Below are 72089 nucleotides of genomic sequence, written 5' to 3' on the forward strand. Positions count from 1 at the left end.
CTTTGGTCTTCGGACCCTTCTTTTTTTTGTTTTTGTTTTTTATTAAATGCTAAAAAAAAAAAAACCAAAAGCATAATAAATAATTGAGAGGAAGCTAGAGAAAGAGAGAGAGAGAGAGAGGAGCAAAGAGACACAAACATATTCTTTCTTTATAAAAATAAAAAATAAATTTTGATGATACTCATCTCTTTCTTCTGTTTCTCTCTAGAAATGGTGATAAAGTCATCTTACCATATCTCTCTTTAACCCCAAAACCAAAAATGATAAAATTTTTATAGATAGTCCCTCTCTGTCCCTACTCGCCGACTACCATAAGAAGAAGATTTATCATTTTTATCATTTATCCCCCACACACAAAAGCATAGAGAGAGAGAGAGAGAGAGAGAGAGAGAGAGAGAGAGAGGGATATTTAGATCCACAGAAACAAAGGGTGTGTGTTTGTGTTTGTGTCTGTGTTTGTGGGTGTGTCTTTGGCTTGGTATGATGGATAAAAGCTGTCAATCCTCTGCAGACTCTACAACAACAACAACAAGTAGTAGCAGTACTACAACTAATACTAATACAAACCAATACCTCAAACACCTCAACAAGCTTTCTCACAAGATCTCCAAACCCATCATCAAAAAACCCCCTTTTGATCAAACCCCAAATCAAAACCTTAATCCAATTCCCAATCCTAATCCAAATCCCCAACAATCACAGCCACCACAGATTCAACAACAGCAGCAACAACAAGCGCAGCAACAACAACAGCAGCAGCAGCAGCAGCAACAGCAACAGCAACAACAGCAGCATCAACCACCAGTCTACAATATCAACAAGAACGACTTCAGGGACGTGGTTCAGAAACTCACGGGCTCACCGGCACACGAGCGCTTCTCAACTCCGCCGCCTATTCATGCGCCAAAGCCACCGAGCTCTCGCCTCCAGCGTATTCGACCCCCGCCCCTGGCGCAACTTAGCAATCGCCCACCTCCTTTGCTAAACAACGCTGCCTCCGCCGCTGTGGTCCCCATTCCCAACAATAACAACGGCGTTACGAATTCCGGTGTCCACGTCAGCCACCTCCACCACCACAACAACAACTACGGACGCCCAGTAACGCCGTTATCGCCTCTGCCGCCATTCCCGACGGTGCACGCGACGGCGGAATCGCCCATCTCGGCTTACATGCGGTACCTCCAGAACCCAATCCCCGGCGTCGATTCGAACCCTAAGCAATTCTCGGGATTCTCACCCTTGGCACCTCGATTCTCGCCACGCTGGAACACCGTAACTCCGCCGCAACCGCAGCTTCAGCATCAGTTTCCACCGCCGCCGCCGCAGCCGCAGCAACATCAGGGGATGCTTCCTCCTCCGCCTCCGGCGACGATGGCTTCACAGTCACAGTCACAGTTTCTGATGCCAACTTCACCGCTTCCATTCGGGTGCTTGAATTCACCGAGGTCACCGTACCCTTTGCTCTCCCCAAGTCTGCTCTTTTCGCCTTCGTCTGGCCAATTAGGGTTTCCACAGCTTCCTCTTTCGCCTACAGTGCCATTACCAAGCCCTAGATGGAGAGCTCTCTGACTCAGGTAGGTATTTCCTTTACAAAACAAAAAAACGGTGTCGTTTCAGGCTCAAAAAAAAAAAAAAAAAGTTCTTTTTATACAAGGTAGTGGGGGTGTTTGGTGACAGATTATTCAATTACTGGTGTTTGGATAAGGAAAAAAAAAAAATTTTGTCCACGCTGGTTAATTTTAAAGGGTCTCTTTTGTGTAAATTGGTTAAGAAAGACATGTGAAAAAGGAAAGTTCTAGTTTTGTTCTTTACCTTTTTTATTTTTTGTTGGATAATTTTGGCGAGGGAGCCTTAAAAAAGTTAGGGAAATTATAGAATTATTATGGTTGGATTTTGTTGTTGTAATCAGGTTGTTATTACTTGTGAAAATTGTTTATGAACTCAAATTTCTGTTTTTTTTTTTTTTTTTTTTTTTTTTTAAGATTTTGATAAGTTAGTTTCTATGCATGTCTGGATTAATTCTGTTTGGTAATTTGGTTAACCGTCAGCAATGTTATATGAGCTATATTTTGACTCCTTCAAAGTGTGAGCAAGATTTGGCTTTAGGAATTGGGTGCCAAGCTAAAAATAGCAACCTGTTTTAGCTCTTTGGGTTTACTATATATGACCATACTTCCTCATGTTGACTATTTGTGTGTTGCCAGGGCCTTGTAGCCAATTGGCACTTCCTGAAATCAACAAAGACGATGTCCAGTTCGAAACTTCGAATCAAGTACCCCCTCCCCCAACTATCGAAAAAGTAAAATAAAAACCTATGTTGTGTTGATGGTAGTGGCTACCTACTATGGTACATCTTTGGCACTCGTAGATGGGGATGATTTATTGATTGGTTGAACTTTATATGGCAAGGGAAGTTTTTTAAAATTCATAGTGTTGTCAACTAGCCTTACCAAGCCTGAGTTTGGTGGGAATGGGATGGATGGATGGGTAGTTCAAAGTCCACTGAAGAGAGATTAGCTCTTATTGTGGTGGAGAAAGATTTAGGGTTGATAGTTTGGGGGATACCCTTTTTGGTAATTATATGATGTTGGTGTCACCAACAGTTTGTTAGCTCTAGCAGTACATGATAGACTTTGGTGATGTGTAACTTTGTCAATGCTAGATACAAGATTTACATCTGGTAGATCTTCTTGCACTAAAAGACAATTCACTTACAAAAATAATTTTATAGTTGGTTAAGACGTGGTTAGTTAAGCGAAAAAACTCAAATTATTTTTTGTTATGTTAATGAGTGATTAGGGGGCTTCCTATATAAGTTTGAAGTTTTATGTGTCCCTTTTGGACAACTATTTATAGTTGTAGTTCAGGAGAATGAACCCTTCTGAAGCTTGTATTTCTAGGAATAGTGTTGAGGATCAAACACTGGTTTTTCTCCATGTAGTTTGGTTTTGGAATTTGAGGAGAGGGAGAAGAGGCGGGGTGGGGGGTTAGTTTACTTGAATGTTGCTATGGAGTGTGATCTGTAGTTAACTTTATCCCTGAACCATCTGGCATTTTCATGTTCTTGTTGATCCGATGTTAGATTACACTCAGAGTCCTCTGCCTTTAAGGTGATTTCTAATTACTGGATCATTAAATTCTTGATACTCTTAATCAGTTGTGGTTTAAGAAATAATTGTATTATGTCTCTTTCTTCCGCTCCCTATAGCCACCTTATTGAGTCTAAAAGAGTGCTGAAATTGCATGGTGTGCTTCCAACTGTTGGAGGAAAGTCCAGGTCTTCCTTGACCGTGAGTGGTCTTTGCTCAGGAACTGGATGAAGGGTTAATCCTAGTCTCTTTTCCTAATTATTTATGATCATGATCATAATTCATAATTCATAATTCATAACCATTTTATATACTAATATCTTTATTTATTTATTATCTCAAACTGATTTTGAATTTACCTGGTCAAGTCTACAGTCAAGAATCACAAGCCTGGACAACTGCTTATGAATTTCCAAATGGATGAGTTCTAATTTACAATCTATGGTAGATTTGTTCTTCCCCGCTATCTTCTTACCATTGTGTTGTTGAGAGTGGCCTAATACATTAGGGAATCAGTGCTCCATTATTTCAATTTCTCACATGGCAGTGGCTTATTCCTACAGCTTCTCCTTTGAGTAAACAACTTGAACTACCCTCACGCCACAACACCACCCCCCCCCCCCCCCCCCCCCCACCTTTTTTTTTTTTTGCTCAAAGCGGTGAACAATGAGTGCCTAGTATTTTTGCATGGTTATCTTCTTATTTACCGGTTAATCTTTTTTGGAGAAATATAGTGAGAGGAGGCAGGAGTAATTGGTATTGAAGGGATTCTTGGTATTGGGTATTGTCAATGCATGTCACTAGGGGTAGTTTGCATTAATCTCCCTCCGTTTGTTTCGATGTAAAATATTTTACATTGAAAATGTTTTTCGTAAAATATTTTCATTTTACAGCGTTTGATAGCATTCATGAAAATGTTCAAGAAATCATTTTGTAAAAAATTTCTAATCTCACAACCCACCGGATCACTGCAAAGTCCAACTAGATCAGAGCAAATTCAACCAAATCAAAGCAAAATTTTGTCTAGTTGGAGCTATTGAAGCATAACTAGTAAATCCAAAGTCATAACCCAGGAAAAAAAACTGCAACAATCATCAGATCCATCCCACCAAGCTACACAAGGAACCCATCAAACAACCCAAGTCATCCATCCCACCAAGCTACACAAGGAACCCATCAAACAACCCAAGTCATCCAAGAAGCCACTGTCAACCCACCACTGTGATTGAAAAAACCTATACTTGAAATCCATCAAACAACTCACATCGTCCGTCAAGCCACCATCACCTTGCCTCTGCGACCGTCAACGGATGCAAATTATACCCAAAATCCATCAACACAAAAATCATCCACTCACCAAATCCACTACAATCCAACCCACCAAAAGTAGCTCCGCCGTATTCCGACCTCCATAAACTCTACTCAAAAATCTTAGATGAATGGTTCTAATCTCTTCAATCTTGATCTTGAAGGGTGATTTTCGAACCTAAAGAACTGGGTCAGATTCAGTAGGGAGTGACGTCACCAGTGGTCTGTCGTAGGTCTCACTAGTTTTGCTTGGGAGTGTTTGAGAGAGGGAGAGAAGAATTGAGAAGAAGAGGAAGTAAGGATCAGGAGAAAGGGAGTGACAATTTTGTAAAAGTATTTTACAGTTGATTTCTTGGTAAAATATTTTACAAGTTACGCACAAACTTTGGTCAAACTGAAAATATTTTACAAGCAAACAAACACTTGAAAATAGGAAAATATTTTATGGAAAATATTTTACTTTGAAACAAACGAAGTATTAAACATCCTGATGGATATACCACCCGGCCTTTGTGATGTCATGAGTTGTCTTACTTGACCATGATTTTTTGCTTATCAGTATTTGATCTTGAAAGGACTTAAGAATCTTGTCCCCCTATATTACTGAAGAGCATCCCTTGTAAGATGGTTACGGTAAAGAGTGTGGTCCTAGAATTACTCAAAAAAATTATTATTGAGCGGGGTTTTTGAGTAGCTCTAGCTAGCAACTTCCTGCCTTGTATAAGTTGTATAACATAATGGATAATGCACGTTTACTGTTTTCTTCCTAAAGTTGGCTTGGCTTCCGAAGCTCAAAATTGGTTAGATTATATGTCTGAATAAATTTGAGAGAATAAGTTGAAATCAACTCTTCTTGTGGTGAGTTTGGATACTATAATTTGAGCATGTGGATTTGGATTTGAGTGATTAAAATCAAAATAATATTTTTGGATAGTTGTAAAAGATCAATGATTTGAAATCAAGACATTTCAAATCTATTGCTTTGAAATTCAAATCCAAATCTAAATCTAAATTCAAGTTAATCGTCCAGAGGGGACAATTTGATTAGACTTACTAAGTCTCACAAATTGGTGGGCAATCATATAATAGTTGAGACAAGTTACATGATTATCGTAGAGAAGGTCGCAATGCCTTTGTCATATTTGCGTTAACGCAAATCAAGTATTGAGACAAATACAGTTATCCTTAAAAAATGTAGTCTCTCAATGTAAATTTTCTTAACCAAAAATTCAAAAAAAGAAAAAGGAAATTTTATGATTGTGGAAAATACCTATACATGGCCATTGTTTGAGTGATCTGCTTGTTGATTATACTTAAATATAACTCTAAAGATTATGAAACATATATAAATTTAATAAATTTTAAATAATTTAAATGATAGACATCACTTTTACATGCCCAAACATATTCAAGGCACTATACGAAAATTTTAACTATAATAAAAACTAAGATGACAAATGCAATGAGGATCTCTAACTCGAATCCTCAAAAACTATAACAGTCCTTTCTTCTAATTATTTATTATTATCTATGTCTAATTCTCCATATATGTGCACACAAAAAATAAGTTTTTAGAAAATTTTTAAAAAAATTGTGGGGTCTCGATTTACAGTCCAAGCCTAAAAGGTATGGGATATTAGCCTAATGAGTCCAATACAATAAATTTGTAGAGAGTGGGTTGAAGAACTAGGCCCTAATAAATTGAACAACGGATAGATTTAATTTGAACGACTATAAAACACAAACAAAAGACTTGATTTTAATATATTTTCAATCCGAGGAGGTCCTCCTTCTATAACTTAATCACAATTAAATATAAAGATAATTTAGATTGTTACAGTATTTTCTTTCCTCTTTTTTTCCGATCCCTTCTTCATGAAGAGTTCTTCACATTATATATCCTTCTTTGGACCATCTTCATCCTATACCTGTTGATCATCCGAGCCCTTACTTGAGTGACTGTCCCATCAGACACCCTCTTTGGTTCTCTGTGAGTTGTGGTAGCCAATGTAGCACTGATCAGAGGTCTTCTCCACATAAATGCGATCAGAAAAGTAGCCGCAGTGCATTTAATACGATGGTGGCAGTTTTCCCTTAGATATTTTTAGGTTTCCTTTCTTCTCGTATGTTCATGAGACATATCCCTATCATTGGAGCTTCTTAGAAGATCACTCTAATTGCTGGAGTACATACTTTGAACTATATTCATCAAGTCCGAAAATGAGCTCCTCCTCGGATAACCTTTCATTTATTCCCTACTTATGAGAATTTAACTGGGAACATCTAATAATTATTTGCTCCTCCTCAGACCTATCTATGTCCTCGGATAAAGCTCAATGCCCAATATACGGTCTTGAACCCTTACCCCTACAATAGCCCCTCAAAACCCCGGTTTTTTCCTCCCATCCGAGGAGAAAGGTGGGGTTTTGATTTTTTAAGAGATAACACCATTTGACTCTGTTATTCGTACGTGTGGGAATATCGTTTTATGTGCCTCATGATTATCTTCGACATTTCGCAGCCCACAAAGCATCATTAATTGCTTCAAGTGACATGTTGTTCCCCAGATCCAATGGTGAAGCTCAGATCCAACGGTTGAGCCCTTTCTTGGAAATTTGAGCGGGATAACTCCCACTCATTTCCATTTCCTATATAAAGCCTCGAGGGAACTTGTTTTCCTTTTACTTTACCAATCTTCAAGCTCTCTAGTGATTTCAAGTGCTCCAACTCACAGAACTCCCCAAGTTACAAAGCTTCCCAAACCTTTTCCTTAAGATTTCTTCGAAAATATTTTAAAAGCAACAGAAATAAACATACTCACTCTCATAAGTCCTTGTTTGTTTATATTCTCCTTTTTATTCTCGGCCTTCCTCCTCGGCCTTCTTTCTTTTTTAGAAACTTCTTCCTGCATCATTTCCGTTCATTTAAATAGGTAAATTCAAGTATTTAGTAGATTCTCCGACTAGTATGGAGAGCTTTAGGGCTAAGTACCATATCCCCCCAAGAGTAGGCTTACAATACTGTCCCCCAAACCATGTACTCACAGATAAAGAGGTAGGCGAAGTTGTCATTCCAATGATTGCCTTTATAGAGGGAGGAATGACGCTTCCTATGGGTAGGATAACTAGGGACTATTTGCTCAACCATAGGTTATGCCCACATCAGTGCGCCGCCAATATGTTTAGAGTCTTAGGGTGTGTAGATGCTTTAAATGACCAAATGAACCTCGGTCTTACATGGCACGACGTTGCTTATTTGTACGAGTGTCATTCCTTTGCAGGGGGATATTACCTCAAATCTCAATCCGACGAGGTGAGATTGATATCCTGCCTCCCTAAGTCTAACAAAGACTTGAAGGACAATTATCTGGTCGTCTCTGAGGAATGGCACGACGCTCTTCACTACCCAGTTAGGGTAGGAACACCAGGTGGGGTACCCTAGGATCAAGTCTCTCGACCGGGACCTTAGTTTTTTGAGCTCTCCCTTTACTTATTTTTGGCAATTTGTCTTCTTGGATAGTGTTCATTATTGGATTAACCATAATTACCTTCTCGGATGTTTTTGTAGATAAAGATCACGTCTATCTGAAGCTCAGTTTGGTCAACGTTCCCGGGCTTAACTTTTTTGCTGAGATCGGAAATATTCGTGAGCGAAGATAATCAGTTGCGGGCTGCTCACCTCATCCTAGGTTACAAGCCCTTGTCGCGTATATACCAGGACACAGGCCAAGCATAAGAACAGTTAACCCCAGGCTCGCTCGGATAGACGTCTCCAAACCAGGATTCCTAGCGAGGCGGGATCTCCCACCTGTGGTATTGCCCGTTCAACAAAACCCCCCACAGTTTGCGATACCGCTTCAACAAGTTTCGTTCAAAGCAATAGCAGCAGCGGAAGAGATAGCCTCCTCCTCACGTTTGTCACTTGAGGAGGAGATAGATAGATTTCATTTTGTAGAGGAAAAGAGAACCCCCGAGAGGCCCATGGAGCTTTCGAATTCTGAAACTAAGTCCGACAGGCTTTCCACAGCTCATCAGCCAGAACAAACAATTGCTCTAGTTGATACAAGTTCCGAAGAAGGAGAGAATATGGACCAGAAGAAAAGGCCAAGCTTAAGGGGTTTAATCGCCAATAGGAACAAGGGGCAACTCCAACCGAAGTTCCCAAGGCCCAGACTTCTACTAACCTTCCTCTTCCTCCTCCTTCTCCTCCTGTTGATCTCGGTCTGCGCATCAATCCTGATAAAAAAAAGAAGAGACCATTACAGGAGCTCGAAGAGGGGGAGGTGCTCCCGTAGAGGGGCACCAAACAGCAAAAGACCAAAGACCTTAGAGATAAGAGGGCTAAATCCGTGGATAACAGGGATGACACTGAGGTGCACTGACAGCAGCGTACATGGGCTCCCGTACTAGAAATGGACGAAGCCCCCATCCCTTATGATTCTACAATAAGGGAATCTAGCAGAGGGCTCTCTACGCATCTGGCCCAAGCTCTTGAGCAACTTCTCCTCCTTCCGAGGGACATGGAAGCCTTCAAGCGGACGAGGCAACCTGACTTGTTTATGTCTCTAAAAAGAGATCTCGCAATGGTGAGTATGGTTCTATCAGTACCTTAATTCATTCCCTTTTTCATTCGCATATATTTTTTTTATGTGTAAACCCTTTGGTGCTTTTATGCAGGTCACTCAACAAGTCTACGTGGCCGAGGAATGGGTTCGAAATGCCCATAACAAATTTGAAGCTGAGTCCTACTCTCGACGCGAAGTAGAGAAAGCGCTCGGGATCGTGAAGGAGGAAAAAACACAGCTGGCCGAGAAGCTGAAGACTTCAGAGCATGAGCGTCTGAGCACTTTGGTAGGGCTTAAAACTGTTGAGACCCAGGTTGAGGACCAACGCAAGCTTCTCTATACAACTGAGCTAAATCTGGCCACAGAGAAGGCGACGGTTCTAAGTCTGAAGGCTGAACTGCAAAAGGCCAAAGCTGAAATCCAGGCGGTCAAAGAAGCTGCTAAAGCCGCAGAGGTAGCAGCCTACGAGCGGGTGGTGCTTGAGACGAGAAGAGGCTGGCCGAGGAGGTAGCCGAAGTGTGTAGGGACTACTGCACTGTAACCTGGAATGAGGCCCTTAACAGTGCAGGGGTCTCTGCGGACTCCGAGCTGAGGAAGGTAGAGAACGTGTACTTTCCTGAACATATAAGAGAGATTCCAACCGATCCTTCCTCAGCCGCCCTGCCCTTGCCCCCTCCTGAGCAGGTTCCCAGCATTCAAGATCTTACTCTTGATGCTGGGACTTCTACCGGTGTAGGTAGGGATAAAGAGGGCCTTCCTCCTACCAATGATACTCAGTCCAAGGACACCCTCACGATCAGGGATGTAGTCTCCTAGGCTAAGGTAGCTGAGAAGCCTAAGGTTGGAGATGCTAGGTCCAAGACTGCTGACACTAAGGAGGATCCTCAGCCAATGAAAAAGTAGTTGTAGGACTTTTTTTTTTTTTTTTTAAATATCTTCTTTTGTTTTCTTTTCCTGAGACTTATGTCATTGCTTGTAACACATCTTCTTTAGAATTAATGAATGAACTTTTCCTTTTATTTCCTCAGTCTTTACTTTTTGTGCTTTTCATACTTATTATTATTGCAAACAAGTTTGAACTGTTGTTGCTCCATTTCCAACGTGTTTTAACAGTAAATCATTATTGACATTTCAAGAAATCTAACTAAGTATCAGCAAGAGAGAGTTATTATCCACTTGTATTATGAACTAACCCTCATACAATGAATATTGAATCTGAAGGAAATAAGTAACATACCTTGTATTTTGAGTTCTGTTTAACATTTATAAGGACGCCCTTGAGTGTTAATTTCACCAAATTATATGGTCCGAGAGATCATGCATAACTTAGGATCTGTTTACCACTTAAAAAGATACCTTTGTGTGTTAATTTCACCCAAACATGTGGTCCGAGAGACCTGACATATCTTAGGATCTGTTTAAACACTTATATAGATGCCCTTGAGTATTAATTTCCCCTTAGTCTGTGGTCTGAGAAATCATATAGGACTTAGATTCTGTTTAATACTCAAATAGATGCCAAAAGTAATTAATTTCCCCTAAGCCTATGATCTAAGGAGTCATGCAGGACTTAGGTTCTGTTTAATACTCGAATAGATGCCAAAAGTAATTAATTTCCCCTAAGCCTGTGGTCCGAGGAGTTATGCAGGACTTAGGTTCTGTTTAATACTCGGATAGATGCCAAAAGTAATTAATTTCCCCTAAGCCTGTGGTCCGAGGAGCCATGCAGAACTTAGGTTCTGTTTAGTACTCGGATAGATGCCAAAAGTAATTAATTTCCCCTAAGCCTGTGATCCGAGGAGTTATGCAGGACTTAGGTTCTGTTTAATACTCGGATAGATGCCAAAAGTAATTAATTTCCCCTAAGCCTGTGGTCCGAGGAGCCATGCAGGACTTAAGTTCTGTTTAGTACTCGGATAGATGCCAAAAGTAATTAATTTCCCCTAAGCCTGTGGTCCGAGGAGTCATGCAGGACTTAGGTTCTGTTTAATACTTGAATAGATGCTATTAAGTAATAGTAGGCACGATGCCTTTACACAAAAAAAGAACTTATTCATAAAGAAGATTTTCATTAATAATAATACATTTTCAGATTGTTTACATTCCAAGGGCGTGGTATTACATGCTCATCTAAGTCTTTTAGGAAATATGCCCCTATACTAGCCATAGAGGTGATGCAATATGGTCCTTCTCAATTAGGTCCTAACTTTCCCCATGCTGGGTTTTTTGCAATGCCCAGAACTTTCCTCAATACCAAGTCATCAGGCACTAGTGGCCTTAGCTTTACCTTGGTATCATAACCTTACTTAAGTTTGTGTTGGTAGTATGCCAATTGAACCATGGCACTTTCTCTTCTTGCTTCAATAAGATACTAACTCCTTTCTAGCAACTCATTGTTACTACTTAGACTGAATGAGCTGGTCTTTAGTGTTGGGAAGCCTTTCTCTAAGGGAATAATAGCCTCGGCTCCATAAGTCATTGAAAATGGGGTCTCTCCTGTTGATCTGCGAGGCATGGTTCGATACATCCACAAGACATATAGTAGTTCTTCCACCCATTTTCCCTTCGCATCATCCAACCTTTTCTTGAGTCCATTCACTATGACCTTATTAACAGCCTCGGCTTGTCCATTTCCCTGAGGATAGGCTGGGGTAGAATATCTGTTCGTAATTCCCAATTCATAGCAGTATCTCCTGAAGGACTTACTTTCAAACTGAAGACCATTGTCCAAGATGAGAGAATGAGGGACCCCAAACCGGGTAACAATGTTATTCCAAATAAACTTCTTAGTATCCACATCTCTGATATTTGCTAAAGGTTTAGCTTCAACCCATTTAGTGAAATAGTCAGTGTCGACCAGCAAATACCTCTTGTTCCCTGCTACTTTGGGGAAAGGGTCAACTATATCTAAGCCCCATTGAGCAAAAGGCCAGGGGCTAGACAGGGGGTTAAGAACTCCTCCCAGTTGGTGTATGTTTGGTGCAAATCTCTGACACTGATCACATTTCTTCACATACTTTTGTGCTTCTTTCTGCATATTTGGCCACCAGTAGCCCTGAGTGATGGCTCTGTGAGACAAAGATCTGTCTCCTGTGTGGCTTCCACAAATTCCTTCATGCAGCTCCTCAAGGAGTAGCTATGTCGCTTCAGGATGAACATAGAGTAGATATGGCCCAGAAAAATAGCGCGTGTACAATTTTTGGTCCTCAGACAGCCAGAAACGAGGCGTTTTTCTCCTTATCTTTTCAGCCTCTGATTTGTCTTCCGGCAAGATGTCTTCTCTTAGATATAGTACTATAGAATCCATCCAACTGGGCTCTACCCTGATTTGGTGAACATGAACTGCTTGTCCCTTTACCTTCGTGGGTTTGTACAAGTCTTCTATAAGGATAACTCGAGGTAGACTCTATACTGAGGAGGTCGCAAGCATGGCTAGGGAATTGGCATGTGTGTTTCCACTCCTGGGGACGTGCAATAGGGTGAAGGATTCAAATCTTGATTGCAGATGTCTAACCTGACTTAAATACCTTTGCATCCTCTCATCTCTTGCTTCTAGTTCGCCCTTCACCTGGCCGACGACCAGCCTCAAGTCCGAGAACATCTTTACTGCCTTTCCTCCCATTCTTTGAACCATGGACATTCCCTCCAACAAGGCTTCGTACTCAGCTTCATTATTCGTGGCCGAGAAGCCCAATCTTAGTGACTTTTCTATGGTGAGCTTCTTGGGTGAGATCAGAACTAGCCCCACTCTAAAGCCTCTTTAATTTGCTGCACCATCAACATATACCTTCTAGAATAAAGGTTCTTGTAGGGAGATTGTGCCAACCGATTTTCCATCCATGTTCTATGTCGTTGATGTTTCTTCTAATGGGGGTTTAGTAAACTCGACCATGAGGTCTGCCAGTACCTAACCCTTAACAGAGGTACAAGGCATGTATTTGATGTCAAAAGCCCCTAGAACTGTGCCCCACTTTGCAATCCTCCCTATGTAATCAGCACTTCGAAGTATGTCCTTGAGTGGAAGTTGAGTTAGGATGACGACTGTATGTGCTTGGAAGTAATAGGGAAGCTTTCGTGTATCATGCACCAATGCCAGGATGGCCTTCTCCAGCGGTAGATAGCGAATCTCGGTCTCATGTAGTGATTTGCTCACATAATAGACTAGCTGTTGTACTCCATTGTCAACCCGTATCAATACCAAACTCACAGCATGAGGGGCCACCGCAATATAAGAAAACAAGACCTCATCCGTTCCAGGACTGGACATGATAGGTGACCGAGATAGGTATTCTTTAAGTTGCTGAAATGCCAAAGCACACTTCTCAATCCACTCAAATCCCTTTCATTTATTCATTAATAGGAAGAAAGGTCTGCATCTATCTGCGGATCGAGAAATAAACCGGTTTAGAGCAGCAATCATTTTGGTTAGCTTCTGAACTTCTTTAGGGTTCCGAGGTGGTTGCAAATTGTTTATCGCCTTAACCTGGTCGAGATTAACTTCAATTCCCCGGTGGGTCACCATATAGCCCAGAAATTTTCCTGATCCCACACCAAAAGAACATTTGGAGGTGTTAAGGCGCAGTTTGTGTTCTCTTAGTATTTCAAAAATATTTCGAGGTCTCTCACATGCTCGAACACCACCTTACTCTTCACTACCATGTCATCTATATAGACTTCAATATTCTTGCCCAATCGAGGTTTAAACATCTTAGTCATTATCCTTTGATAGGTGGATCCTGCATTTTTCAAGCCGAAGGGCATTACCTTGTAATGGTAGTTTCCAGTGGAAGTAACAAAAACTGTCTTTTCCTGGTCATCCAGTGCTAGCAGTATTTGATGGTATCCTTGAAAGGCATCTAAAAAGCTCATCCGAGGATGGCCCACAGTAGCATCTACCAACTAGTCTATCCGAGGCATAGGAAAGTGATCTTTTGGACAAGCCCTGTTTAAATCCGTGAAATCCACACACACTTACCATTTTCTGTTCTTTTTCCTTACTACCACAATATTGGCCAACCATTCAGGATAGAAAACCTCTTTGATAGTTCCCGCCTGCTTAAGCTTCGTCACCTAACCTGGTCGAGATTAACTTCAATTCCCTGGTGGGTCACCATATAGCCCAGAAATTTTCCTGACCCCACACCAAAAGAACATTTGGAGGCGTTAAGGCGCAGTTTGTGTTCTCTTAGTATTTCAAAAATATTTCGAGGTCTCTCACATGCTCGAACACCACCTTACTCTTCACTACCATGTCATCTATATAGACTTCAATATTCTTGCCCAATCGAGGTTTAAACATCTTAGTCATTATCCTTTGATAGGTGGATCCTGCATTTTTCAAGCCGAAGGGCATTACCTTATAATGGTAGTTTCCAGTGGAAGTAACAAAAACTGTCTTTTCCTGGTCATCTAGTGCTAGCAGTATTTGATGGTATCCTTGAAAGGCATCTAAAAAGCTCATCCGAGGATGGCACACAGTAGCATCTACCAATTGGTCTATCCGAGGCATAGGAAAGTGATCTTTTGGACAAGCCCTGTTTAAATCCGTGAAATCCACACACACTTACCATTTTCTGTTCTTTTTCCTTACTACCACAATATTGGCCAACCATTCAGGATAGAAAACCTCTTTGATAGTTCCTGCCTGCTTAAGCTTCGTCACCTTATCTTTGACAGCATCAGAATGTTCTCTAGATGAGCGCCGAAGATGTTGTTTTTTGGAGGTAATAGATGGATTGACATTCAAATGGTGACAAATGAAACTTGGGTCCACCCCCGGGGCTTCATAAGCATTCCATACGAATACATCTACATTTTTTCTCAGGAATTTGATTAGCTTTTCTCTCTCTTGGGGAGGCAACTGGGAGCCGACCTGAAATAATTTCTTCGGATCATCACCAACAGCAACCTTTTCTAGATCCTCGCACTTTGCTTCCTCGGTTAATCCATTATCAGGCAATACCGGAGTTCTTGATTACTATAAGTTCCTTTCAGCAGAGGCTGAGGACTCCGCATTGGGCCTATGTAAGATGGTAGCCTTCATGCACTACCTAGCCATGGACTGATTCCCTACAATCTCTTTAACCTGGCCGTTGGGCAGATACTTCACCTTTTGGTGCAGGGTAGAAGAAATGGCTTCTAAGGCATGAAGTCAAGGTCTAGCCACAATAGCCATATAAGGTGAATAAGCATCTACCACAATGAAGTCCACTTCCACAACATCTGAACCAGTCTGTATGGGTAATCTAATCTGACCTCTTGGAGTAACTGTTTTCCCCTCGAAACTTACTAGTGGGGAATCATACGCCGTTAGGTCATTGGGTTTCAAATTTAGCCCCTTATACAGGTCAAGGTACATTATCTTAACAACACTTCCTTGATATACCAACACTCTTTTCACATCATACCCCCCTATCCTGAGTGTGACCACCAAAGCATCGTCATGGGGTTGGATAGTTCCGATCTTATCGTCAGCTGAGAAGCCTAGAACCAGTGGAGCCTCTATTCTGGCTCTTTTTGGCTCTAAATTGCTGTCTTCGATTGATATCCGAGCCACAGACATCATTCTGGAGGGACAAGAATCGATCCTACCGGGGGCAGTGAATATGATATTGATCGTTCCCAGAGGAGGTCTTGAAGAAGCATCCATCCGGGAATCCGAACCTGTTTGCCCCACTTGGCCGCTAGAATGGTGCAGCTATTGCTTCAACTCCCTTTCTTGAACCAACTGGTCCAAATGGTCCCATAAATTCCTATAGTCTTTTGTAGTGTGCCTCTGGTCCTGATAATATTGGCAATAAAGGCTCTAGTTGCGTCTCATGGGGTTTCCAACCATCTTGTTTGGCCATTTGAAGAATGACTTGTTCTTAATCTTCTCTAGAACCTGATGCACTGGTTCTCGAAATACTGCATTAACGGTCTGGGTGTTGGTAGACCCTGATTGTCCAGCAAAATCTCTCCGGGGTCGGTTGTTATTGAATCGGTCCGATCTGAAATCCCTCCTCTCCCAAAGGATAACCTTAGCCTTTCCTTTACCCAGTTGCTAGTCTTCCTCAACCCTTTTATACTTGTTAATCTAGTGCATAAGCTAGCGCAAGCTGGTGACTGGTTTTCCTGTTAGGGACTTCCTTAAACCATGCTCAGTTGGGAGACCACTCTTGAAGGTACTGACGTCAATATCCTCAAAGTTACCATCTATCTCATTGTACATCTATCTCATTGTACATCTCTCAATACCTGTTCGAGTATGTTTTTAGGGTCTCCCCTTCTCGCATGGACAAAAACAGTAGGGATTCTTAGGGTCGAGGGACCCTGGTACATGTGATAAAATAAGAGCCAAATGCCCGAGTGAGCTCTTTAAAGGAATTTATTGAACCCATCCTCAGGCTGTCGAACCATCTCATCGCCACGGGTCCCAAACTGGATGAGAACACTTTGCACATCAAGGTTTCGTCCTTAGAATAGATAGTCATTCTTTGATTGAAATGGCTCACATGCTTCATCGGGTCTGTTCGTCCATTGTAGATGGTGAATGTTGACCGATGGAAATGTTGAGGAGGAGCTGCCCTTTCGATCCTATGCGTGAAGGGTGACTTGGAAATCTGGTTCAAAGTTTTACTCATCGCATCATTTCCCAATCCTCTATAAGTGGGGCTCTTGCATCTGCGTTCACTATGGTGCTCCTATTCATATGAGAATAATTCGCTAGGAGGAGTCTTTGATCTACGTCGATAACCGCTATCCTTCTCATCGTCCGAAGAGGAATCAGACGAGATAGGAATTCGTTTTCATTGTGCATGGCGTAACTTCTTCTTAAGCTGGTCGATTTCCCTTTGCACGGCTTTATTGTGTTGTTCTTGAGAAACGTGACTCCCAACTTAAGAGTGGCTTTTGCTTGTGTACATAACGTGTATGCTGCCCTCTTGATCTCTCTTACGCTCAAGCTTAGTGAAAGGATTTTCACGTTGAGATGCTATGGATTCTGCCCGATGTGAGCTTGAATCTGCCATAGTTGATCGTTGTTTTCACTATCACACAAGTTCTTTCCCACAGATGGCGCCAATTGTGGGGTCTCGATTTACAGTCCAAACCCAAAATGTATAGGATGTTGGCCCAATGAACCAAATACAATAAATTTGTAGAGAGTTGGTTGAAGAACTAGGCTCTAATGAATTGAACAATGGATAGATTTAATTTGAACGACTATGAAACACAAACGAGAGACTTGATCTTAATATATTTTCAATCCAAGGAGGTCCTCCTTCTATAACTTAATCACAATTAGATACAAAAATAATTTAGATTGCTACAATCTTTTCTTTCCTCTTTTTTCCAATCCCTTCTTCATGAAGAGTCCTTCACATTATATATCCTCCTTTGAACCATCTTCATCCTACACCTGTTGATCATCCGAGCCCTTACTTGAGTATTTGTCTCATCAGACACCCTCTTTGGTTCTCTGTGATTTGTGGTAGCCAAAGTAGCATTGTTCAGAGGTCTTCTCCATATAAATGCGGCCAAAAAAGTAGCCGCAGTGCATTTAATGCAGTGGTGACAGTTTTCCCTTAGATATTTTTAGATTTCCTTCCTTCTGGTATGTTCATGAGGCATGTTCCTATCATTGGAGCTTCTTGGAAGATCACTCTAATTGCTGAAGTACATACTTTGAACTATATTCATCAAGTCCGAGGAGGAGCTCCTCCTCGGACAACCTTTTATTTGTTCCCTACTTATGAGACTTTAATTGGGAAAATCTAATAATTATTTGCTCCTCCTCGAACCTATCTATGTCCTCGGATAAAACCCAAGGCCCAATATACGATCTTGGGCCCTTACCCCTACAAAAATTATTAAAGATTTTTACTTATCTATTTTTAGGAAGATATATATATATATATATATATTGAATATACTTTGGTAAATTGAGCATATGGTATAAGAGTAATAAAAGGGAGAAAAAAAAATTATATTTAGCATGTCTATCTTGTTTTTATAACGAGTAATTTTCCTCGAGTAACAATGAATTTTTGTGTGGGTTTTTTTTTTTTTTCTTTGCGAGTTCTTTAATTTGTTCTCTCCCTCATAGAAGAAATAAGTAAGATAGAATACTATATTTATTCACTTAGCATTTCTAACATATTCTCTATATTTTTGTACTATTTGAAAAGTAAACAATAATTTTTACCTTTTGCCTACCTATTTTTTTAAATATACTTTCCATCAGACTCTCTACCCTTTCTCCATCTCATTTAAAATAATCATTTTTATTTATTTTTTATGCATTTGTTTCAACCTTTTTACTTGAGAGAGAGAGAGAGAGAGAGAGAGAGAGAGAGAGAGAGAGAGAGAGAGAGAGAGAGAGAGGGTTGAATATTTTATTTAAATAAATTCTTTTGCTAATGAACAGTAGCACTCTTGACAAAGAGAGTGACTGTTCATTAGCAAAACACTTTTTGAACTTTGGAGAGACAGTTGCAATTGTGTTTTTAGGTTTTACTCCAAAATAGAAACGATTTTGGTTTTAGTTCATCTATTGGAGATACTTAGCATCAACATCAGGAAATGCTATTCTATCCTATTTTACAATCTCTAAAAGCTACTTTATCAATTATACCATACCATTTTACAACACACCCAACATCCCAAAATTCTATTTTTTTCCCATTTTATTTAAATATTCTATTTTATTCTTTTTTTTTACTATTTCTCTTTTTCTATTCCTTTTCCTCTCTTTCTCCCTCAACCTCTAACATTGGTTTCAACACACAGAGCCACATACACAGACCCATGATACACTATTCCACCTATCCAAACCCATCACCACACACACACAAATACAAACACAAACCACCAAACCATCAACTGAGCCATACACACACAAACACAAACCATCAAACCATCAACTGAGCCACACACACACCCACCATCAAACTAATCAGAGCCAGTAACACAGCCACCACACCCATCAAACCCACGGCACCACCCCGATCCATCATCAGCCACGGCACCGCCCTAATCTACCACATCAAACCATGATCTCCACCAGACTATGAGACCCACGGAGGCTTGATTCAAGGGAAGAGAAAGAAAAAAAGAAAGGGAAGAGAGACAAAGAGGGAAGAAACCCACGCCGCCACGACCATTTGCCACGTCGCGGCACCACCTACCTACACCCACGCCGCGGCACCACCTACCCACACCCACGCCGCGGCACCACACCGTATGATCTAGAGATGGGCACCAATCCACACAGAGAGGGATGAGAGAGAAGGAGGGATTGAATGAGAGAAAGAATCAAAGAAAATGGTACCAGTGAGAAAAAGAGAGAAGAGCTCTGTGAGAGAGATGAGTTGAAAGAGAAAAGTCAGAGAAGTGAAAAGAGGGAATAAAATATAATTATTTTGGTTTACAATACTGCTACAGTGCAATAGAATTGCACTGTAGCAGTATTGCAAAAAATTTTGCAATAATTGGGTTTAGCATTCCCTGATGCAGAGCACTTTGGGGCTTGAAATGCCAAATTCTCCTTACATTTGGCATTAGCATTCTCCAGTGCTGATGCTTATTGAACTCCTCATAATAATCCATGTATTATGTTACCATTTCTAGTTTGACAATCCATTAACTTCTTATTAGGGCTGCCATCCTTAACTTTTTTAGGTGCTTGGAGTGGATGAAGCCTTTCTTCTTTTTTCTTGGTTTGCTTAGGCTTCTAATCTTAAGCTTGCTTTTCTTGGCCTTAGCCTTGGCTTCTTCACAGGGTCCATGACCTAGGCCTAAATAATCTCTATTTTTTTACAAATCCGATCAGATAGCTGTTCTCCACAAACCTATTAGCCATTTACATAAATGTTGTACAATATTAAAGAAAATAATCAAAGGGGACCCGAGACCATTAGTTAAATTTTATGTAACTTATTTTATATATATATATATATTGAGATGGGGATTTTCCAAAGCCAAAGCCCTCCCTACTTGCTCCTCTCCTTTCCCTATCTTGGGAGAAAATATACAGTACTCTGGTGGACCACGTCATTTGTCCATCATTCTACTAAAAGATTCTCACTTGTTTAAAATTGCTGAGTCAGTAATTAGTTTTTGTTTAAAAAAATTTTCTAACTCAGCAATTTTAAACAAGTGGGAGTCTTTTAGTGGAATGGTGGATCACGTCACTTATCCACCATGAGGACCTTATAATTTCTCCTATCTTGGATGGTTTCCAAGTAATATTAGCCATCAAAACTAGACTCAGAATTGAAAATTGATAAGATATTTTGATCTGATACCAAATCGATGTCACACATTTATAAAAGCTGTCCATGAATGCGATGGACTTCAAGTTTAAAGTCCATGTTCTAGGGTTTAGAACCATAGAACTGTGTTTAGGTTTTTCAATTTGATTTTGGCTTTAAAAGATGAGTAATGCTTAGTACATGCACTTTAATACAAACTTTTATACATAATTAAAAAAAAATGCTAACTGTAGGGACTGGGTTTGAGCACTTCTACTATTAGATGAGTGGACTCCATCCCAACTAGCCCAATACAATAAATTTACAGAGAATGAGTTTAAGAACTGGGCCTTAGTGAGGGTTACAACCACTAGACATGGTTATGAGTGGATTGAATAACAAGGACGTAGGCTAAAGTATGAAATTCTGTCCTCGAACATTTCTTTCGAGGAACTTATTGTTCTTGTTCTTCCTTCAGTGCTTGGTTACAAAGGTTTCTTAGATCATGTAAATTGCTCCCGTCTTCTCCTTCTCATTCCCGATCCCCCTTTCCTGGAGGATTTCTCCCATTATATATCCTCTTCCAGTCAATCTTGACCCTCCATCTGTTGATCATGCAAGTCACTACTCGAGTGCTTGTTCCATCAATCACCTTCCCAAACCTTCTGTGAGTTGTAGCAACCAAGACCGCATTGTTCAGGAGTCATTTCCTCATTAATGCGGCCAGAACGTTAGTTGTGGGCATTTAATGCGGAGGTGACAGTTTCTTCTTGAACTGTTCCTACACCATGCTCTCATGGCTGTCCTACGGTACTTGTCCTTTTTCTTGGGACGCTCTGGGAGGCTGTTGTCGATGGCGTGCCGTTCTTCCCTTCCAGGATCTGGGTTGGCCGAGAACAGGATTGTCCTCGTCGATGTTTCTGGGCCATTTGGGCTTCCTTCATTCGTTTTCGGCCATTTCTTCCTCCTCGGTGTAGGCCTTGGGCTTAGTATAAAGTGGGCCAGGGTTGTCAAATTCTGACCCCAAACTAACAAATGCTCTTTGGACAATGGTTAATAATTTATTTAGAGAAAATTTTTATGAGAAAATTTTTTTAAAAAAAAAAGTAACTAATATTTTGACAATTTTTTCCATTTTTCATAAAAATAGTGTCAAAACTTTCTTAAAATGAATTGTTAATCACTTTAAGGTACCAATGAATTGTTAACCACTTTAAGGCACCCGTTAACATGATCCTTAAAAAAATCATAAATTATAAAAAATAAAAAATTGAACTAGAGACTATTTGGTATGGGCAGCATGTCATCAACTTTGGTTGGGAATTATGGTTAGTTGACAGACTATTTGGTATGGACAGTATGTGGGGTTCTAGGGAATTTAGGGACAGAACCAAACCCGAAAATTTAAAAAGAGATGGGGCAGGGGGTGTCACATGAATGCAAAAGATCACATTAACACCCACCAAACTCTCCCAAAATATCAAAATCTTGAACTGCATCAAGCCATCAACCCCTTTTAGAATTGATAATTACCAGACCTCATGTCAACTGTGTGGGACCAGTTAGGCGACACACAGATGCCAATAACCGTGCGGAGTAAGAAAGTAATACAATTGCGTTTGCAAACATCGTGCATCTTTAGATTTTAGAAAAAGGTGATCAAGACAAGTTATTAGCATAATCCCAGAAGGTAGTGATGATTATGCCTCTTTATATGAAGACTAATCCTATAATCAGTCAACAATTCATACAGTTATCATAATTGACAAGCTTCAGCACCTAGACCAATGAAAATTTCATTGGATGCCAATCGCTGTCCATCACAATTATTATTTTCTACGCAAAAGTGAATCAAAGCCTATCTACGAAACGTGCAATTGGCAAGTCGCCTCTATGCATAGAAAATTAGGCAGTCTCAAAAAGCCACAAAATAAATATGAAAGTTAAGATCGAGTTTATATATCGCTTATTTGCTAAAAATATTATAATAAAATAATTTTTAAAAATATGAATAATGCTAGGAGACCCAAAAATGTCTAAAAATCCGTGTTTTGCTGACTTTTATGAATCCATAAACAGTACCTATGTGACCACTAAAAAAACACAGACGCATGTATTGAGCAAAATGCCCAATCCAAACACATGCTAAGCACCAAGATCCTTGTAGCCAACTGATTGATACATTTTAGTGTTTCTAACGAATTACATTTATGACATGTTTGAATTGAGGGGAGTAGAGAGTTGGCCGGAAATTAGTGAAAATTCCAAGACAAGTACAATGGAAACAAATTTACTACGCTCATTGGGGTAGACTGAAAGCAATCATCAAACATCCAATAAATATATCAATGCACCTTTTGATCTTACAGAATAGAACACCAATCAAACTAGACTAAGATAAATTCCCTTAACTGGGAAACCGAAAACATTAAGAAGCTAATGATAGAAAAAGAAAAGGCAAAATAAAATGCCCAAGATGGGAAAAATAAAAGGCATAAATATCTTCAAGAAAAACAAGGCGCATCCAGAAAACACATGTAATTTGATAGGATAAGCTAAGAGGACCCGGAGCTTCCACCATTCAGTAACAATAAACAAGAATGCCTATGAATTCAGAGTAGCGGTGAAATTAGTACCAAGCACCTTCTCCTATTAAAAACACATAGAGGAGAAGCTCAACTCTAATCCATGGTTCACTGCTGTTCATCATTCTTGGGTGCTGCTGCTGCTGCGGCTTCTTTGATCTCATCAGCACCATCATCCTACATCAAAACCAAAATTAATGCAGAACCAACATAAGATTGGATAAAAACAACATTGAAGGCAAGAGAGCAAAGATATAACTCTAAAATAAGAATAGAGTGCTAAACCTGCATGTCGGAGGTCCAAAGAGTGAGGTTATCACGGAGAAGTTGCATGATCAAAGTGCTATCCTTGTACGACTCCTCGCCCAGGGTATCCAACTCAGCAATTGCTTCGTCAAAAGCCTGATTGGCACAGGAAAAAACAAAGCACTAATAAGTAACAGGCGACTCTACTAGTCCTTCCCAAATCAACACAACTCCCAAAACCAAACAAACCATTGCCTAACTTGCGAATCTAGCCTATGAACAATCTAAGATCAAATGTAAGACAATACATACAAAGTGATATGGAATTCAGTTTCCCAACCTGTTTAGCAAGATTGCAAGCACGATCCGGGGAATTCAGAATCTCATAATAAAACACAGAGAAGTTCAGAGCAAGTCCAAGCCGGATCGGATGTGTAGGAGCCAGCTCAGTGTTTGCAATATCCTGCATAAACAAACATACATTCAATGTATATCTTCGAACAATTCGCAAAACCAAACAAATAACAATGAAATATATTGCAAAAAATTATTCTAAAATTATACCAAATTAATTTAAATAAATGCAACAACAACAACAAAGCCTTAGTCCCAAACTCCACGAACAGAAATTAACGTGAAAATAAAAAAAAGAAATCAGATTTAATTAAAACAGCAAGGTCCTCAAAATCAATATATATTTCGCACAAATTTCTCAATTGAAATAACATGCATTTAAATTTTGGATCTAAACAAACCCTAACTCCCTAAGGGCTAAGCATAATAGATCTGCATTTAAATCGAAAGTATAAATATGATTGTATATAAGATACGAGAGATAGAAATGAGAAACCCTAAGATCTGACCTGAGCGGATTTGTAAGCAGTGAGGGTGCTCTCGGCGGCCTCTTTGCGATCGGAGCCGGTCTTGAACTCCGCCAAGTAGCGGTGATAATCGCCCTTCATCTTGAGGTAGAAGACCTTGGAGTCGCCGGTGGCGGCGGAGGGGATGAGTCTGGTGTCAAGGAGCTTGAGGATTCCGTCGCAGATGTTGGAGAGCTCCGACTCGATCTTGGATCTGTAGTCCCGGATCATGGACACGTGGTCCTCGTTGCCGCGGCTCTCCTCCTTCTGCTCGATCGAGGAGATGATGCGCCACGAGGCCCGCCTCGCGCCGATCACGTTCTTGTACGCCACGGAGAGAAGGTTTCGCTCCTCGACGGTGAGCTCCTCGCTCTCCACCGCCGCCGAGACCTTCTCCATGAACTCCACCATCTCCTCGTACCGCTCGGCTTGCTCGGCAAGCTTCGCCATGTACACGTTCTCTTCGCGAGCCGAGGGTGTCACCGCCATTGCTGTTGATGATAAAATTAGCCCTCAAGAACCCAAATAAGACTCAGAGAAATCAGCGATTTTAGATCTGGAGAGAGAGATAGAGAGAGAGAATGTGTTTGTGTTTGTGTGTGTGGGTGTGTGGGGTATTAATTTGAGTTTATGAGAGGCTAAGCTAATTTGGGGAGAAGGGGGGGGGGCTTTTTTGGAGAGTCAGTAGGGGGGCGATAATTGCGTTGGGAGGGAGATGGATTTCAGTGATGGAATTTGGAGCGTTAGATGGAATACAGAGTGGGGTTTGAACCGTTGATTTTAGAGATGGGAAGCCGGGAGCGGGTGTGGGTGTTTTTTTTGTTTCTTTTTTGTCTATCTGGCAAGTAAAAATGCAGCTGGCAAACACGGTTTTTATTTTTATTTTTATTTTTATTTTTTTTGGTTACGAAAGCTGAACTGGTGGGTGGTTTGAAATTTTGAATATTGGATGGGCCCAATGTGAGTCAGAGGTAGTGCACTGTGCACCAATGGCTCTGGGCCAATTGCCTTGGGATGTCTATGGACCATTGAGTAATGAGTATCTACCCTTGCCTAATGGGTGGGCTGCTGAGAGACATGCTTTGTTTTGAAAAGACAAGGCCCAGCTGCCTGAGAAGTATTGGATGACAAATTCTCCACACTCAAGGCAATCAAATATTCAAATGGTTCAGAGGCTTTAAGGAATAATTTTAAGTTTTATACAATGATAAACCACAAATATGTGTGTTAGATACGATAGAATTTTAACATATGACATCCATTCTATAATAATTGTTCATCATCATCAAGTCAATACACCAATTAGTTTTGTAGCGTAAAGAATATTCGAATTTCATATCCCTTATTCAACGACAAAAAACTTTATTAATTGAAATAACTGAAACTCAAGATTCTCCTCAACTTTCAAATTTCACTACTTTTAACGTCAATATAGTTTGCCTATAATAACTTGTTGAAACGAAATCTTAAACATTTTATGTAGAATGGTTCTTAAACAATCTCATATGAGCATAATAATAATAATACAAAAAAATGGCCCTAAAATTGGACATGAGTAAAAATTATATTAGGGTAAAGTGAACTTTTCTTGAGAAGTTATTGAAAAAGGATTCCATGAAAAATGAATACCTTTAATTATGGAGTGCGTCACTACATTGGCATTTTCTATAGTGATAACTGTGGATCCAAAATATTACATTGTTACAAGAAGGTGACACCATATCACTACATCTGTTCTTAATGTACACAAAGGGTTTATTAGCAATTTAGCATTACTATAAAATTGGCAAAAGAGGAGAAGAAAAATTGCAAAGAGTTGTGACAAGTAGGAATGGACTAAAGATTTCAAATATATTCTATTATTCTTTGTAATTTTTTTATAATTCGATAGTTATAATGGGTGAGGGATTTTGAATTCTGAACATTTTTGTTGAAAATATTAAGAGGTGTCAGTTAAGTTACAAAACTTTTAACTATCTATTCTTTACAGAAAATAATATTTTATTCTATCACACAAAAAGATAAAGATGACCAAATTTTGCTTTGCTAGTTTTTTTTTTTTTTTTTTTGCTAAATAAATTTTGCTCTGCTAGTTGACCTACCACAAACCTCCTCTTTTTTTTTTTCTTTTTTTTTTTTTGAATTTAAGATTGACTATGAACAAAATATATAACACTAAGTACTGGCACATGTGAAGTTATACTAAAACAAATTCTTGATAATTATTATTTTACTTAGAATATTAATATTGTGCGTGCCCAAATTTACCTTGATAGATAGGGCTAGTAATTGGGCTCACAATCTATTTGTATTATGGGCTTTGTGTTTCCTACTATGGATAGTTCCTTACTAGACTACCAAATGACACCTCTCCGTTTTCACAAATTCACTCCCTTTTCTTTCTAAAGTTACTCTCACTCACTCACTCTCGTTGTGGCGTCAACTTTCTCCTCGCTTCTTCCTCTCTCTTTTCCACATAATTGCCAACCCCTTCTTCTCATTCTATTCTCCTATTTATAGCTTGAGGTGGGTGGAGGCGTTATGATTACTTTCTGATCTCACTCATGTGGGTGGGGTCCAATCTGATTATTCTCGGTAAGAATATGCTCTATTGGGAACGGTGGTAATGGCATTGGAACTGGTTCCAGCCTCCAAAAGACTACTCAGTAGCAATATTCCCCAAGGCAATACCGGACTGCCGAGAACATAAGCTGTTCTGAGCAAACACATTCCCGATTAAGTTATAATTGATTGGCATGGGCTTGCTTCTGATACATTTAAGACAAGATGGACTCATTATGGTATTTGGGTTTAGATTGGGCCTTGAAGTGAGTCTAGACCAAGGACAAAGGTCCAGTGGGCATGGGATCATGTACTGTACCATAAGGCCAGGGCCCAAGGTTCAATGGGTCTGGGATCAAACCATGTACAAATATAAACAATAAATTTGTACTAAAATGGCTTTGTACATGCTCTAATATTAAATAAGCTTAAAAATATAATGATCTTCAAACCATTTTCATTAACGAATTCAACATATGAAGATCTCTAAAAATCTTCCGATTTAGACTTAAAATAAATAGAAACATCTTATGCGATTTCCAAACTTGGGAATGAATGGAAGCCTTCAATAAAAGGAAGACAATAACATTGATATACAACAAATTAGGGAAAACATTATTTCCACACTAATTTTTTAAGTGTCATCCTCTCTCACTTATACCCTGTTTTAGAATTTCCAGCCAACTCTATTCTACTCCCCCTCCCTCACTCTCTCCCTCAATCCAAATAGGTCATTAGTAACCTAGTGGAATCAGTGGACTCCACATGAGTTATACCCTATTAGTCTATTACTATGAGAGAGCATGGGGTGAAAAGAAAAACAAAAAGTTTCGAAACAGGTTCTCCTAAATCAACTAATAAAGTCCATAGTCCACGCCCTTTAATTCACGGCAAGTTAATTTATTAATTTTTTTGGCAATAAGATAAGTACATGTTTGGATACAGCTGCCAGCGTCTGCGTTTTGGCATTTTTTTTATTATTTATTTTTAGAAGAGCGTTTCACGTGATTATGCACTGTTTAGTGGGTCCCGTGTACTATTCACGAGACCCACAAACCTCTTTTTTTTAGCAAAATTTTCATTAAAATTGGTCCCACAGCACTATTCATGCATTTTTTTTTTTTTTTTTTTACTATAATGTCTTCAACTTTTAGCAAAATAAGTAATATCCAAACACACTCTAAGTATTCTGCAACTGCGTTAGTGTTAAGATAATAAATGTTGTTTGAAACATCATTTTTCACATAAATTTATCAACAACACCACATTTACCATATATTAATCATAAAAGACTAATCATCGGGAAAAAAAATCATATCAATAATGGGAAAAGTTTTGTATTAGTAAACTTATTTAAAATTATTGAAGCTCTTAAATAAGAGTAATATTGCATATACAAAAAAATTTCACAACTTACTAATTACGAAATTGTGATTGATATAACATTATTTTTAGCGACTCCACAACCACAGCTGCCACAACTAACATAACTTTATTTTTTTTTAATAATTTGATAAACATAACTAAGGGAAAGGAGGTATTGAATTTAGTCTAATTCTAGCTCTTGACAGTAACATAACTTTTATCATCCTAGATTCCTAATCATCCTAGATTCCTAATCATGTGTCTTTTCAATGGTGAACTTTTTTTTAGTGCACATGATGCATAATCCATAACAGTACAAACTGACGTGGATGCAGTTTTTTTTTTTTTTTGGGGGGCCATGGCAACTTGCCAAATGCCAATGAAGTAGTCTTTCTCCGAGGTCAGCATTTTGAGATGTATGATGATATTCCCATGCGCCACAAAAGCAAGAACTTTTGGCACAAACCTTTTTTTTTTTTTTTTTTTTTTTTTGCTATGGCACAAACCAATGTTTTGTTTTCTTTTGAGTGTATAAGTCTCATTTCCTTCTTTCCCTTCTATATTTTTAGAGATAAATATGTTAGGAATGTTTATCCTTCTTATAAGTTTAAGAATTTCAATGAAAAATTTGTTTCACAATTTTATTTTTGTTTTTGTTCCCCCTATTAGAGATATCTCTCTCTCTCTCAGACACACATTTTGCTATTAGTCTCTAACCTTATTCTTTTATTTGCTTTAATACTTTTCATTATATATATATATATATATATATTATTTTTTGGACATGAAATTCAATATTGAATGACATTTGAGGCAAAAGATTAATTTATGTATTTTATTGTTTAAAAATTGTTGTTATTATTTTGATGTTAATGCAAAAAAAAAAAAAAAAAAAAATCTTTTGGTGTTTTGATTAGTGGATGATTATTTTTTTTTTTTTTGGATAATCAATTAGTGGGTGATATTCAATTTTGTTATTTTGTATAACTTTTATCCAATTGTGATCCAAATATTTATTCATATTTGCATGATTGTGGAATTCACTATATATATTGTAAGGACGAGATTCGTAACGACCCGTAACAGCGTTGGGTTCGTACGTAAAAAGGTCCAAACAATATGATTTGTAGAGCGTGGGTGCAAAGAACTGGGTTAACTTTTGTATATAATAAAAAGATTCACTCTCACGTATATTGAAAGCTTAAAGTTGGCACAACGATCTTTTTTCCTAGGTAATTGATGCAGTTCTGTTTACTCTCTTTTTGCTCTTTTTCTTTGTCTTTGTTTTTCTTTGTTTGTTCCGATCCCCCCCCCCCCCTTTTGCATGTTCTTCTTTCAGTTTATATACCACCCTTTGCCTTCCATCCTCACCGCACACGTGTAGGTTGGGTTCGAAAGATTTCTTTCTGTCCCATCCAGCACCTCCTGGAACTTCCTATGGGCAGCTGTAAGGCTGCCTCCTTACTGTTCAGGTATCACCTCCACATTAATGCGGCCAGAGAGTTGGTTGAGAAGTCATTAATGCGGAGGCAGCTGTGGTTACAGATATTTGTTTACCTTTTCCCTTTTATCCTTGGTTTGTGATCCTATCTGTATTGGTGACATAATTCCGAGGCCCGGCTGCCACAAGACCGCACCCTGCTCGTCCTCAGACGCACAGTGCCAAGGAGTATGGCGTCCTCGGATGAATACAGCACCTCACCCTCATGATATTGACTACCACCCCCTTCAGTAATTACCTTATGACCGGATTTGGCCTCCTCGGACGGATATGCATCCTCGGATGGGCCATAGGCCCAACAATCCTGACCTTAATGGACCTATTGATCGAATGGCCTCCCACAATAGCCCCTCAAAATCCTACTTTTCGACTCCTCGGGAGAGAAGGTGGATTTTGATGTCATAAGCCCGTACTTATGCGTGTTTCGGGGCATGCCCCTGACGCTTCAGCATCCCGATTTTGGCAGCATTAAATTTTGACAACGCCCCTGTCTCCCACGTTCGACGGTGAGATCTAAATCAAACGGCAGAAGGCTTCCCTTGTTTTATGAGCGGGAATTTCACCGCTCACAATCCTCACATGACTATAAAGGCGTTCCCTAATTAAACCTATACTTTACTTTCGATGATGGTTCCAGAGCTCATACATTGAACCTGCCTTTCTCCATCCTTCGTTATTCTCCTGGTGACTACAAATAATCGTACGTTGTCCGAGATCCTTCATTTGAACCTGTAAGTCCTCTTGAAGTTTTTACCACTTTCGTTTCAAACCTAATAGTCCTTTCTACTAAGTTTTTAAGAAAAATGGGGAAACAAAAGAATCCATTTCGATGTCTCGTTGAGTCCGAGGAAGGTATTAGAAACTTTCGCTCTAAGTATAAAATCCCCCCAACGGTAGGGATGAGGTATGCAGCCCAAGGGGAGTGGGTTGATGCCAGGCAAACTGGGGAAGTCGTTATCCCCATGATCGCCTTTATAGATGGCGTGATGACTATCCCCATGGGTAGTATCACTAGGAGTTACCTCAACTTCTTTAGGCTATCCCTCACCCAGTGTGCTCCAAATATGTTTAGGGTCTTGGGAAGCATAGACGCTCTGAATAAGAGAATGGACCTAAAGCTAACCCATCATGACGTGAATTGGGTGTACAATCTTCATCGCTTAGCTGACCAGGGATATTATCTCAAATCGAGATACCCTGAAGTAAGGCTAATTCAGTGCCTCCCTACCTCAAATAAGAACCTAAAGAAGAATTTCCTTATTCTCTCTGGGGAATGGCATGATGGTTTGCCCTGTCCGACAGTGGAGGGAACACCAGGTGGGCGCGTAGTCATAGATCTATACTATTTATTCGTGAACACATTTCGTTCACTTTTTCCTTTTTTATTATTTTTTACTCCTACAATTTTAACTGTAGAATCAATGGTTTTGCAGATAGACGCTACATGAAGCCCAACCTCAGGTTGGTCAATAAGGCGAGCCTAGATATGTTATTGAAGGCTGAAATATACGTGAATGAGGCTGACGGTCAGCTCCAGGCAGCACACTTAATTCTCGGCTATACCCCCCTTTCTTTTGCTTTTCAGGCGCCGAAGTGCGTGATTAGAGCATGTGATCCTCGGCTTCACTGTATCAGTGTTGCCTACGAAGGGTTCATTGTTCCAGAGGGTATTCTGCTTCCCCAGTACACACCTCGCACAGAGCCGCTTTTCGTAGCCAGCGTCTCGGCGGGAACTTCTTCACCCTCACCTTCCCTCAGGAAAAAGGGAATAAAAAGGGGAAGGAAAAAGGAAAGAGGCGAGGAAACCGTTGTAACAGTATCTGAGTCCTCGGACGATTTCGGGATTTTTTATCAACCCACAAGCCCTGAGGAAGACCCTGATGAGATGGGGATACAAAGAAAACCCTAGAAAAGCTTGCTGGAGCTGATGGAAGGTTAGCCGGGAAAGAATGTACCTGCAAAAACAATACCATCCCAGGCTTCATCTCTTCCAGCTAGGTCTCCTCCTCCAGCTCCTCGCCACCCTTCTCGGTCATCTCCACAACCAGCGCATCCCAACGCTGCTGAGCAAAAAAGGCACAGAGAACAGAAGGGCAAGGAGGTGGCGGATATGAGCAAGTCTCTTCCCATTCGAGAGGAGGATATCCAACGAGCTGTAAAGCAACAGAAAACTAAGCACCAAGCCCCGTGGGGCCAAGAGAAATCTAATTCCCCACATCCTGAGCCACAAGCATGGTTACCAGTACCTATGCACGGTGGGGAGCCCCTGCGAGATGATACCTCTATAAGGGACTTTAACGGCGGCATTGGGTGTCACGTAGCCTCGGCCATAGAGGAAGCCTTATTGCTCCCGAAAGACATGACCGAGATAAAGAATATAAGGAAGAATGAACTCATCCTCGATAACAAACGATATTTGGGCATGGTGAGAAGCTGTCTTTTATCCTGTTTCATTCTATGACTATTACTCACTAATATGCACTTTTCATTGACTATAATGTTAACCCCTTTTTTTTTTTACAGATCATCCAAAATACTTTCAAACTAGACGAGATGCTCAATGCTTGTTCTGATCAGTTAGATGGCGAAAGGAAAAGACGGGCAACGGTTGTACAGACCTTGTCCAAATCTGAACAGGACTTGGCCGACGCAAGGAAAAAACTACAGGTTGAAGAGCAAGCTCGCAAGAATGCCGAGTCGACATCAAAAGGCTACCAGAAGCAGGCCGAGGAACAAGCAAGGCTTCTGCGCGAGGCGAATGCCGAACTAAAGAAGACTCAGGAGCAAGTTCTAGCTCTTAAAAAGCACCTGGAGGAAACTCAGAAGCTAAGGGAGCGAGCGGAAAAGTCCAAAGAGTAAGCCGAGAAAGCGAAAATCAACGCCGAACAGGCAATGAACGAAGCTGAGCAGAGAGATTACGAAGTTGGTATAGCTGAAACTGAGAAGGCTTTGAGAGTCGAGGTTCCGGAGGTATGCCGTATCTATTGCACAAGAACCTGGAACGAGGCTCTTAACCGTGCTGGGGTTGAAGCCTCATCTGAGTTACGTAGGCCAGAGAACGTGTTCTATCCCGAGGCGATACGCCCCTCGGTTCTTCAACCCCATCAGGCTGATGCTCCTTCTCCAGTTATTAACCTAAATGAGGAGGTTTTGCCTCGCAATTCTCCTCCTCGCGGCCAACCAGAACCAGCTAAAGAGGGAGTTGCCCCTCCAGGAGCTTTCCCAGACAAGACCACCACCGCTTCGGAGGCAGAGACGGCCTCCCAGGGTTTTCAATGGGAATTGGACTCCACAGTTCTACCAACTGGGGGCATTACCAAAGCCAAAGATGGAATCACAACTTCGGAGGCAGTCCTACCCGCCAACCAAAACCCACAGATCCAGTTGAAATCAAAAGAGTAGAACCTGTTTTGTAACTTAATTAGACACTTAGTAGAGGACTTCTTTGCTCATTTTCTTTTCGCTCTTGCGGCTCTATGTTATCTTTGCACCCGTTCACTTTGTCATTGTAATTTTGGATGGGTTCATTTCAACCACCTTCTTGATTGTACGCCAACCTGCGTCCAAAGATCTCCCTCTGACTCCTCAATGAATGTTACAGGGCATTATTTGCCGTCAAGTTTATGATTAGAAGATCTATCACAACTCTGTTACTGTTCAATAATCCAATACACAACATAGGAGGTTAATTTCTACCAAGTTTGCGGTCCGAGGACCTGGCATAGCTTAGTTTCTGTTTAACATTTCAATATAAATCATAGGACGTTAATTTCCACTAAGTTTGCGATCCGAGGACCTGGCATAGCTTAGTTTCTGTTTAACATTTCAATATAAATTATAGGATGTTAATTTCCACTAAGTTTGCGATCCGAGGACCTGCATAGCTTAGTTTATGTTTAACATTTCAATATAAATTATAGGACGTTAATTTCCACTAAGTTTGCGATCCGAGGACCTGGCATAGCTTAGTTTCTGTTTAACATTTCAATATAAATCATGGGACGTTAATTTCCACTAAGTTTGCGATCCGAGGACCTGGCATAGCTTAGTTTTTGTTTACATTTCAATATACAATATAGGATGTTAATTTCCACTAAGTTTACGATCCGAGGACCTGGCATAACTTAGCTTCTGTTCAACATTTCAATATAAATTATAGGATGCAGGAGTACAGGAAGTATGGTTGACGTAAGTTAAATGAAAATATTTGAATTGAAACACTTTTATTAATAATAATACCTCTTGAGATTATTTACATTCCAAGGATGGAGTACAGGTTTTTCATCTAGGTCCTCTAGATAGTAGGCTCCTATTCCTGCTACAGAAGTGATCCGATATGGCCCCTCCCAATTAGGTCCCAGTTTTCCCCAATTCGGATTCTTAGTGGCCCCTAGGACTTTCCTCAGCACCAGATCTCCTATGGCTAACGACCTCATCCTCACATTACTATCATAACCCTGCTTGAGTTTATGTTGGTAGTAAGCTAGTTGAACCATCGCACTCTTCCTTCGTTCTTCGATCAGGTCCAAACTTTTCTCCAACATTGCATCATTGCTACCCGAAGAGAATGTACTGGTCCTTAACGTTGGGAATCTAGTTTCCAGGGGAATGACGGCCTCGGCCCCATAGGTCATGAAAAAGGGAGTTTCCCCCGTTGAGCGTCAGGGTGTTGTCCGATACGTCCAAAGCACATGTGGCAGTTCTTCCACCCATTTTCCTTTAGTGTCATCCAGCCTCTTCTTAAGCCCATTGACTATCACTTTGTTAACAGCCTCAGTTTGCCCATTGCATTGTGGATAAGCCGAAGTGGAATATCTGTTTCTTATGCCCAGTTCTGAACAATATTCCCTAAAGGCATTGCTATCGAATTGGAGTCCATTATCTGAGACAAGAGTTCGGGGAATTCCAAATCGTGTAACAATGTTCCTCCAAACAAACCTCTTCACATCTACGTCCTTGATGTTTGCCAAGGGCTCAACTTCAACCCATTTAGTGAAGTAGTCTGTGCCGACCAACAGGTACTTCTTGTTTCCTATGGCTTTAGGAAAAGGGCCGACAATATCCAGCCCCCACTGCGCAAAAGGCCAAGGGCTAGAGAGAGGGTTAAGAACTCCTCCCGATTGGTGGATATTCGAAGCATATCTCTAACACTGATATCATTTCTTAACGTACTCCTGCGCTTCCTTCCGCATATTTGGCCACCAATAACCCTGTGTGAGGGCTCGACATGATAGAGACCTTCCCCCTATATGGCTCCCATAAATGCCCTCATGTAATTCCTCCAGTATCGACTTTGCTGTCTCAGGAGGCACACAGAGCAAGTACGGCCCCGAGAAGGACCGTTTGTATAAATTTTTATCCTCAGATAACCAGTACCGAGGAGCCCTCCTTCGTATTTTCTCTGCTTCCACCTTATCGTCGGGCAATACGTCACTTTCAAGGAATTTTAATATGGGATCCATCCAGCTTGACGACGGATTAGTTTGTCTGATTTGGCAAACCTCCTTTTCTGGTGAGGTCAGGGTACACAGGTCTTCGACGATAATCATCCGAGGAAAATTTCGTACTGAGGAGGTGGCAAGGGTCGCCAAGGAATCAGCGTGGGTGTTTTCACCTCGAGGAATATGCAACAAGTCAAAAGACTCGAACTTCTTTTGTAGCCTCCTCACTTGGTCCAGATACCCTTGCATCCTCGGGTCTCAGGCCTCCAATTCTCCTCTCACCTGGCCGACTACCAACCTCGAGTCTGAGAATAACTTCACTACCTTTCCGCCCATTTTATCGACCATACCCATTCCCATTATCAAAGTTTCGTATTTTGATTCATTGTTAGTAGCCGAAAACCCTAGTCTTAATGACTTCTTGATGATGACCTCTTCGGGGGATATCAACACCAATCCCAATCCTGCTCCCCGCTAGTTTGCGGCCCCATCCACGTACACTTTCCATAAAGATTCTCCTTGTGCGGATATTAGGCCAACCGATTTTTCATCCATGTGATCTTGATTCATATTAACTTCCTCTGGGCACTCAGTAAATTCAGCCACCAGATCGGCAAAGACTTGACCTTTTACAGAGGTGCGAGGCATGTATTTGATATCAAAAGCGCCTAAAATCGTGCCCCACTTGGCAATTCTTCCAGTGTAGTCAGCACTTCTGAGTATGGACTTGAGAGGCAGTTGGGTCAAGATAACCACAGTGTGGGCTTGAAAATAGTGCGGAAGTTTGCGTGTTGCATGGACTACCGCCAATACGACCTTTTCTAATGACATATATCTCACCTCGGCTTCATGGAGGGATTTACTTACATAATAAACCGGTCTTTGGACGCCATTGTCTTCTCGTATCAAGACGAAACTAACTGCATGAGGGGCTACTGCCAAATAAGCATACAACACCTCATCCACTTCAGGGCTAGACATGATAGGCGGCCTGGACAAGTAATCTTTCAACTGCTGGAACGCTTCAGCATACTCCGCGGTCCATTCAAATCCTTGCCACTTATGTAATAGGCGAAAAAAAGGACGACACCTCTCAGCCGACCTGGAGATGAACCGATTCAACGCGACAGTCATCCCAGTAAGTTTCTGCACCTCTTTTGGATTCCGAGGTGCTTGCAAATCGTTAATGGCCCTAATCTGGTCTGGATTCACCTCAATTCCTCTATAGGTCACCATGTACCCCAAGAATTTCTCGGAACCTACACCAAAGGAGCACTTCGAAGCATTCAAGCGCAACTTGTGTTCTCTCAGTATCTCGAAGATACTTGTGAGGTCTTCCACGTGTTCGGACACTACTTTACTTTTCACAACCATATCATCGATATAAACTTCAATATTTCTACCCAGTTGTGGTTCAAACATTTTCGTCATCATGCGTTGGTAGGTGGATCCAGCGTTTTTCAAGCCAAAGGGCATCACCTTGTAATGGTAATTCCCAATCGGGGTCACAAAAGCAGTCTTTTCCTGATCGTCGGCGGCAAGCGGTATTTGGTGATACCCTTGAAAGGCATCCAAGAAACTCATCCTGGGGTGACCCACGGTCGCATCCACCAACTGGTCGATCTTCGGCATAGGAAATGGATCCTTGGGGCAGGCCTTATTAAGATCCGTGAAGTCCACGCACACCCGCCATTTTCCAGTCTTCTTTTTTACTACCTCCGTGTTGGCCAACCATTGAGGGTAAAAAACTTCCTTGATAGCCCCTGCCTGCTTGAGCTTGGCAACTTCACTTCTAACCGCCTCGGTATGCTCCTTCGAGGGTCGCCGAGGAGGTTGTCTCCTGGGCATAACGGCGAGGTTCACGTTGAGTCGATGACAAATGAAGTTCGGGTCCACCCCTGGGGCTTCATACGGGTCCCATGCAAAAACGTCCACAATGGCTCGGAGGAATTCCAGCAAACTCGCTTTCTCTTGCAAAGGCAATCTGGCCCCAACCTGGAAGAATTTTCTGGATCATCAGCAACAACTACTTTCTCCAAATCTTCACACTCTACCCCATTGGCTGGCACGTCTAAGCCTGATACTGGGGACTTTAATTGCTATAACTCATTGTCGGCCGTAGCCGAGGTTTCTGCTTCTGGCCGATGCTGTATAGCCGCTACTAGGCACTGCCGAGCAGCCGCCTGACTCCCTACTATTTCCAGCACTTGGTCTCCGGATGGATATTTCACCTTCTGATGTAGAGTGGACGAAACCGCTTTAAGGGTGTGAAACCAAGGTCTGCCCACAATAGCCGTGTACGGAGAAAAAACATCTACGACAATAAAGTCCACCTCCACCACATCCGTACCTGACTGTACGGGTAGCCTGATTAGCCCCATGGGAATGACCAACCTTCCCTCAAAACTTACTAGAGGGGAATTATAGGTTGTTAAGTCCTCTGGTTTCAAACCTAGCCCTTTGTACAAATCTGGATACATCACATCCACAGCACTTCCCTGATCAACCATCACTCTTTTAACATCATACCCGCTAATCCTCAACGTTACCACCAAGGCATCCTCGTGGGGCTGTATGGTCCCAGCCATATCCTCATCTGAAAAGCCCAAAATCAGGGGGACACGCCTCTTGGCTCTCTTCAATGCTTGAGAGTGGTCCTCGACTGAGGATCAGGACACCGACAATACTCTCGAGGGGCAAGATCCAGTCCTTCCCGGGGCTGCAAAGATAACGTTAATCGTACCCAGGGGGAGCCTTGATGAAGCGTCCCCACGCACCTCGGAACCTGCTTGGCTCGCCCTTCCACTGGAGTGATGCAAGAGTTGCTTTAATTTCCCTTCACGGACCAACTATTCCAAGTGGTCCCATAAATTCCTGCAGTTGTCCGTCATGTGCCCATGATCCTGATGATAATGGCAATACAAACTCGGGTTGCGTTTCCTAGGCTCTCCCGCCATCTTGTTCGGCCATTTGAAGAATGGCTCGATCTTTATCTTCTCCAAAACCTGCTGAACGGGCTCCCGAAATACTGCATTAACAACCTGGGCGTCCGCTGAGCCCGACTGACCAACAAAGTCCCTCCTTGGTCGGCTGTTATTATAACGGTCCGACCTGAAATCCCTCTTCTCCTGAGGGATCACCTTGGCCTTTCCTTTCCCCTGAAATTGATCTTCCTCTACCCTTCTGTACTTATCTATTTTGTCCATCAGCTGGCGCACACTAGTGACAGGTTTACCTGTCAAGGATTTCCTCAAATCGTGATCAGCTGGGAGACCAGCTTTGAAAGTGGTTATAGCCACAGGATCATTCTTTCCTTCTATTTCGTTAAATATTTCCCAGTACCTATCCGAGTAACTCTTGAGAGTCTCGCCCTCTTGCATAAACAAAGTCAACAAGGATCCCAAAGGCCGAGGAGTTCTGCTGCACGTAATAAAGCGAGCACCGAAAGCCCGAGTTAGTGTTTTGAAAGATCCAACAGAATTGGCCCTTAAGCCATTGAACCACCTCATCGCCGTCAAACCCAAACTCGATGGAAAAATCTTGCACATCAAAGCATCATCCCTGGAGTAAATAGCCATCTTCTGGCTGTAATAGCTTACATGTTCCACCGGATCTGAATGGCCATCATACAGAGAAAACGTAGGCTGATTGAACCGCCGAGGATGGGTAGCGTCGTCTATGTTTCTCGTAAAGGGTGACTTGCAAATTTGACTCAGGGCTTTGTTCATAGCATCGTTTCCCAAGCCCCTGCTAGTTGGACTTCTATGCCTACGTCGATGGCGATGCTCCTCTTCATAGGAGAAAGTCTCGCTTTGCGGAGTTCTCGATCTTCGCCTGTAACTAGTTCCATCCGACTCCCCAGATGATGGTTCAGAGCGAGGTGGGGAACGTTCCCGCCGTGCATGGCGCAACTCTCTCTTCAAGTCTGCAATCTCACGTTGCAGATTCCCATCATGCTTCGCGTGGGAGACGTGACTCTTCCCCCGTGAGTGGCTCCTGGTGGTATGAGTTGTACGTACACTCCCCTCCCGGCCTTCTCTCCGTTCGGGACTCCTTCGAGGACCACCATGCTGAGAGCCCCTTGACTCCGCCTGATGCAGGTTGACATCCTCCTAATGTGGTCCCGCCGCAGGGTGAGGTGGACCCACATCTTCCATCGGAAACATTGCAACGGAAGTCCTTTAAGCTAACACAAGCTCTCCCCATAGACGGCGCCAATTGTAAGGACGAGATTCGTAACGACCCGTAACAGCGTTGGGTTCATACGTAAAAAGACCCAAACAATATGATTTGTAGAGCGTGGGTGTAAAGAACTGGGTTAACTTTTGTATATAATAAAAAGATTCACTCTCACGTATATTGAAAGCTTAAAGTTGGCACAACGATCGTTTTTCCATGGTAATCGATGCAGTTCTGTTTACTCTCTTTTTGCTCTTTTTCTTTGTCTTTGTTTTTCTTTTTTTGTTCCGATCCCCCCCCCCCTTTTGCATGTTCTTCTTTCAGTTTATATACCACCCTTTGCCTTCCATCCTCACCGCACACGTGTAGGTTGGGTTCGAAAGATTTCTTTCTGTCCCATCCAGCACCTCCTGGAACTTCCTATGGGCAGCTGTAAGACTGCCTCCTTACTGTTCAGGTATCACCTCCACATTAATGCGGCCAGAGAGTTGGTTGAGAAGTCATTAATGCGGAGGCAGCTGTGGTTACAGATATTTGTTTACCTTTTCCCTTTTACCCTTGGTTTGTGATCCTATCTGTATTGGTGACATAATTCCGAGGCCCGGCTGCCACAAGACTGCACCTTACTCGTCCTCGGACGCACAGTGCCGAGGTGTATGGCGTCCTCGGATGAATACAGCACCTCACCCTCGTGATATTGACTACACCCCCTTCAGTAATTACCTTATGACCGGATTTGGCCTCCTCGGACGGATATGCATCCTCGAATGGGCCACAGGCCCAACAATCCTGACCTTAATGGACCTATTGATCGAATGGCCTCCCACATATATGAAAGTTTCTAATAGTGATCATCTCAACATTTTTGTATACAAAATTTAGGGTATAATTTTTTTTTTTTATGTTCATCCTTAAATTATACAATCTTTTTCTTTCATGTTTTAAATAAGAAGTTTTATCTCCGCTTTATGCAAGTGCAACCTCCTAACAAATTGTTACTTATTATTTTATATATTCTTATTGAAACTCACTACTAACATACATGTTAAAAATTAACGCTCTACATTTAAAGGAAAACATTTTTTTAGATGTTTCATTTTCCCTATAATTTGTATCTCATTATCAAATAAATTTTACTATCATGTTTTTTTTATTTCCTTCACATTAAGATTGATATAAATATTGTAATATTAAAATTTTATATATTGTATTATTGTCTCACATTTTATATAAATAATGTTAATATATTAAGAGATTTTCGTTAACCTTTTATGTAATATTATTAACTTAAATAATAGAAATAAAATTTTATTTATTGTTTCACTAATAATATCTATAGATTAGCAACAATTGGAAGCAAAAACAATAATTTTTTTCCAAGATTATAATTATGTTTTTGTTAATCTGTTAAATTTACTTAATATTTTAAATAATAATTGTAGGGATAAGGGCCCAAAATTGTATATTGGGCCTTGGGCTTCGGTCGAGGACGTTGATTGGTCTGAGAACTAATAAACAACAGTAAGGATGTCAAGTTCAGAGTTTTATAAGTAACATACAAGTGGAGAGGTCAGGAAAGGTGATCTGAGGAGGATTATTTCCTCGGATGAACGAAGCACAGACCAAATGCCTATTCTACTACCCAAAATGACCCTACAGGAGACTCCGCTGAGAGGGGCGTGCATGTTAAAACAAACAGGAAGAATGGGAGCTAGGAAATATTTAAGGAAAAACTACTGCCACCGCATTAAATGCCCTGCAACTAACTTTCTGATTGCATTTATGTGGAGAAGACCCCTGAACAGTACTACCTTAGCTACCACAACTCACAGAAGGCCTGAAAAGGTGTTTAATGGGACAAGCACTCGAGTAGCAGCTTGAATGATCGACAAGTGTAGGATCAAGATCATCCGAAGGGAACTATATAATGTAAGAGATCCTCCATGGATGGGGATCGAAAAAATCATAAGAGAAACACTGTAGCAATCAAGAACTAACTCTATAATCAAACTTGAAAGGAATATATAAGAACTGATCTCCTTAGACTGTGCCGAGAACGACTTTCTCTAATTCAATTTAACCTGTTGTAAAATGTACTCCTCCCTAGATCGAGAGTTTTACATGGAATTACCACTTATTTAATTTTAAAGGAAAAATAAGAAAACCTTCAATAAAAAATACTTATGTTGTATTAATGTATATGACAATTTACATCAAATTTTGTAATAAAAATTTACAATGCTTTTTTGTCCTAAATACAATCTAAAAAAAGTAAATTACATTACTTTATTTCCTAGTTACATTCTAAAAAATGTAAAATTACATATACAAGAGCATAGTCTAGAACCCTTAATCTTAATTTGGAGGCTAATTTACGAGATGAGAATGGATTAAACACCCATCTAGCCCGGTAAAACCAGTCTCCTAGGTTAAGGTGGTCAATATCATGTCATGTCAAACAAATAAAAACAATATGTCATATAAACATGTTAATTTGCAGGAATTGTAAACAAATATGTGTTACGGGAATTAGACATAAAAAGAAACAAAAAGTGAAACTTGTTAGATAACAATTTTAATGTAAAGAAAGCATTAAGGTAATGGCATGTTCATCCAAGAAATCAATGTAAACAAAGAATTCTTAGCCTAGACATGTTCATCTAAGCATGTGAACAAAGTTGCCATGTTATTTGTCATCAACATAATTGCAAAGAGAAACAAATAAAAATAAAACATTTGAGCATATTTGATCATCCAAGCAATTATGAAAAGAAATAAAGGAAAAATCCCTTAGACATGTTCATCTAGAGAAAATTAAAACACTTAGACATGTTCGTTCAAGCATTTTAAAAAAAGTAGAACAATTACCTAGACATGTTCTTCTAAGCATTCAAGAGAAAATTGTGCTTCAGCCTAGAAGTGTTCATCTAAGCATGTAAAAGGAATATCAATGAGACATATAGGCATGTTCATCCAAGCATATCATGAAAGAAACAAATAATGACTTGTTAAGCATTTATTTAAGCATGTGTAGAAAGTTAAGAACATAATTAACTACTTACCAACATAGAGCATAAATTAAAAAGGAGAAGTGATCACTTAAAGGGCTAGGGAGGAAGTAAGGAAGTACTAAACTACAACCAAAGTAGGAACAATGGTTGCACAACATCTTTTCTTTTCTGCTTTTTCACTAGCTCTCCAAAGAGAATTCAGGGTCTAGAAAATGAAAGAGGTCTTCTTTATTTATAAGGGAAGAGATGGCTTAACTTTAAAGCTAAGTTATTAGCTTTCTTCTGAAGCTAAGGGAGGAGATAACCTGTTTAAATGAGCTGGACCGGATTTGGTGTTGTTCCCCATTTGAATTTTGAAAGGAAGTTGAAGATGATGCTGCACCTGCTTCGTATTTTGGCTCTAAATTTCAGCTCAAAATTCCAATTGATTCAAGATGGATGTTTTTTGAAAGGAAATTCAATTATCTACAACTTTTTCAGAAATAGAGAAAACCAAATTTCAACGTTTTCCAGGCCAAAAATGCGTTTCAAATTGTTGCTGAAAATAATAACGTTTTTTGAGCATTTTTGAATTTTTTCACAGGATGTATCTGTTTCTCTATCCAATTTATTTTTCAAAAATCTTTCTTCTGAAGCAAAGGGAAAGGATAAGTTTATTAGATAGGCTTGAACAGATTTGATGTTGATCCTCATTTGAAATTTTGAGAGAAAATTGAAGATAATGCTGACTTTGTGTTATCTTCTGCACCTGTTTCGTATTTTGGCCATAACTTGCTGCTCAAAATTCCAATTGATTCGGGATTGACGTTTTTTGAAATGAAATTCAATTATCTACAACTTTTATAGAAATAGAGAAAATCAAATTTCAATGTTTTCCAGCCAAAAATGCGATTCAAGTTGCTGCTGAAGATAATGACGTTCTTGCATTTTTTGAATTTTTCCTATCTCCAAATTTTTTTCAAAAGAGCAGATAAGATGCCCTAAAGGAAAACTTGTTTCTTTTTTTCTTTTTTTTAAATGAAAAAAAATGAAATCCAATAAAAAATCACACTTAATTAATTTTAAATTAATTCTTGTAAGAACCAATCAAAATTAAGTGTTTAAAATAGGCTCTCTCAAAAAAAAAAAAAAAGTGTTTAAAATAGGACGTGATTAGGCCCATCGTGTAGGTGAGCCATGATCATTGAAAATTGTTTGTATGATAACTTTTAATCAGGTGATCCAATCAAAACCCATGACATACTATTACGATCGTTAGAGTATCAAGATTTGTTTTGTATCACAAATCTGAAGATCTACCAGTTGGTTAAATGCAAGTTGTAAAATGGGGTGTCTACACTTGTTTCCCTGTTCCGGTCAACTGGGCCCACTTTATTCGCGATCCAACTCATTCTAACTCAGTTTTCTAATCCACTCTCTACAAATTCATTCTTTTGGACTTTTTGGGCCTAGATCCATCCATCGTCTAGACGAGTGTTCAAAGCTTGGCCCTTACAATAATACTTATGAGTTTCCATGCATCACAATAATAGTAATACTAATTTATTAAAAAAAAATTTGAAAAGTGTGCAATGCACATACCTATCACTAGTATTAACTATTAAATAAACTTTAAAACATAATAATCTTCAAAAGCTACCATTTTAATTAAAGAATTAAACACATAGAGATCTCTAAAACTCTGCCAATTTATGCTTAAAATAAATAGAAACATCTTATTTGGTTTCTAAAGCTGAGGAATGAATGGAAGCCTTCAATAAAAAGACAATTGCATTGATATACAATGAATTGGGAAAGACATTATTTCCACACTCCATTTTCCAGTGTCATCCTATCTGGCTTAGTCACCTAATGGAATCAGTGGACTCCACATGGGTTTCTTTTACCCTATTAGTATGAGAGAGCAATAGTGTGGTGTGAAAAGAAAAACAGAAAGTTTTGAAACAGGGTTCTCCTAAATCAACTAGTAAAGTCCATAGTCCATACCCTCTAGTTCACGGCAAAGTTAATTTATTATTTTTTTTAGCAATACCATAAGTATATCTAGGACGGTGTTAGTGTAAGATGATAAGTGTTGTTTGAAACATCACTTTCACATAATGATACTGTTTTTATTATATATCAATCATAACAATGGTATCAATTAAAAAAAAAACCGTGTCAATAATTAAGAAAATTTTGTGTCAATAAACTTATTTAAAATTATTGAGGCCCTTAAACAAGAGTAATGCTGTAGATTTAAACAAATTTCACAACTTATTAAATGTGAAGTTGTAGTTGGTATAACATTATTTTTAGGGACTCCACAACCACAACTAATATAACTTCTTTGTTTTAATAATTTGATAAATATAACAACAGGAAAGGGGGAATTGAATTTAGCATAGTCTAGCTCTTGACAGTAACATAAGTTTTATTTCCTAATCACATGTCTTTTCAATGGTGAATTTTTTTTGTGGTACTAGTACCCATATTGCAAAATCCATAACAGTACCAACTGATATGGATGCAGTTTTTTTTTTTTTTTTTTTTTTTTTTTTTTTTTTTTGGGTTGGACAGATATGGAAAAGTCTAAGATTACAAAAATTTTCACAACTTTTTATCACAATTGTAACATGGCAAAGTATGATTGATAAAGAAAAAATTGTTGGTTCATCTGTAAATGATGATTACCCCACTAACAGTCTATCATGTCAGAGTTTATGACAAAATAGTTGTAAAATAATTTGTAGCCCTAAAACTACCTATATCACATATAGTTATTTTTTGGGCCATGGCAAGTTGGCAGCTTGCCAAATGCCAGTGAAGTAGTCTTTTTCCGTGGTCAGCATCTAGAGATGTATGACGTTCCCATGCGGCACAAAAGCAAGTACTTTTGGCCGAAACCAATGTTTTTGTTTTCTAAGTTACGTTAGAAGCCGAGAAAAACGCCAGTTGGGAATGACTCTCTCCCTTTCCAATTGTCTACAGCCCACTTTTACTTTTAAACAGAGGGCAAATATTGTGTACAATTAGATTTTACAAGTGTGTACAATTTGATTGATTTAAGGCCCGCCGTGTGTAATGGCACCAAAATTTCCAATTAGAATAAAAGAAGCCCACTGTAAGGTGAAAGTCAATATACACGCCCCTGGTTTGGTTGACATAACTTAGTACCAAGTCTTCCTATGGCTAACTCTCATTATTTAAGGATAACTGTGAACGCAAAACTGACAAGATAAGAATCCCAACACACGAATTAATTTTCCTAACCCAAAAACAAAAAAAGTGATGGAGTGTGCAACGGAGAGAAGCAAAATACAATTGATATATGATGCCTGTAATGCTGTTTTTTCTCAGAAGGAGCTTCCAACCTATAAACAAATTCAATGGCTGAAAAATCTCCTAGGTATATTGGGCTTTTTAGCTGTTGTAATCTTCATGCATGTTCTTGTTTATTAACTCTTACTGTATTATAACAAATTTGTTTGAATGATGAATTAATGCAGACATAACTGAAGCCATAGACGTGGGGATTGATGAATTTGGCTCATGTGAGTCTCCGTCACCAAGCCCAAAAAGTGACAAGAGATTGATTGATGGGCAAAGCGTCTCTGAGATCACTTATATTCACATTCATGAATGTGACAATTTCTCTGTAAGTGGAAAAATGTTTATGCCTGAGCCACATATATTTCCTTTACTTCTTCTGTCATATGCTTTAGTCTTTAGATAATACACTACTAGAATATGTGTTTGTTTCCCTTGCTTCATTGCTTGATTACGAAGAATTATTGTTTTGAGGTGGTTTGTTTTTATGAGCAGATGGGAGTGTTTTGCTTTCCAGCAGGGGGGACATTTCCTCTTCATGATCACCCTGGAATGACAGTCATAAGCAAGCTCCTCTACGGTTCTGTTTATATCAAATCTTACGATTGGGTGAAAGTGACAAATTCTGGAGGCCGAACATGTAAGAAACTATAGGAATTAAAGCTCTGTACGAACAATAACATCAGCACTGTTTTTTTTTTGCATGTTTACTAACTTTTGATTAGAAACCTGTTAAACGAGAATATGAGTCCATTTCACAGTTAATCGGTACAATTTTAGATTTGTAATATTTAATTTGAACCATGAAACAATAGAATTGAAATTGAAAGAATCCTAACTTAAAATGGTGGGTGCAGCTGGATTGGCGGCCACTGTAGTAGATGGCACTTTCAAGGCTCCGTGTGAACCTTCTGTCCTTTATCCAAGAAGTGGTGGTAACATTCATTCTTTCACTGCATTGACTCCTTGTGCTATCTTGGATGTGTTGTCTCCACCATACTCTGAAGAGCTTGAAAGGCGCTCTACTTATTTCTCAGACCTTCCTATTCCTTCTCTTCATGGTAATTACTAATCCATGTTGTTTTACTTTTATCTAAATCATGTGATGAAGTGTTATGACATGTTTAATAGACTATAATAAGCGTTGTAAGGTAATAGTTATTCCTATGGTTTAGTTATTCTTTAATTTGATTATGTTTTTATTACAAGGAATAATCATTCCTTATAAATAGTTATTCTTCAAAATAAAGAATAACTATTCATCTTTAAAAGGTTGTATTAGCTATTCCTTAATAAGTGCAATAATTTCAAAACTTAATATATTTCCAAGTAAACAAACTTTTCATATACATCTAATAATTATAAAAATAAAAAAATCATAAAAAATAACACATATCTCTCTTAAATTTAAAAATAACAAATTTTAAGGAAATATAATTGTATGAGTAAGAAATTTCCAAAAATAAATGTTAAGTTTCATTTTAATGTTATAACTTACAACCAAACTAATGAATAAGTTTAGTAATTACATTATAACACATTTTATTCCTAGTAATAAAAATTACAATTTCTGTCGTAATCCTCATTCAGTATACCAAACGTACCCTTAATGTTTCTTCTCTACCTTTTGGCCCAGGCTATGCAATGCTTGAGGAAAAAGATCTACCAAATGATCTAGTTGTTATTGGAGAACCTTACCTTGGCCCCCCAATTGTTAGCCAATATGACTTTTTGTCGGGTTGGACAGGGATGTAGTAGTGTGCACGATGCAGTATGCTCATATTTTTGTTAAGTTTTGAGTACTACAGGATGGCCCTAGAAGGGTTGTATGGTGTAAATATACTTATATAATGTAACGCAGGAACGAGTCAGATGGGTTGGCCTGGCCTATAAAAGACAAGTAGGAGCAAATTAGTAATGTAAATCTTGCCAAATATTTGCCAACAAGCAAATGAATGTTGTTGAAAGCTCACCATTTTATACGTACAGCTGCCATTGCCACCAGGAAGTGGTAATTTGAGTGTGACATTGTTGTATTATTATTATTCTTTTCTTTTCTTTTTGGATAAACCTCGTTGTTGTTTGGGCTGTGGCTTGTGGGTACGAGGCACCGATACGATCATACGAGGCATGACAACAAAATATATTAGATGATGTAACCACTTTGGACAACAAACAACAGATTGTAGTCATAAGATCAAGAAATATTATAATCGAATGGAATAACTTAAGAGTATTGATTAAGAAAATATTTTTAGAAGTTTTTTTTATGAGAAAACAAAAAAGTAACTAATTTTTTTTTATAGTTTTTATTTTTTTTATATTTTTTTTTATAAAAGTAGTATTAAAACTTTCTTAAAATGGTTCATTAACAAATGCGTTAAGGCCTTAAGGGTACCTGTTAATGTAACTCATATATATATATATATATATATATATAAATTATGATTTCTAGTGTTGGCATACTCTGTCAAATCTCAATTATATTTGCAATCATCAACTGGTATATTGATTTTTATCGAAGTATAGCACATGAGATTAGAAGACTAGCATCTGAAAGTGGAGTTGTTGTTTAAATATTTTTGCTTAAGAGAGATTGTCATGTCAAACAAATTTTAGGCGAAAAATAAATTTTTTTTTAAAATTGAACAAAGAGTTTCACTTGAAACTCGCTTGAATTTTGATTGAGCAAGTATTAGAACTTGAGAGAAAGTTGATACTTTATTCCTATGTAGATCCTATCCAATCAACCCTATCATATATTTAAATTAAAAAAAAAAAAAAAACCCATTGTGATTTATAAGTGTATCATATCGCAATTCACAATGATCTTTACTAGTGGATTAATTTGGTGGGCTAGGCCTCAAAGGGTTTTTTGCCCATTGTGATTTTCTCTCTCTACAAATACATCTTGTGTTTGGGTGTTTGAGTTTTGGGGTTATCGTGACTTGCTTTTTTCCCTTATAATTAATGTTGTTTTTAGTGGTTACGTGTGAGAAATTGATACCTAAAATCTCCATGTTGTGATAAATGGACATTAATAGCTTGTAACTATCGTGCTTGATTCATGCATTTGCCATTCAAAAATTGTCACAAGTTGAACAATTGATTAGGGCTTTGATAGATACGACCTAGTGACATCTATACTCTAAACTATTGTCTCTCTATAAATTCCTTTCATATAATAGAATTCACTATGAAATAATGTTATGTGTAGCTATTAAGTCACGAATCATATCGAGAATTAACTATCCTTAAGATACATATATACTTTAAAATTTAATAAATAATATTAATTTTCATAGTATAATTATACACATATATAAATAAAAAAATTCATGCTACATTCACCTCTCACTCATTATTTTTAAAATCTCTTTTTTTTTTTATTGGCTCATATTTTACTTCGTTCAATTTCTTTTTATTAATTACACAATAAATTTATTAAAAATATATATTTATTTTTTGATAATTTAATAATTATAACGGAAAACAAGAGGCTTGAACTTTGGAAATTTCTATTGTAAATTCTTTGTATTTTGCTTTTCAATTATTTATACAGTAATAAATACTAGAATAATTTTAGAAATTTTATATACAATTAACAATTTTAGAATAACCCCCAACATTCTTATCTGGTATTTCTGGTTAAAGTAAAATATAGAAAATTAGAAAATTGTAGTTCCTTAAACAAAGTATAGGGTAGGGCTGTCCAAATTCATCCGGTAACCCGATCCACCCGAAAAACCGACCGGAACCGACCCGAATCCGGCCGACCCGACTGCTCCGGCGGGTCGGCGGCGGATCTTCACCACCAGAAACCGATTCCGGCGGGTCGGTTTTCGGTTTTCCTCCCCTAAAACCCGAAAAATCCGAACCGACCGAAAGATTTCCAGATTCCGGCCAAAATTTCCAGTTTCCGGTGAGAATTTTCCAGAATCCGGCAAGAATATCCAGAATCCGGCGAGAATTTTCCAGAATCCGGGGAAAAAACCCAGATTTCGGCGACTTTTCCCTTAGATCCAGTGAGATTTTGACCGGATCTTGCGAAATCTCATCAAATCCAGTTAGATTTTCGCCGGATCTAACGAAAATATCGCCGGAATCTGGGTTTCTTCGCCGGATTTGTGTTTTTTTCACCATTTTCTCGCCGTCTTCTCAGATCTACGACTCCGACCGACCCGCCCGCCATCCGTTCATAATCTGAACCGCCCGACCCGATTACTCAGGCGGTCGGCGGCGGGTGCATTTTTTCCCCACCCGATTCCGGCGGGTCGGTTCCGGGTTGGGCACAAACCCGACCCGGACCGACCCGTGGACAGCCCTAGTATAGGGTATTAAAATCTGGGACCATGAGGCAGACCATTCCTACCAAAAAAAACGTGGGCCTGAATCACAAAGTAGCGAACTTTTGAGTTAAGGAATCATAATTTCATACTACCCTCTTCTATATTTGGCGTGTAGCAATGGTGGGTCTGCCTCACTCGTCTTTTACTCTTTTTTTTTTTTTCTTTTTTGTCGGGGGAAAGAATTGTTCTCCACCTTCCACGCTGCCCGACCGACATTCTCCCTTTCAATCTCCACCGTTTCTTCCACGTGTCATATCTCTCTTTCATATTTTCACTGCAGTCAGTCTCTGGCTGTGTTGAATTAAGATTGTGTTCTCGCCGTCCTAGTTAACTGATAAAGTTCGGTTCTGATTAATTCAACTTATATAATAAGAATAAAGAGACTTAAAATTTGATCTTTTATTTTTTTCACAAAAAAAATTAAGTAATATCTCAGTCCGATAATATAAAAAAATTATGTAAAGTGGTCGCCGTAAGTTTGAAATTATATTAAAAAAAAAAAAAAGGGATTGGCTCTGCCTTGTGTAAAGACTTTCTTAAACGATGGATCGTGAGTGGTGACCCATACTCTATACCTAAAGTGGGCCTAAACTCCACAACACAATCTTACCGGTTAGTTTAATGTATTGGTCCTCTGAGGTTTACCAAGACAATAAGTAAACGTAGAAGCCTAGAGAGAGAGAGAGAGAGAGAGAGAGAGATTGCTTTGGCTGGTTTTCTGTCTGAAATTAACAAAGCATGGAACGGTATGAGATGATGAAAAATATTGGGTCTGGGAATTTCGGAGTAGCCAAGCTGGTTAAAGATAAGAGGACCAGAGAACTCTATGCTGTTAAGCTCATTGAGAGAGGCCAGAAGGTCTGCTTATTCATCTCCTTTGACATTTTTTTCACTACTTTTTCTTTTCTTTTCTTTTTTTAGATATGGCTTTTTTGGTTTTGGGTTGATTGACTTGAGGGGCATTCTTAAATGTTGCAGATTGATGAACACGTGCAGAGGGAAATCATGAACCATCGATCATTGAAGCATCCTAATATTGTTAGATTCAAAGAGGTTTGATATTCTTTCAACCAAGTACTTATGGATATTCTTTTCTAGTTCTTCTGGGTGTTCGTTTTTAACTTAAAGAATGAAACTTGGTATCTGTCAATTAACATATGATTCTTGTTCTTGCTTCCTAGACTGTACCCTGACTTTTAATTTTTATCCACTTGTAAATATTCTATACCAATTTCTTTACAGAAATAAGTCTAAGCTAGAAAAGTGTAGCGTATATGTTAGAAATGAAGCTAGTGCCTAGATATACGTTTGACGATAAGGTTTAAAAGAAAATATGAGATGATAGATAGCAATAATCAGATAAGCTGCTTTTAGTCTACCTTCTCTTTCCATCTTTCTTCCAGGTACAAGTACGTTGAGAATTATGTTAGAAAATGATACACCATGAACCTAGATTAAGTTTCATCTTCAGAATGTTTGTTGGGTTTAGGGGAAGATGCTAAATTATGCTGTACCTATCAAAAAAAAGGAAGATGCTAAATTATGCTGTTTGGAGTATTTTATGCTTTAATTAGTAGGATGTTCTAGTTGTTGTGAGAACTTGGCTTTGTGTGTGTGTATTTTTGGGCAAAAACACATTTTTGGTCCCTATATTTTGCCCATGTTTTCAATTTGGTCACCAAGATCAAGTTTTTATAACTTCATTTTGGTCCTAATATTTCTAAATTTTCTGTCATTTTGGTCCCTGCCATCGTCTCAAAGAGAATGCATATGTGATCAATGGACTGCACTGCTAACTTAAAATTGCGTTTTCTATAAGTGAAATATGGCAGGGACCAAATGATGAGAAGTTTAAAAATATAAGGACCAAAGTGAAGTTATAAAAACTTGAGGAACAAATTGAAAACATTGCCAAAATATAGGGAACAAAAAGGCATTTTTGCCTTTTTTTTTTTTAATCAAATTTTATTTAAAAAGCTTACAGGGCTGATTGTTGCAGGTCCTGCTAACACCAACGCATTTAGCGATAGTTATGGAGTATGCTGCTGGAGGTGAACTCTTTGAGAGGATTTGCAGTGCTGGAAGATTTAGTGAGGATGAGGTATTTTATGATAAAATATGGGGTTTTTGGATGTCCCATGGGATTCTCTAATCGTTCCAATTTTAATATGTACTTGCATTTGAATTAAGTCTATCTTGCTTTTAGAAGCATTTAATCATAGTGAAATTCCATTCCTTACTTTGGTCATTTGAATCAGGCAAGGTTTTTCTTTCAACAACTGATATCAGGGGTCAGTTACTGTCATTCAATGGTAAGAACTCTGACCGTTCTCTAAGTGTTTTATAACATTTCAATCCAAATTGTTATTTCTTTATCTATGATCTTTGGTAGTGTGTAATGTGAAGAAAATTCATGTGTTGCAGCAAATCTGTCATCGAGATCTTAAACTTGAGAATACACTCTTAGATGGAAGCACAGCACCACGTGTTAAAATATGTGATTTTGGGTACTCAAAGGTAATTGCATTCACCCATACAGCAGGACTATATCAGACTCCTTATGTCCATTGCTCTTTGGTTACTAATGCTTTTACATCATTTTGTTAGTCATCCGTGTTGCATTCACAACCAAAGTCTACTGTAGGGACGCCAGCATACATTGCACCTGAGGTCCTGTCTAAGAAAGAGTATGATGGAAAGGTGATACTCTGTTTTTTTACTTGTTCATTGCATGAATACATTTTTTTTTTGTTTCATTTGACACCTATTTTCTACAGCTAATCCTTAAGAACTATAGATTGCAGATGTTTGGTCCTGTGGTGTCACCTTATATGTGATGCTCATTGGGGCATATCCCTTTGAAGATCCTGGTGATCCAAGAAACTTCAGAAAAACAATTGGGGTAAGTAATATGGTATGAACTTTTCAAACTGCCCCCCTTCACCATTGGCTTATTTTTCTACCCCCATTAGAATAATCATAAGATAAAGATAATACAATATATATGGAAGTTTTCTTTTTCTATATGGAAGTCTTAATTTGAATATTGTGGCCTATGGCAGCGGATACTTAGTGTCCAATACTCAATTCCGGATTATGTCAGAGTTTCCATGGAATGTAAACATCTTCTATCTCGAATATTTGTGGCTAACCCAGAAAAGGTAAATGAGGTTTCATTTTGGTATTGAAATGTTGGTTCTGTAAATGCTGCTAGATGGTTTGGCTTACCCAACAGATAGCCTGCCTGTCTTTACCAAATTTGATGATGCCTGAAATCTTGAAATTAGTGTATAAGATCTCACTGCACTCCTCATACCTAACTATTATTGTTATCCTATTTGTATAAGCACTAACTAGACAATACACATGTTTTTTAGTCACTGCAAATGTTCAAGTTTCAATAGCTAGTCCTCCCCTTAAGGTCTTTTTATGAATTGGTGACATTTTGAGTATCATCAACCCAATAATTTTGTGCTGTGGTTGTCAATTCTTGCCCGAGTTCATCCTATTACAATGTATATTTATAGGTTGGTTTTCTCCTCATGGTCTTTACTTGTCCCTTCGCAGAGAATAACGATCCCAGAAATTAAAATCCACCCATGGTTCTTAAAGAACTTGCCTGTAGAACTCGCGGAAGGAGGAAGCTGGCAGAGCAATGATGTAAATAATCCATCCCAGAGTGTTGAGGAAGTATTGGCGATAATACAAGAGGCAGGTAAAACTCTTGATTTGCCTAAGGCTGGTGGGCTTTTGCTTGGAGGCAGCAGCATGGATCTTGATGACTTGGATGGTGATGCAGATGTTGAAGATATAGAAATGAGTGGTGATTTTGTGTGCCCACTATGAGTGGAAGTGTAAATATAGATCTTGCTTTGTTGAGGTATTGAATCCACTATTCCCTGTTGTATAATCTGTGTTGACATTTGGTAGATAAAAAGGGCCCTTCAAGTGTCACTTGCATTACTTACTTTTCATAGTTTTCTCATAATAATTTCTGTTACGTTCTGTTTTTTATTTTATTGCAATGAAGTTGAAGGTCCTATTGAAACCATATTATAGAATGATGTGAGAAATATTATAATGGTAGCCTCATCCTTTGCGTGTTGACGTGTATGGGCATGATTCAGACACCATAGATAGTTAGTATATAGTTAATATGCCCTCAAAGAAGAGTTTTGGAATCAGACATGCTTAATTTTTTTTTTTCTTTTTATGATGATCAATTATTATAGTATCTACACCAGTGGAAATCTGGAAGATACAACTCTTATTTCATTCTCACCCCACATTGTTGTGAGATGAGTTGTATGGAAGGGGAAGGAAAATAAATGATTCTTCTGAATTATATAGCAGAACGTGGACAGCTCCGTCACCATTCACGCTGGCTTTGCCTTTTGTCATGACTCATAATGTGCTGTGGTCCTTCAATTAGAGGGATGATAAATCCTTTCGAATCTCGATGAGTTAGTGTCGAAAGTGTGTTCATTGAAATGCCTGCGTTGATTATGCAATACAAATGTTGACTTCTTAATGAGTCCTCATGGTTAAACATAAAGTAGCCATATATAAACTTTGTGTTACCATTTTCTGAAAGAGTATATAATGCATCTGTTGCGATTATGAGTTTAGTTGCTGTAAACTTTATCCTTTAGCTTGTTCCTGCTTTTATTCTTACTGTTTTCCTGAGCTGCCCTGTGTGGAAATATTCTAAAAAAAGTGTCTAGTTCAATCGTAAAAGTGGTAGGAGAAAACAGCTCAGTAGCTAATGCAGCTAAAATTAACAGAATGAAAAGTAAACAATGGAGTCGTGAGTCTCGAAGGAACTATACACTTTGATTGGTCGGTGGTGATTGACAGTAGAATGAGGCTGTCAGCATCATCTACAAATCCAATCACTGCGTAGCCTTTTTTATAGGACACTGTTGAAAACGTGTTTGAATTTAGTTCTCTCTCACTATCTCTGTCTCGCTTTTTCTTTTTCTTTTTTGATAATGAGCTCTTTAAGTCATGGTTGTTGAAACAGTCATGCTTGCAACTTGCAACTAGACTCTACCCATGCCGTGCAAGTGGCCCGTTACATCACGAGCGATCAGAAGAGAGAAATTTAGAGAGGTTCCAGACCATAAATTATTTCAGAACAATTATTTCACAACTCTGAAGTAGCAGATTGAGTAATTGTTTATCACTTACAAATAAATTCACAATTTTTTTTTCACCACTCTTACTTTGTCACATCACAATTATGATACAAAATTGTGAAATAACTTATATTCTTAGATTTTTTTTTCAAGAAATTTACCAATGATTCAAATTTCAAGCAGCAATGATGAACCAAAATTTTCCATTTAATACTTGTCAAAGAGACAAATGAAGAATATATGGAGGGTCCTTCCCAAGAATGATGAATTGTCCTTATTTTCTTTAAAATGAAATAAAGAGTCTTGCAGCTCAACTAACATTTCTTAGTGTTTTCAATGAAAATATTTAAAGTTTAGATCCTCCCACCCCTACCATAATTATGAAGTCATCAAAAGAATAAAAAAAAAATGAAGAGATTCTATTTTATGAGTGAGAATTAAAATCTCATTTAACTAATAATGAAGAGTACGTAAAATTGTAAATAACTGCTACTTTTTTTGGGGGGGGGGGGGGCTTAACAGGTTGTTTGATCATAGTGATGATGTAATTGCTCACACCCACCTAACCAAGAGGCCCAAGATCCCCAAACACCTAGCCCAAGATCCCCAAACACCTACAACAAGAAAAAACAACAATACTAAAAGAGTTGTCAAGGTTTGCATGACTTTTCGAAAGAATAAATAAAAATGAAGAGATTCTATTTTATGATTCAGAATTAAAATCTCATTTAACTAATAAGAAATGAAAAATGGTTTTTTTTCAAAAATTGGGGAGTACGTAAAATTGTAAATAACTGCTACTTTTTTTGGGGGGGGGGGGAGAGGGGAGGGAGGAGGGGAATAGTTAAGTATAGGTTGTTTGATCATAGTGATGATGTAATTGATCACACCCACCTAACCAAGAGGCCCAAGATTCTCAAACACCTACAACGAGAAAAAAGAACAATACTAGAAGAATTGTCAAGGTTTGCATGACTTTTCGAAAGAATAAATAAAAATGAAGAGATTCTATTTTATGATTGAGAATTAAAATCTCATTTAACTAATAAGAAATGAAAAATGGTTTATTTTTCAAAAATTGGGGAGTACGTAAAATTGTAAATAACTGCTACTTTTTTTTGGGGGGGGGGGGGGGAGGGAGAGGAGGGAGGAGGGGAATAGTTAAGTATAGGTTGTTTGATCATAGTGATGATGTAATTGATCACACCCACCTAACCAAGAGGCCCAAGATTCTCAAACACCTATAACAAGAAAAAAGAACAATACTAGAAGAGTTGTCAAGGTTTGCATGACTCTTCAAAAGAATAAATAAAAATGAAGAGATTCTATTTTATGATTGAGAATTAAAATCTCATTTAACTAATAAGAAATGAAAAATGGTTTATTTTTCAAAATTTGAGGAGTACATAAAATTGTAAATAACTGCTACTTTTTTGGGGGGGGTGGGGGGGGGATGGGGATGGAGGAGGGGAATAGTTAAGTATAGGTTGTTTGATCATAGTGATGATGTAATTGATCACACCCACCTAACCAAGAGGCCCAAGATCCCCAAACACCTACAACAAGAAAAAAGAACAATACTAGAAGAGTTGTCAAGGTTTGCATGACTCTTCAAAAGAATAAATAAAAATGAAGAGATTCTATTTTATGATTGAGAATTAAAATCTCATTTAACTAATAAAAAATGAAAAATGGTTTATTTTTCAAAATTTGAGGAGTACATAAAATTGTAAATAACTGCTACTTTTTTGGGGGGGGGGGTGGGGAGGGAGGAGGGGAATAGTTAAGTATAGGTTGTTTGATCATAGTGATGATGTAATTGATCACACCCACCTAACCAAGAGGCCCAAGATCCCCAAACACCTACAACAAGAAAAAAAAACAATACTAGAAGAGTTGTCAAGGTTTGCATGACTATTCGATGCTTAAGTCAGAAAATAGGATAAATATTTTCTTAAGGAACAAAGGCAAGGGTTTTTTTGTCAAGGCAATGACCATATCTATGATTGGACTTTATAGCTCCTTTTAAGGATAAATTATTTGCTCCTCTCGAGTGGAAGAGTGATGTGGTCCTCTTGGTGATATGGACCAATAAAAAGCAGTCATGTATTAAAAGAAAAGCTGAGTTAGCAACCACGTCTGTTGCTGCAATACTGTAGCCTTTTAAAAACAAATATTGAAAGGCTGTTTCACTTCTAATCCTACTTAGTTGCTTCACCAAAAATTCTAAAACCCAAAAATTTCCAAACCGCCCAGCTCTCTTCTCTCTCCCTCCCTACATCATTGAAGAAATTTTTCTTTGCATGAACAAGCTCTATGAGATTTTGAACTAACTTTGTTCTTGGGTCTAACTTTTTCTAGCTTGTTTCCCTCTTTTCCCCTATGACTGAAGTGGTTGCTAGAATCCAATGCTCACCATCACAACTAACCATGGCTGATCAAGGTATGTTACAAAGTATCATTTCACTTTTCAAAGTATTATTTTCTTACTTAGTTCTGTCTCTATGTAGTTTATAATACAGTGCCTTCTACATGTTTGATAAAAAGCCCAAAATAAACAAGTTTTAAAAGAATGAAATTTTTATATCTATTTTCTTTCTATTTAGTTTTCCTGACTATGAGCCATTGTTTTTAACTCTAGATTGCAGGTCTTTTATTTGAGAATGAATCTTTAACTAAGACCTTAAGTTCAGTATTATAATGTTGCTGGGTTCCTCTTCTTCTTCTTCTTTTTTTTTTTTTTGGCATTTGATTGTTGTTGTTGTTGATGCATTTGAATGTTGTGGTGGTTTTAATCATAGATATTAGAGTCAATGAGGAAGGTGTTGAAGATATTGAAACTTTGCTTAGAATGGCGGTGCATAGTGAGGATGAAGCGTATAAAATGAAACTTTGCTTGAAATGAGACTTTGCTTGTGTGGTTTTTTGGAATAGTTGTTTTAATTTGGAGTTGTAAATGCTTTAGAAGCTCTGTGGTACTTGCATTAGTTTGTTTGTTTGAGAGAGTGTGTTAGCTGTTAGTTATTGTATTTGTGAATGATAGTTGTGTTGGTGTTTGGATCTCATTGTAAAATTTTAATCATTTTGATAATAAATTTTCATTTGGTAGACAGTTTAGTAATGTTGGGTAGCTTGTTGTTCCTAAGTACATGAACTGTTTTTGAGAAGTGACGCTTGTTGAATAGCAGGGCAGTTTGTTAGTAATGTTATTAGAGGGCAATTTCTTATTGAAGTTTAAGTCTTGTTTTGATGGATTAACTCTTCAAAAAAAAAGGTGCTCCTTCATCTTAAAAAAATATGCACAATGCTAAATTCTAATATGTTAGAAAGTTTTGTTTTTGTGATATCAAGGTATTACTAATTGGAAGAATGTGTTGGAGTATTATTGTGCTTTTACGTTTTGTTCTTTAGCGTTTCATTTTTGTTTTCTGCTTGAAACTTTAACGTGTTTCTAAAAGAGGCTCTGTTGTATTTGATTACTAACATTTGAAATTGTATTTAGGAGCATACAAATTGGACAAATAAGGATATACTAAATGACAATCTTGGAGATGGGACATTTATTGTTGGTGTTATCGTCGGTAGAGATGCAGAGTGTCTTGGTTTGCTGCTTTGTTTGAGAGAGTATGTTATTCGGGTTCAAGCTTGCACGTTTTTGGGCTACTGTTTACTATGTGATGAAGTAGAGATGTTTGTATCAGATGTGTGAACTATCAAGATGCTCAATCAGTGAATGCATTGACAAATGGAAAAAACTACTTTACTGAGGCAGGATTAATCTTGGTTGATATTAGGCGACTCATATTAAACTTTGAATCAATTTCCTTTCATGTAGTGCAAAAAAACTTGTAACTGTGCAACTAGTGAGTTGTAAAATTTTCTCAGGAAAAGGAAGAGCCTTTGGTGGGAATTAGAGGAATGTTCTTTCTTTTTTGTTAGACATTGTACTGAAAGATATTTCTCAATAAATCAAGTCTTTTGTTTTACAATGGTTATTCTAATTGTCCACACCACAAGTTCACAAAAATTGCTTATAATCAGCATTTGAATTGAAAATACTTTTCATTGCTATTGGTTATATTCAATTGGATAAATAACAAGTTGAACTATACAATTTTTTACTAGAGGATGAGAAAGCATAACAAAAGAAAATATACAAAAAGGAATGTAACCTAACATTTCCTATAAATAGGCTTATTTTCATTGCCTTCGAAATACAAAAATAACTACTGTAGTTTTCACTCCTCTAATCATTAGTTACTTGATTAATCTTCCAACTTGAGAACTTGTCAAAAATCTTCCAAGTTGAATACTTTAAGTCAAATCATTTTTGTTTAGGATTGAGTTGTGTAAAATCATTTGAGAAAGAATTCTGCACAAATAGAGATAGACATTTTTCAGTTATTAGTAACAAGGTGATAACTATTGATACAAATAAATAAACATAACTAATGAAGAATAAAAAATAGAAACAACAAGTATTTTACCTGATTTAAATGATTCAAGAAATCGTTACTTTGAAGCATACTCGTGAAGCTGAAATTTGGAGAAGCACCGCTCCAATAGGAAAAAGGGTTCTACATTCAAATTAACTCAAGTTTAAATGTTAGATATTTTTTTAAATGAACATTCAATTACACAAATCAATTATTTATTTATTTTTATTTACTTTTACCTGATTTGGATGTTGAAAATGACTTGGACTAATGGTTGTTGGCATGGCTTGAGGAAGGAATACCTATCAAATATTATAAGAGATTAATATGACATCATTAAAAATAAATAAATAGATAAATAAAGAAGATGATGCAAAGGGCTTAGATCATACTTGATTATTATAACTCTCATCCATGGGTACACTAGATGGGTGCTTTGGCTAGCAAAGACCTGTAAATTGTGGAGCATAGGTTGAGTTTTGTGAATTAATGACAATTCTTCTAAAGGCATATAATTTCATAGGATAATTATTATTGATAGAGCTAGTGATATTATTATTTTCATAGGACTTGTGTGCTGCATATGTTACATGAATGACAAATATTCCAAAGGCAATATAGATGAGGTAATATATATAAGAAAACTTGATAAATGGATACAATAAAAGGCAATAAAAAAATTTTATATTCTTGTAGCTTTGCATAGTGAAGATTTACATGATAATGTGTATCGTATAGTGCATCATTTATAAATAGTAAGCACATTTTTAAATCAAAATACTTGAAAGTCCTCCATATAAAATTGTTTAGAAAAGAATCAATACCTTTAGGGGCATGGCTAGAGCTTGTTGGAAGTCCTCTTGTTGACAATTGTTCTAAAAAAAAAGGAGAGGAAGTCATGGGCATTATTCACAACAAACCAATATTTGAACCACACTACTAACATGTTTTTTTTTTCAATATAAAATTTAAATAAAAGAACAAAGACTTACTTGATCTTGTAACATCTTTTAATGACTTCCTTTTACGGTTCTCCAAGTTGCTTTTGAGTCTTGCATTTGTGACTCTTTTCAGTCACACACAGGGGAGATCTAATATTGGCAAACTATTGAGAGAGTAATCTGTCTTCTCAACATCATCAAAGACATTATTAGCAACAATCCTATTTTCTTTTTCATCACCATCTTTAGCCACATTTAACTCCTCCATATCGTTTTCAACTAATTCTATCATCTCTCTTACTTTTCTTTTGCACATTTTAGTATGTCGAGTTGTTGCTGCACTTTTTGTGAAAATTTTATAAACCGAGTGCATTAATTCATTACGGCGTGAAGTCACCGACAACTCATCATTTGCACTTGCTGGTTTTACATGATCATATAAAACACTATCTTTCTTTGCATCTTTTGTCCATCTTTTCAAAATATATTGAATAGGCAGCTCTGTGACATTTTTCACAATAAGTATTCGCAAAGCATATCAATATAGTAACCCCAATGTTTCCAACATTTTACAACTACATGATACAACATTATTTGAGGAGTTAAATTGGACAACACGAACCCTCTGACCACCTCCTTTGATAACTTCCTAAGTAAAAGACACTCCATCAGAATACACATCTTGGTGTGTGACCCCTAAGGTAGAAGCAATTTCTAACTCAAATCTTTTGAAAAATGTACGAGTATAAATAGATAATGCATGTTCCAAAAGTCCACAATTCTTGACTATTTGAGAAGATGTACCTTGTTTGCAACGAAAATCTTCTTTTAATTCTTCCACCTGCATATTTTTTGAAGCTTTCTCATACTCGTGTACAAATTCTGTTAGTCTCATTGTTTTGCATGCCATATGTTGAAAAACATTATTTACATTCTCACTCCTTGATGAAGCTTCATTCTTGCAGAGAAAATGTTATGACTAATTCTATGTATCACAAATCAAAATATGGCACGTGTCTATTAATTCTTAAATTTAAGTTTTTGTTTCACTTTTCTAAAATAAAAGATTAAAAAATAAAAACCTTCTCATCCCCGCTAGTGCCACCACCACTGGCAAAAGAGCACCACCCCTACACTGCCACCAATCCGGAGGTTTCTCTAGCACCATCTTCCCCATCCTTGTCATGCTCCTCATCATCGAGATGGACAGCAGCCAGCAAATCAACAACCACTAGTAGGGGTGTTCGCAGTGCGGTGTGATGCAGTTTTGGGCCATTTTTAGCACCGCACCTTGTTTTTGCAGCCACATGTGCGGTGTGGTGTGGTTTCGAGTTTAGTTAAAACCATAACTGCACCGCACCTCATTTTTGCGGTCACATGTGCGATACTATGTATAAGATGCGGTTTGAAGTTGATATATTTTTCAAATTTTGGGATTTTCCTATTCAAGCCAAAACTAATTTTTCCCTTTTTTTTTGGGCAAAGTTTAAAATTATTGAGCTCGTTTTTCTTTATTTTGAGTTGGCTTTTCTAGTCAACATTTGCTAGGGTTATTATTATTATTTTTTTTTGGAAAATTAGGGTTATTAAACTATTAATAATATATTTAATATTAAAAATAAATAAATATATTAATATATAGAGAGGGTGCAGTTTGTGCGATTTTCTTATTATAAAACCGTAAACTGCACTGCACCATGCAATGCGGTTATGCCATTTTACAGGCGGTTTTGGTGCGTTTCTTGTGGTTTGTGCGTTTTATGCGGTTTGATAAACACCCCTAACCATGAGCTCCATCAAGCTAGCCTCCTTGACACCCCCACACCCGTCTTCACTTCAGTTTCTAAAGAGAACTTTATTTTATAGAATTGTGTACTTTTGGTTTTAGGTTTCCAATTTTGCAATAAATTTAACCTTTGATTGTTGTATTTTTTTATTATTATAGGAAAACACGTTAAACACCTTCAAATTCAACAAAAAGAAAAATCGTTGGTAATGACTAATGAGCTCTTTAAGTCATGCTCGTTGGAACAGTCATGCTTGTAACTTGCAAGTAGGCTCTACCCATGTCGTGCAAGTTGGCCCGTTACATCACGAGTGTTCAAAAGAGAGAAATTTAGAGAGATTTTGGATCATAAATTATTTCACAACAATTATTTCACAACTCTGAAGTAGCAAATTGAGCAGTTGTTTATCATTTACACATAGATTCACAATTTTTTTTCCCACCACTCATACTTTGTCACATCACAATTATGATACAAAATTGTGAAATAACTTGTATTCTTAGATTTTTATTTTATTTTTCGAGAAATTTACCAATGACTCAAATTTCAAGCAGCAGTGATGAACCAAAATTTTCCATTTAATACTTGTCATAGAGACAAATGAAGAAAATATGAAGGGTCCTTCCCAAGAATGAGGAATTGTCCTTTTTATTTTCTTTAAAATGAAGAGAATAAATAAAGAGTCTTACAACTCAACTAACATTTTTTTTGTATTTTCAACGAAAATATTTAAAGTTCAAATCCCCTCACCCCTACCATAATTATGAAGTCATCAAAAGAATAAATAAAAATGAAGAGATTCTATTTTATGATTGAGAATTAAAATCTCATTTAACTAATAAGAAATGAAAAATGGTTTATTTTTCAAAAATTGAGTACATAAAATTGTAAATAACTGCTATTTTTTTGGGGGGGGGGGGAGGGAGGAGGGAATAGTTAAGTATAAGTTGTTTGATCATAGTGATGATGTAATTGATCACACCCACCTAACCAAGAGGCCCAAGATCCCCAAACACCTACAATAAGAAAAAAGAACAGCACTAGAAGAGTTGTCAAGGTTTGTGTGTGGACGAGGATCCCTAATCCCATTTAAATGGACTGCCAAGATTATTTCCAAGGATGCATCTCAGATCTCAGGGACGAGCATTGATTAACCACAAGACGAGCCCTAGCTGACCTTGGGGACGAGCAATAACCATGAGAAGCGCATGAAGTTAAAATATCATAAAGGGAAGAAAGTAGACTTGGCACGGGTTACGAAGGGGATGAAAGGAGAAGGGTGTAGAAGCTATCCCCTCCACATTAAATGCAAGACAACTACTCCTCTGGCCACATTAATGAGGAAATGACCATGAACAATGGTGACACAGCTCAGATTGCAATGCAAATGCTTACTGGTATGTTCTGGATGAGACTGAAGTCCTAGAAATGCAATCTCATCCCTCCAGTTGTAGGACTAAGATAATCTATGTGTAAATATAAAAGAAAATGAAGATCCTTATGGAGGGGGATATGAGAGAAAGAGAGGAAAAGGAGAGAAAAAAAAGCTTTGGGACGAAGAACGGAAATATTTGTTCAAAGAAGAAACAAATACATATATATAAAACAGACAATCCTCGGGCTTGACCGAGGATCATTTTTTCTTCATAATTTGTGGTCTAAGTCATCTCATTGACGTCTTTTCTCATTGTGATTAACGTTAACTTGTTAAGCAATCAATATCCAATTTATTCTCTAACAAATCTATTGTCATGGTTTTATTGGGCCATAGTCTGAGTCATTCTTGGGCCATGGATCGATTAGTGATCTTACAGTTTGCATGACTCTTCGATGTTTAAGTCAGAAAAGAGGATAAATATTTTCTTAAGGAACAAAGGCAATGGTTTTTTTGTCAAGGCAAGGACCATGTCTATGACTGGACTTTATAGCTCCTTTTAAGGTGTTTTTTGGATTGTTTTTCTCCTCATTTCTCGGTGGAAATTGTTATTCAAAGTGAGGCATGAAATTTGTACTCTTGAATGAGAGTGAGACTGCATAATTTCTTGATTAGCTTTTAAGGTTTGCGGGATTAGATTGTGAGGTAAATGTCCAATAAATTTGAGGGGGTTGAGATTTGCTAGCCAATTATTCTCTCTCACTTGGCCTTGACTTGTTTTCAAAGGCGCCAAGCCATTATCTTGTCGAGATGCCAGTTATTACTTTAGGCCAAGATCAGGATGACGTGTGTTATCTTACCCATCACATACTGACAGGTAAAGCAAGATTAAGATTATCAAAATGAAATGAAAATTCCAATGACTATAGCATTACCAAAAAAAGATATATGAAAATTAAAAGGGATAAAATATATATCATATCATATAATAATAATCATAAAAGTTACGTCCTAAAAACGGTGGTTATACAAAGTAGTTATCTTTGATTTGTGACTAGTGTCTATATTCATTAACAATTAAAACGGTTCACTGTAAATCCCAAAGTGTTGGTTAAGTGGTTCCTAAAACCTAATGATATTCATGTGATTCTGAGTTCAAAATCTCTGGTTAGTATCCTGAGATCACCTTCAAGAGATTCTTTCATGGAATAACTTAGTGTCTCAAGAGATTATTTTATGTAATAACCCAGTGTATGTAACATGAGAGAAGTGGATTGCATACCCTCGAAGGAATAGTCAGATAAAAAAAAAAGTTCACCATAAAAAGTTTTCAAGCTATACAATGTCAGTACTCATTAACAAATAAGTTAGTTTAGTGTAAATTAAACTCCATTACTAATAGTTTGCATAAAATTTTATTACAAAAATTAAACTCTATTACCAATATTTGAAGGATTTGTTGTTGAAAGCTTGAAACCCAATTTCTATATGGCATGGGCTGAGCCTACTATTGAGGTCTGATCTCTCTAAGAGCCAGACTCCGTTTGTTAAGGTTTGGGCCTTGGCCCCATTCGTCTGGGAAAAAACCCAAAACCCAAAAAAAAAAAAAAAACCACATAATAGTATCTCTCCGAAGCGCATCATACAAAACCCTAACGAAAGCACAAGCTTCGCTTCCTCTTTTTCTGTCATCTTCATTTGCAGCCGCATCTGCTCCACTCCGCCCCATTCTCTCACATCCAACATGAAGGTTCTCTCTCTCTCTCTCTCTAACACACACACACACACACGAATACTTAGAAACTAACTGTGAGGTTCTTTTTCGTTTTGCAGTTCAACATCGCAAACCCAACTACTGGGTGCCAAAAGAAGCTCGAAATCGACGATGACCAGAAGCTGTTAGTTCCTCTCTCTCTCTCTCTCTCATTTACAGACTCAATTTTTTTTTTTTTTTTTTTTTGTGTACTAATAAAATTAATAGCTTTCATACCAAAGAGGACTTGCTTATCTTTCAATTGTTTGAATGAATCCTATAACTCAACTCATTTTTTTTGGGGCCAGCTAAATCTGTCATTAACATGTTGTCTTTAGTTACTGTGTTTTAAGGAAAAAGAATTTGGAACAAGTAAAAGCAGGGTCTATGATAAAAAAGATTAATGGGATTGGAAAAGGAAATGAAATGATTTAATGAAAGTCGCGGAATTTCACGGCCAAAGCCAAAATAGCCTGTTTCACAATCATTTTGTGCATGTCACCTTGTGCTATTTTATTTTGCTTATGCTTTTAATGTAGAATGTTGCCCAGGAATTTTCTAATCAAATGTTGCCGGCCTGGTTTCTCGGGTTTTAATGTTAAGCTATGTTCAATTGTATATAATCAATGCTGTCCTCTGTTTCCCCTGTAAAAGGTAATAGGCATTTAAGCAAGTTATATTGTTGCATCCTTACATGGGTTTAAACAAATAAATCTAGAAACCTGACTTGAATTCCAATTTTTCATAATTAAACTCTGTCCATTAATTTCTTGCAAATATAATTTTGGAATTCAACATATATCATTGGAATATGTTCAGATAAAATTATGAGCTTAATGAGCGTTACACTTACAGAAGGCACTGTATCATCACAATCAGTTTGCAGAGAAAACATAGTATTTTCCTGTAACGATTTTGACATAGAGAAATATTTTCACACATTGTTACTCTTATATTGCTAGTGACTTAAATTTTTATTTTTTGGCCTATATTGGGTCAGCATTAATATGCTTCCCATGTGCTTTAGTGTTTCCGTTTGTTTTTTCTTTCTTAATTATAGAAAATCTTAGCTAATCGGTTTAAATGTCATTAAGCTAGTTGATTATAAAATTATAAATGTTACTAACTAGCACAGAAAGACATTAGTTTGAAGATTCTGTTGTTATCAACCAAATTTTTGTTGTACCTATGCTTGATTAATATCAATCATGTTCCTGCTTTTTTCGAACTTGTACCAATGATTTTTTGATTGGTAACTTCTGAATTTTTACCTTGAGGCTATATGTAAAATATGTAACCAATATGGTGTATATCTAGATTATATGAGTCAATTGAAATAGCAAATTTTTTTTACTTAAAGCTTCTGCTAGTGATAATTCCTCATGTTTTATTTTGTTTCTTTGAACTTGCAGCCGAGCATTTTTTGACAAGAGGATTTCACAAGAGGTCAGCGGAGATTCTCTTGGAGAGGTATGCACCCATTATGTTTTTCATTTGTCAAATCCTGCTACAAGTTCTAGTTTTCTCAAATATCTGTTTTGCAGGAATTTAAGGGCTATGTTTTTAAAATCATGGGAGGTTGTGACAAGCAAGGATTCCCAATGAAGCAGGGAGTGTTAACTCCTGGTCGTGTCCGTCTCTTGCTTCACAGAGGTTAGCCAAACCTTTTGTTTTTAGTGCATGCTACAATTTACCAAAATTCTTAGAAGCATCTTGGTTCATCATAGCCAATGACATGCTTTGTTAGAGACTGATTATATTGTCTTAAAGGATTATGATAAGAAATATTTATATTTATCTGGCCAGGAACTCCTTGCTTCCGTGGGCACGGTAGGCGCAACGGAGAACGGAGGAGGAAATCTGTACGTGGATGCATTGTTAGCCAAGACCTTTCTGTTCTGAACTTGGTTATAGTGAAGAAGGGTGAGAGTGACCTTCCTGGTCTGACTGACACTGAGAAACCAAGAATGAGAGGTCCAAAGAGGGCATCTAAGATCCGTAAACTTTTCAATCTCTCAAAGGAGGATGATGTTCGAAAGTATGTCAACACCTATCGTCGAACATTTACCACAAAAGCTGGTAAGTTTCCTAATTTCAATGTTAATGTTTTGGGCTAGAGACTCTGGATATACTTGTTAGCCTTTAAAATGTTTGATTTAGAAGGTTCAATAGTAATTCAGTTACTATGGTGGTTAGCTTTGTGTTTTCTTTAATTCTTAAGTATAATGCTGCTTGTGCAATTGGCAGGGAAGGAAGTAAGCAAAGCTCCCAAGATTCAGAGGTTGGTCACTCCATTGACTTTGCAGAGGAAGCGAGCAAGGATTGCAGATAAGAAGAAGAGAATTGCCAAGTCCAAGGCAGCTGCTGTTGAGTATCATAAGCTCCTTGCCTCAAGATTGAAGGAGCAAAGAGAACGTCGTAGTGAGAGCTTAGCCAAGAAAAGATCCAGGCTCTCTGCTGCATCTAAGCCATCTATTGTGGCTTAGGTTCATGCATCTCTTAAGCTAGGTCCATGCTCTCTCAAGTCTAGAAATTTTGGTTAAAAGATGAGTATTAATGAAATTTTCTGATATTGTTTTCCTGTTTTGTGAAAGTACTCTATGTTTGCTTTTTTCAATGGATTTTTCATCGTATTACATGTTGATGGTTTCTTGTAATGGAGATTTTTTTAATGTTGCGTAGTAATTTACCTATAATTGACAGGTTATTGTTTTGTTCGTATGCATTTCTTTAGATCTTTGATTGTCGTTAATGCTTTCTTGTGGAGGGGAAGGGAGGGGAGGCTGGACAAACCGGTGGCACAACGGCTGGGAATTGGGTAGGTGTCAATGGGACTATAAGCCTGTTGGCAATCAATTGATGCTTTTAAGTTTTAACTAATGATTGTTCTTTTTATTTTCCTGAAAAAAAAAAAGAGAGATACATGCAAAAAAGAATATTAATAATTGAACTCACTGCTTATCAAATCTAAGTTTTTAATATTTAGCACCTCTATTAATATCCATGGAAGTTACTTTTTTGGGTAGAGGCATCTAGAGCTCTCCTAGCAGGAAATCCTATGAAATATTGGCCTCCCAAAAACTTTGTTTGGCTTTTGATGTGTGTGCGTTTGGATTACTTTTTAAGGGTATGCGAACTTGATCATTGACTGCATAAACAACCCATCCTTAACTTCAAGCTGGGAAATAAGCCCCCATTATATCTGATATTAGATCACTCTAAACTCATAGGGAAGAAAATAGATTTATGAATGGAATCAAATATGCTTATTTACAGACAAAAGTATTCGGTTAACAATTGTCAAGCTACTTTCTCTTATGTTCCTAGATGTTGATGGACTTGTCCATAATGTTGACACGTGTTCAAAGTCTTTTTTAATTAAAAGAATTATTTATATTTTTATATTGCATCAACTGTTCTTTTTTTGTGTTTCTATGTACAAACATACAAATATAGGAGGAAGAAAACATTAAAATTTTTTTTTTTGGAGTATTAAGAAAACTGCTTATGCCAATGCCTCAAAGATAAACAAAAGAAGGGAAAGAGAAGACAATTATTTATGTTTTGTTTTAACAACTAGGTTGCAATTCATAAAAAATAAAGATGTATGGCAGTACTTCAATTTATTGATGAGAAGTTATAGTAACAGTTTTAGTGAGAGGTAAAGGAGTATTTTTCCTGGATTGTCCTTTAATTTTGTCTCTACTTAAAACTAAGCATCCACCTTAGTGAATCCATAATTTTAGTTATTTGACTCCACCAAAAATTACTTTATTTATTTTACTTTCTCATTTTACAAAACACTCAATATCAGTAGTTTTATTTTAGCTTTCAACACAATAAAATAACATAAACAACACATTAAAATAATATATCCACTATAATAAAATAATATATCTACTTCAATAAACAACAATCACAACTACCAGTTAGCTACCACTTCACACAGCCCACCACCACAACCACCAAAATCAACCTACAACTACCCAAGAAAATTAGCCCACAACTACAAAAATAAAACGGCAACCCACACTTACGGCATGACCCAAAACCGATGACCCACCACACCCACGGCATGACCATGACGCTGATGACCCACCACACAAACTCCACGGCAAGACCCACAAACACCACGGCACAAACTCACACCCACAACATGACTCGAAATCGATGACTCACCATACCCACGGCATGGCCACAACGCCGATGACCCACCACACCCACAGCCATGGCATGACTCACCACACCTACACCTACACGGCAAAAGAAGAGACCTTCACACAGCAGAGAAAAAATTGAGAAGAAAGAGAGAAAATTTGAGAAAAAATTGAGAAGAAAGAGAGAAAATTTGAGAAGAAAAAGAAAAGAATTTAAGTGAAAATTTTGAGAAGAAAGAGAGAGTTTTGAGAAAAGAAAAGAGCAAGAAAACGAAAGAGTAGAGAAAATGAGAGAGACGGATGAACATAGATGAAAGAAAAGGAAGAGAAAAAATATTAAAAAGAAAAAAGAAAAGAAATCAATAAAATAATTAAAGTAGTGTGAACACAGAATAAATTTTATTATTATTATTATTTTATTTTATTATTATTTTTTTACCTTTAAGCTACCATGCACAACCATCTTTAGTTGTGCACTATAGCAAGGAAGCCAAATTTTTTGGCTATAGCTCCACCAATGGAGCCTTTTTTTTTTTTTTTTCTTGATAACCTTCAATATATTCCATTAAACAGAAAGAGACAAAGCCTAGACATCTCCCAAACAAATAGAAGCCACAGAGGCTGGGAGATTGTCCGCACAAAAAGAAAAAGAAGAACAAGACTGAATTGTGTACTTTGCTGCTTCATGAGTAGCAGCGTTTCCACTTCTTTTAACCCAAAAAAACAGACAAGAAACAAAAGATTTTTCTAACCGCCAAATATCATAAACAAGAGAGGAGATAGCCCATTGGTGGCTGGCCGTGTGGTCAAGGATAGAGTCAATACAGATTTTTGAGTCACTTTCCACAATGATCTTCCTCCATTTCTCACCATTGGCTAGGTGCAGTGCCTACAAGATAGATTCAGCTTCAGCTGCGATTGGAGACCTCTTTGGCATAATCTTGGACCAGGCCATCAGAATCGCTCCTTGTTCATTTTTGGCTACTACTGCAAGCGCTGAGGTGTTTTGAGCAATAGCTGCATCCACATTGAGCTTGATAAATTCCGAAGGGGGTGGGGACCAACGGATCATAGGTTGTGCCATTTTAGAGTTTTGAGGATGAGAAAAAACTCTTGTACATTCTTTAAACTTTTCCCCAATTCTGCCAATGGATGCCTTAAGGTCAGTGGTACCTTTTTGATGAATGAAAACATTACGGATGTACCATATCTCCTTTAGAGTGAGCGCCATCTTAAGTGATACCAGCCAGCGATCTTGTGCTTGACAAGAGGTTTCTGGTGGTTCTAGTATGAGCTTAATGATGTCACAAGGTTGTGCTAACTGAACATCCTCTAATTTGAAACCCCAACATGCTGTAAACCAGAGCGCCTTTGCAGGCATTTGAAAAATAGGTGAGAAGCAGATTCCACCTCCTAATTACAGAGAACACACCATGGCTCAATAATGTCCATTCGGGTCATCAAATTTTCCCTTGTAGGAAGTGTATTGGCAGCAACTCTCCAAAGAAACATTTTGATTCTTTCGGGACCCCTTAATTTCCAGATTTTGGACCAAATTACAGCAAAGGATGCTTGGGAAGGGGTGTTTGACAGCATCTGATTATAGGCTGATTTGACAGAAAATAAACCTTTGGAGTCCGGAATCCACATGAGCTTGTCTGGGCACGGTGTGGAAGGGATGCAGATGGAGAGAATAGCTTGAGCTGATGTGGGGTTGAAGATATTCTGTACCAAGGATGTTCTCCAAGTGTGCGTTCAAAGTCAATGAGTTGAGCTACCTTCATTTCCAATTGGACAATTGATCCATCTTTTGGTGTGGGGATGAAGCCATTTAACCAGGGTACCCATGGGTCCAGCCATACATCAACTGATTCCCCGTCACCAATAATGAAACAAGCTCCCTTCCGAACCACTTCCCTAGCTTTCTCTATAGCTTTCCAAATAGGGGAGGCATGTCTAGCTGCATCTAACCTCAGCCATTCATCTTTTACCCTATATTTTGCTCTGAGAATCCTCATACAGAGGCTATCTCTTTTGGTTGCGATCATCCAAGCCAACTTTGCCAGTAAGGCAGAATTCATGGTTTTTGATTTTTTGAACCCTAAACCACCCTCACTTCTTGGACAGCATAAGCTATCCCAATCTTTCCATGCTAGAAATCTACCTTCACGTTTGTTCGGGTTCCACGAGAACCTTCTAGTTAGGGCATCCATTCTGTTACACACCTTGTTTGGAATAGAGAAAGAGGACATAGAGTAGATTGGTGTTGACAACGCCACCGAGTTTATCAAGGTCCTTCTCTCTGCCCAAGAAAGGCATTTGCTCCTCCAACCTGATAGTTTCGCTTCAATCTTATCCTCTAGGAATGCAAAGTCCTTAGAAGGTGCCCTTGACATGAACATTGGCGCTCCTAGATAGACTGCTTCCTTTTTTAGATTTTTAACTTGGAGGATGCCTTTTATGGACCTTCGAACATGGCTATGGGTATGCTTTGAGAAAAATACCCCCGACTTCCTTCTGTTGATAGCTTGGCCTGACCACCTACAGTACTTCTCCAAGATTTTCACTAGGCTTTTTGCATCTTTTCTGGAGGCTTTTGAGAACAACACAATGTCATCGGCATACATAACATGAGAAATAGTCGGACCACTGATACTAGTCTTTATGCCAGCAACATTTTTAAGCCTGAGATCGTGCTCTATAAGTCTGGATAACACTTCTTGTCCCAATATGAAAAGGTAAAGGGATAGTGGATCCCCTTGCCTAAGCCCCCTACTAGGCTTGAATCTCGCAGACTTGCCCCCATTTACAACCACTTCAAATGAGACTGAAGATACACAAGACATGATCCAATTTGTGAAAGTTTCATTGAATCCAAAGTGAAGAAGTACAGCAAACAGAA

At 38.2% G+C, this 72089-nt stretch overlaps 5 protein-coding genes across 5 annotated transcripts; 4 read left to right on the plus strand and 1 right to left on the minus strand.

Moving 5' to 3' along the window:
• The first annotated feature begins 135 nt into the window (after positions 1-135).
• LOC126708762 (VQ motif-containing protein 9) lies at positions 136-1946 on the plus strand. Its single transcript, XM_050408694.1, has one exon. It carries the CDS (start codon positions 481-483, stop codon positions 1567-1569), a length of 1089 nt encoding a protein of 362 aa, XP_050264651.1. The 5' UTR covers positions 136-480; the 3' UTR covers positions 1570-1946.
• A 20554-nt stretch (positions 1947-22500) lies between these two features.
• On the minus strand, positions 22501-24599 carry LOC126707982 (14-3-3-like protein). Its single transcript, XM_050407760.1, has 4 exons — positions 23887-24599; positions 23364-23486; positions 23063-23179; positions 22501-22954 (listed from the first exon to the last, which is right to left on the minus strand). Exons 1-4 carry the CDS (start codon positions 24370-24372, stop codon positions 22886-22888), a joined length of 795 nt encoding a protein of 264 aa, XP_050263717.1. The 5' UTR covers positions 24373-24599; the 3' UTR covers positions 22501-22885.
• A 20546-nt stretch (positions 24600-45145) lies between these two features.
• Positions 45146-47500, plus strand: LOC126709165 (plant cysteine oxidase 1-like). Its single transcript, XM_050409279.1, has 5 exons — positions 45146-45330; positions 45431-45579; positions 45747-45891; positions 46109-46312; positions 46888-47500. Exons 1-5 carry the CDS (start codon positions 45213-45215, stop codon positions 47004-47006), a joined length of 735 nt encoding a protein of 244 aa, XP_050265236.1. The 5' UTR covers positions 45146-45212; the 3' UTR covers positions 47007-47500.
• A 2094-nt stretch (positions 47501-49594) lies between these two features.
• On the plus strand, positions 49595-53651 carry LOC126709162 (serine/threonine-protein kinase SAPK2). Its single transcript, XM_050409276.1, has 9 exons — positions 49595-50458; positions 50579-50653; positions 51600-51701; positions 51859-51912; positions 52025-52117; positions 52208-52300; positions 52398-52502; positions 52663-52761; positions 53168-53651. The coding sequence occupies exons 1-9, from the start codon at positions 50339-50341 to the stop codon at positions 53444-53446; spliced, it is 1020 nt and encodes a 339-aa protein (XP_050265233.1). The 5' UTR covers positions 49595-50338; the 3' UTR covers positions 53447-53651.
• An 11214-nt stretch (positions 53652-64865) lies between these two features.
• LOC126709164 (40S ribosomal protein S6-like) lies at positions 64866-67737 on the plus strand. Its single transcript, XM_050409278.1, has 6 exons — positions 64866-65027; positions 65111-65175; positions 66443-66500; positions 66575-66683; positions 66837-67109; positions 67278-67737. The coding sequence occupies exons 1-6, from the start codon at positions 65022-65024 to the stop codon at positions 67514-67516; spliced, it is 750 nt and encodes a 249-aa protein (XP_050265235.1). The 5' UTR covers positions 64866-65021; the 3' UTR covers positions 67517-67737.
• Positions 67738-72089: the final 4352 nt, after the last annotated feature.

This window comes from Quercus robur, chromosome 12 (genome assembly GCF_932294415.1).
Source record: "Quercus robur chromosome 12, dhQueRobu3.1, whole genome shotgun sequence".
Lineage (NCBI taxonomy): Eukaryota > Viridiplantae > Streptophyta > Magnoliopsida > Fagales > Fagaceae > Quercus > Quercus robur.

Bases quoted from the DNA above. Each gene is read 5' to 3' on its own strand.
- LOC126709165 (XM_050409279.1), top strand. From the start codon at position 45,213: ATGGAGTGTGCAACGGAGAGAAGCAAAATACAATTGATATATGATGCC. The intron at 45,331-45,430 runs GTATATTGGGCT...GAATTAATGCAG, and splicing joins ATGGCTGAAAAATCTCCTAG to ACATAACTGAAGCCATAGAC. The intron at 45,580-45,746 runs GTAAGTGGAAAA...TTTTATGAGCAG, and splicing joins ATGAATGTGACAATTTCTCT to ATGGGAGTGTTTTGCTTTCC.
- LOC126707982 (XM_050407760.1), bottom strand. From the start codon at position 24,372: ATGGCGGTGACACCCTCGGCTCGCGAAGAGAACGTGTACATGGCGAAG. The intron at 23,180-23,363 runs GTTGGGAAACTG...TGTGCCAATCAG, and splicing joins CTTGCAATCTTGCTAAACAG to GCTTTTGACGAAGCAATTGC. The intron at 22,955-23,062 runs GTTTAGCACTCT...GTTTTGATGTAG, and splicing joins TTTGGACCTCCGACATGCAG to GATGATGGTGCTGATGAGAT.
- LOC126709164 (XM_050409278.1), top strand. The intron at 66,501-66,574 runs GTATGCACCCAT...TCTGTTTTGCAG, and splicing joins GCGGAGATTCTCTTGGAGAG to GAATTTAAGGGCTATGTTTT. The intron at 67,110-67,277 runs GTAAGTTTCCTA...TGCAATTGGCAG, and splicing joins AACATTTACCACAAAAGCTG to GGAAGGAAGTAAGCAAAGCT.
- LOC126708762 (XM_050408694.1), top strand. From the start codon at position 481: ATGATGGATAAAAGCTGTCAATCCTCTGCAGACTCTACAACAACAACA.
- LOC126709162 (XM_050409276.1), top strand. From the start codon at position 50,339: ATGGAACGGTATGAGATGATGAAAAATATTGGGTCTGGGAATTTCGGA. The intron at 52,503-52,662 runs GTAAGTAATATG...GGCCTATGGCAG, and splicing joins ACTTCAGAAAAACAATTGGG to CGGATACTTAGTGTCCAATA. The intron at 52,762-53,167 runs GTAAATGAGGTT...GTCCCTTCGCAG, and splicing joins TTGTGGCTAACCCAGAAAAG to AGAATAACGATCCCAGAAAT.